The sequence below is a fragment of the Diceros bicornis genome, chromosome 12 (assembly GCF_020826845.1).
Source record: "Diceros bicornis minor isolate mBicDic1 chromosome 12, mDicBic1.mat.cur, whole genome shotgun sequence".
Lineage (NCBI taxonomy): Eukaryota > Metazoa > Chordata > Mammalia > Perissodactyla > Rhinocerotidae > Diceros > Diceros bicornis.
The window spans coordinates 69,967,034-70,038,076 of NC_080751.1; the positions used below are offsets into that span (position 1 = coordinate 69,967,034).

A 71,043-nucleotide genomic window follows, 5' to 3' on the forward strand; every position below is an offset into this window, starting at 1 on the left:
CTTCAAGTGTTCAAACCGTTTAATACTTTCCAATTGCTCCTAGGATAATATCAAAATCCTTAACATGATGGATCAATTAGGAATATGTTTGCCTAAGAGAAGCAGCAGATCTAACTAATTGCTTAGATGATAAAGCCATTTAAAAACAGCACATAACAGGTCTGCAGTTCTAGGGCTGGTTGAGTCACTCAACAGCCTCAGGTCACCAGGTTGACAACTCTGCCTTGTCCTCATGGTTGTAAGATGGCTGCAGCAGCTCCAGGCATCATTTTCTAGCATGATTGTGTCAAAACGGGAAGGGAGGGTGGGAGCAAAGAGATTTTCCTTATACGATTCTCTGTTTTGATCAAGGAAGAAAATCCTTTCCCAGAACCTCCTTAGCAGATTTTCCCTCATATCTCATGAGTGAGACCAGGTCACGTACTTATCTCTAAACCAATCACCTGGCACAGGATTGCCATGACGGCCTTAAACCAATCACAGTTCATCCCCTGGACCTGAGCACATTGCTGCTGGACCAAGTCAGGGAGAAAGGTAGATGGCTGTTGGGGAGTGGCTGATGTGTCCACCGTACTGGTCTACCCAAGCCTCTACACGCCCCGGCTTCTCCCTCACCTCCCATCCTCCATCTTGGGGTAAATATCATTCCTTCCTCCTGGAATGCTCCTCCCTCCCACCCCCGTTCACCCAGCTGAAGGTGCTCCCCCTCCAGGTCTTACCTAAGGGGTCTCTGCTGCCCTTGACCACTCCACTGGGTCAAGTTCTCTCCCCAACTCGCCTCTGCCGTGCCTCCTGTGCTTCTGGCACCGTCGTCGCCAGGACCCGGCATTCCCCAGGGCTTCTCCTGCACTGTCCCCCTTGAAGCCCTGCTCGCTGTCTTCCTCCCCTCATAGCCAACCTTCCGTCTCCAAACCCCACCCGTCCTTCTGGGACCCCCTGTGTAGCTCCCTCCTTGGTGAAGACTTCCTCGACCCTCACCTACACATCCTCTCTTCCTCCCCCTTGTATATTGAAGCTATTTCAGCACATGCCTGCCACACTTGGCAAGCTCCCTGGAAGCTCAAACCAGGTCTCATTCTTCTCTGTGGTCCCCACCATCGCCACAAGTGCCTGTCCCACCTCAGGCCTCGGCAAGCCTTCGGAGGCTGAAGGATTAGAAAGAGAATGCAGACTGAAACCATGACCGGGATCACCATCACCCTGTGAGGATTTCTGGTGGGCCGCATCCTCAGACATCAGCTCTAATCCTCCCCACGGACAATCGTGCAAGGAACCATATTATCCCCATTCCACCGATGAAAACTGAGAGGCCGAGAGGTTAAATAAAGAACTGGCCCAAAGTCACACATAGGGTAGAACCAGAATTTGAACTCAGGTTTTTTTCTGACTCTAAACCCAGGGTTTTTCCCACCACACCAGGGAGGCAGGGAGGAAAGTGAGGAGGCATGATGGATGTGACCTGTGACTTGCAACTGAAGGGTGATGGATGAGGACCTGGGGGGGATGAGGACCAGAGTCTGGACACCAGCCCCGCCCCTGAGCAGGAGCCCCTGCTGACCCTGCTCCAGGTGGAGATTATCAGAAGAGAGAAAGCGTTCAGGCCACAAGTATTAACTGGGGCCAGAGCCCATGCTGGTCCCAGGATAAAGCCAGGGTCCTCACCCACAGGGCCCGCGGTTGGTCGGGGCAATGGACACGTGCATCAGAAACTATAAAGCAATGAAGTAGCACCCAGACGCGCGCTGCTTGCTCCCGGAGCTGCAGGAGGACGTGGCCGTCTTGGACGTCACTGATACCAGCTGCTCTGCGTGTGCCAGTGTCCGCCCTCATCCACGCAGCGTGCTGTTCCAGCCTCACAGCAACCCGGAGCAGGAATCGTTGTTTCTGTTGCACAGATGAACAAGCTGAGGCCCAGGTGGGACAAGGACTTTGCCCCAAGACCCCAGCAGTTGGACTCAGGTGCACTCTTCCCTCCGAGACCTCTCTGCACGCTGCCCGGGCAGACTTTCTCCAGGACGGAGTCCAAAACTGGCCCGGGGTCGCATCCATCCAGGGAGCTGGCAGCCTCCTCTTCGTAGCTTTTCCAGCCTCTTGGTTACAATCCTGAGTTATTTGCCACCACACATCTCTCTTCTTTTCCTTTCAAAGATGACTCATAAAACGAAATGAAGCATTTGGAGTAAATGATGATGGGACTGAATTATTCAAACTCCTCCAGATTCTGAAATGACTTTAATGTGTTTATGTTTTGCATTAAGCATTGAAATGGGCTGAGGGTTCACAGGATTTATCTTAATTTGTGAAATGCTTCTTGGTTTCACGCTCCAGCCCAGGACCAGCCATGTTGTAAATGTCTGGGGACATCAAAACTAGTGCCCACTTCCCCGCTAAGTCCCCGTGTGTCTTTCTTCCTGATCTCTTTGATAACTCTGGTTTCGTTGTTGCAATCTCATGCTCGCTCTTATAAAACTCAGCCCCGTCCCTTGAGGGGCAGGGATGGGGGTGAGAAGGGGTTGCTTTCTGACTGTTGCCTACTTTGATGAGAAATCCTGAAGTCCCAGGTCTGTTGTTGCCCCCGGCAGAACTGCCTAGTTAGGGCCTGTGACTTGTGTAACCTGAACGTGGGGTGTGGAGAAGACGACATCAGAAGCCCTGTTGTGTCCACGACTCACAAGGTCCCACAAGTGCCCAGGAGGCCCTCAGTGGCGTTTGCTGGAAGGATGGTCTCAGTGCGGTGCCCACACGGCCCCAACGGCGTCCTCCCAGAGTCCACTCAGCCAGCATTTTGAAGAGCATGCAGTGAGAGGAGTGCAGAATGGAGGAAACAAGGAAGGATGTTGAGGCACCCGGCGTCCAGCCCCGTGGGAAGCTGGTACCACCCCCAGGCCAAAGGGAGGGAGAAGCCTCTGCCTCATGGCAGCTCTGAGGCAGGGAGGAGCACAAGGAACATTCCAGCCTCTCTCCTGCACTTGCATCTCCAGCCAGAGTGACCCACTGGCCAAACCCAATGGGTGTTGGGGGACAGGTGAGTTGTTGACAAGTCCATACAGGCCAGCCCCTGGGACCCAGACAGGGTAGAGAAGAGCAGAGAACGGACAGGGTGGGGGGTGCTGGCTAAAGAAGAACGAGCCCTTAGTGCGTCCACCACCTGAGACCTCTGGCTGGTCACCTAAGCTCTTCCAGAAGAAGGGCCTCTGCCTTCTTTGCCCTCAAGCATAGCTGGGAAGGAGCTCAGAGGGCAATGCCAGAATCCTGTGAAGCAAAGTGCTCTTCTCACAATGGCTTTGTGTACCAGGGAAACCCAGTGGTTTGTTTTTCATGAGGAAATGTCAGAATTACTTTCCCTCTATAGTTAGAAACAGACCTCATGGTCACGAGTGGGTGGCCACAGTGTTGCTCTGGCAAAAGCAGCTGAGAGACCTACAGAGAACGAGAAGTGTACATGGAGATTTGTATCATCGTCATTATCACCAACATCACCACCATCGCCATCACCACCATTATTGCCATCACCGTCACCACCATCACCACCATCACTGTGACCACCATCACCATCCTCATCACCATCACCATCACCATCACCATCACCATCACCATCACCATCACCATCACCATCATTATGTTGCACCGAGTCAAGGCAGAGCAAGGGCAGAATCCAGGTCTCCTGGCCTGAGCCCAGGCTCTTTCTACCACCCCACATTTCCTCAAAAATGCAGTTCCCTCTGCCACTGGCCTTCAGCTATCACTGTGAATCCACTGAATCCCTCTGGCACCATCATTCACAAAAGACCAGAGCCAGGAGAATGTTTGGAGCTTAGATCTCCACATCGAGGTAGAGTTCCAGAAGAACCAGGGCCTTTTGTCCTTCTGACCCCACAGCCCTCCACGGCCACAGGCTTCCTGTGATCTCAACCAACAGAACTCCACGAGCCCCCCAAGGGGGGAGAGAAAAGCCAGCCTCTGCCCCTCACCTGCCCTGGTCCTTCCCCCTGCCTTCCCTGACAACTGGTCCTACTTCTGGGGCTAACTACATACAGGGCTAGTGCCAAGCCCCTCTCACGTGCATGAGTTCACACAAGCTTCACAGCAGCCCTGCAAAGTATCAGCCCTGTTTTACATGAGGACACTTGGGCTCAGAGAGTTTGGGGGAAGCACCAGGGCGACCCCTCGAGTGAGTGGTGCCGTCATAGCCATGTCACAATACTCTGCCCGCAACTGTTTCTTGCCGTTACCATCCTGGCTCACCCGGTCCCTCACCCCTCCAGCGTCATAAGCTGTCCCTGCTGAGGCTCTGTGTGAGGATGTGGAGACACTGCTCCCACTGAAGCCCCTCTACAGGGAAGGGAACAGATGCCTCCTGATTGCCCACCAGGTGTCAGGTTCTGGGCAAGGGCTGGGGGCGTGGAGATGCATCAGACCTGCCCTGCCTTCAGGCAGCCCGTCTGGTGTTACCAAGCCTTGAGCCAGATGTTTTAAACACATCATCTCATTTAACCCTCGCCTTGTGAAGTCGGTACCTGCATTCCCTTGACACAAATAAGAAAATGGAAGCTGACAGGTTAAGTGCCCTGCCCAGGGTCACATAGCCTGGAACTGCTCTTCGCACCCTGCTGCCTCCAGGGCTGTGCTGGAGACTCTTACCAGCCCCTGGGCCTGAGCCCCCGAGGGTGGCTGTCACCAGCCACCAGGGATCTGCTTGCAGGCTCCTGCCCCAGCCGGGGTCATCGGTCCCCAGCCAAGGGTGGAGCTGACGCTCCAGTCCTGGAACACCATAAATCCAGAGCGGGCGCTGTTGTTCCTTCTTGCCCTGCATGTCATTGTCGCTTTCAGCTCCCAGCCTCCCATTTGCTCTGGTTTGATTGCGATGAGTCATTCCTCTCTCGTCCAGGACGGCTCCTCGACCTCCTCTTCCCTCTCAGACTGCTTTTCCGCCTGACCTTTTCAGCCGTCAGTCTGGCCGCCCCCGAGAGTGGGGCGCTGCCACAGGATGGGGGGGCCAGCCACCTGCACCCGGCTCAGGGGACACCCCGCCAGCAGCTCCTCTCCTTCCGGCTGCGGGGACGGGTGGCTGGGGGGTGAGGAGCAGGTCGGTGCCCCGATTTGAGTCCCAGCCCCGCCACCTCGGTCACCGCCTGGCCCTGGTCTGCCGCCGTTTCCCCATCTCGGGGATGGGTTGTTAACCGTGGTCCCCCGAAGCTCTGAGACATGAAGCGCACTCAGCACAGCTCCTGGACGGTACATGCTCAACAGGCGTCAGGTGTCCACAGGGACTAGTGTGTCCATGTTAGGACAGAGCCTCCTAACGCAGCCAGGACTGGGACCTTTTGCCTTCTGACTCCTCAAACAGAAGGTTCTAGGAGGAGGCACCTCTAGGGAGACCTTCTTGCCAGGGCAGGCAGCTACACTTCTGGGAGCCCACCTGCCATCTTCTGGTCCAGCCCCCGCCTCTCTCCTCAGGGATTTAGGGTGGCAGCAGAGGATCCACAACACCCTCCCTACACCCACGGCCTGCCCCAAGGTCCCAGGCCGTGAGACCAGCAGCCCCTTGGCGCCTCAGCAGGAGGGTGCCACTAGCTGACAGGGCCTGGGGAGGCCGGGGTTGTGGACTGAACGTTTGTGTTCCCCCTAAAATTCACACGTTGAAGCCCTAACCCGCAGTGTGACTGTATTTGGAGACGGGGCCCTTAAGGAGGTGATTAAGGTCAAACGAGGTCATAAGGTGGGCCCCAAATCTGAAAGACTAGAGTCCGTAGAAGAAGAGGAAGAGAAAAGACCACGTGAGCACACAGTGGGATGGCTGCTGTCTGCAATCCAGGCAGGGAGCTCTCCCTAGAAACTGAACCTGCCAGCACCGTGGTCTGGGACTCCAGCCTCCAGAACTGGAGATGTTCTGGAGTGTGTTGATGAGAGATGAGATGAGTGTCTGTGGTGTGTTCCATACAGCAGCCCAAGCAGAGTCACCAAGGGAGCATCAGACTCCAGGCAGGACCACCAGGTGGCCCTGGCCCAGCCTGTCATGCCCCCGACAACCTGGGCTCAGCTCAACCCAAAGTGGGATGGGAAGAGAGAGCAGGCAAGGGGAGGCTGTTCCTCAGGAAAAGAGGCAGAGAGGGCATCCATAAACCATCACAGCAGCGGTCCTCACACTGAGGGACATCAGGATCCCCGGTGGACACCTCAGAACAGATTGCTGGGCCCACCTGGGAGTTCCTGACTCAGTGGGTCTGGGGTGGAGCCTGAGAATTTTCATTTCTAGCGAGTTCCTAGGTGTGGTAATGCTGCTGCTCTGGGGACCCCTTTTGAGAATCACTGCATCAGGGAGTGTGAGTCCCAAGTTCAAAGTCAGAGCAGGGAGCAGAGGGCCCCCCTCCTCCTCTTCTATCCCCAAATGCCATTGTGGAGCCAGGATAGCAATGAGGAGGGAAGAGGGCTGACATTTGTCAAGCCCCTGTGATGTGGCTGGCCCATGCATCAGCCCATTTAACCTTCAGGACAAACTGAGGAGGTAGGCATTACCATCTCCATTTTACGGACAGGAACCCAGCTCAGAGAGGTGAAGTGATTTGCCTGGGGTCACACGGATACGCATGGGACCAAAGGCCCCGCCTTTCCCGTTCTCTGTGTGACCCTCCATCCCTGTGACCTGGGACCCACAGGGACAGCCCCAGGCCTCAGAGTACTGTATCTCCCCAGACACGGCTGCCAAAAACCAGAGAGCAGACACAGGGGGAGCCGCAGAGGAAGCCTGTCTGTCTGATCGCCTGGGTTCTGGGCTTCCTGCTATTTCAAATGGCCGGGATGAGAGGAATCTACAGTTGCGTTTTATCCTCTCCTCCCAAACTCTCCCTGAGGATTGTCGAAACGCAGGCTAGGTAGGAAGGAAGGTGCGAGTCCCCGGCGGCGGCTGCCAGGTCGAGAAGCTGCAGTCCCACAGACGGAGCCGTGTGCCACGGGTTTCTATGACAACCCGGGCTGCAGTTATCCGTAATTATAATTAACTTCAGAGCTGATCATTCTCCTGGACCTTTCTGCTGGGAAAGGAGGAGGCAGCACTCGACAGCAGTGAAAAAGCGAAGAGGATTGATGATCTGAGCCCCTGGGTCACCCCTGGTCTGGGAGCCTCCAGGGAGTGGGAGTCAAGAGGGACATGCCGTGCAAGGTTGGGGGACACCACCAGCCTGGGCAAAGACCCCCCCAGAGGCTGGCTGTGTGGGCACCCTGCCACCCAGCACCACATTTACCTCCTCTGAGTCCTTCTTGGGGGGTCTGGGAGCACAGGGCAGAGTCGTGGGCACCAGAGATCCTGGTCCCTGTCCTAACCCCGCCTGACGTGGGTGGTTCAGAGCACAGCTCACTGGGACCTGAGAACACGGAGCACAGAAGACTGGTGTCCCCGAGCCCGGTGGAGGGCGGGGACTGGCCCAAGATGAGGAGGGGGTAGTGTCCAAAGCCCGGCCACTCCTCTATCCCTATCCTGCCCCAGACAGGGCGCAAGAAATAATCTTGATGACCGAGATTTGCTGAGCACTGACTATGTGCCAGGTCCCGGGCTAAGCCCCTCAGATGTGTCTGACCCCAGGAAAACTCAGACCCATTTGGCAGATGTGCAACTGAGGCACAGAGGGATTGGAGGGTTGAGGCCAGGCGACCTGATCTCTGTGCCTCTCCCTCCCGTGGAGCCTGGCCTCCCGTGGACCGTGGCCTCACTTTATTGTACACAGTGGGGTTCGCCAAGGCTTTGGTTGGGGAAAAAAGACTCTGCTTCCATAAACAGTTTGAAAACCACTGTTATGGTCCGACCTCCTCACTTTACAGAAAAGGAAACTGAGGCTCTGGGAGGCGAAGTGACCTGTTCAAGATCACACAGCTCTGGTCAATACATCAAAAGGCCAATTCAGCCAACACGTCACAAATTCTGACAACTTCCGACTTTACAGTGATTCATAACAGATGGGATTTTTTAAAATATTTTGAAGATTTCTGCCAAGTTTAGGCTAATTCTTCTCCACTTCACTTCATAACAACATTCAGGGTATGTTGCACTTGTCTCTGTCCAGCTCCCTACTGCTTCAGCTGGAGGAAACTGAGTCTGAGAGAAAGGGTAGAGGGGATAGTCCACTCAGCACACGCTGAGCTGCCTGTCCCCCAGAAGGTGAGACTGAGGGTCAGGGTGGAGCTCTGGAGGTTAGGGAAGACTGGGGAGGACAGACAAGGGAGGTTGAGGGACTAGGGAAAGGAGACAAAAGGACAGAGAGAGAAAGGCAAGGAAGGGGAGACTCAGGGACGTAAAAATGTGTATTTGTGAGAATTCCTCACTCTCAAGAATATATTCAAGGGTATTTTCAAGAATGTATTCAGTATACTCGAGAATATAGTCAATCATATTTACAGATGAAATCATATAGCTAGAATTACTTCAAAATAATCCAGATTTGGGAGAGGAAAGAATGGATGGGGACAAAGATGAGACACGACTGGTCATGCATTGATTCTGTTGACACAGCACATGGTTTGGGAGGCTCCTTATATTATTCTCTCTGTTTGTATATGTTTGAAATTTCCCATTATAAAAAAGCCTTTTTTAAGTATATAGTATAATCTGTTCCAGAATTTTTTAATGAATGTTTTCTTTTTTAATATAGAGTCGCGCATTGCTTCATGACGGGCTTACATTCTGAGAAATGCATCATTGGGAGATTTCGTCGTTGTGCAAACATCAGAGAGTGTCCTTACACAAACCTAGTTTATTATTAGCAAAGAGGAATATTAGAAAGGAGGGAAGTTTAAGCTTAGCTGTGCTTATTCAGCTTTGGGAGATGAGGGAAGCAGAGGCTGTTTATGAACTGAAAGCCCTGTGATTAAAATAGCAAAACACCAGGCCTGTGCCAATCAGCGAGACCTGGCCGCACCAACGTTTGCATTCCTGATGTTACTAAACTTGGTCTCTCTTAGCCAGAAAAGGCAGCAGAGCCAACATGAAGAATCCTGCTTCTTTGAGTCAGCCAACGAGAACCAAAGCACTGCTCGGCGTGAGGAACAAGAAAAGTGACTTAACCAGGAGGGGCAGGGGCAAGGAGACCATCGATACTGCCTCCACACCTCCAGCTTCCAGAGGCCACAGTCAGAGGCCACATCAGCCCCATACCTCCCCAGGGCGCCTGCCAGGACCTGATCCTTGGGCCCAGACATGGAATGATAAGGTGGTGAGTAGCTAGTACCACCTCCGTCTCTGCCCACCACACTCAAAACACAGACCTCCCCCTTTTGAAAGAGCCTGAGTCTGAGTGGGATATAAAGCGTATCTTGTTGTAAAGTAAAGACCAGGTAATTCATTCCGTTCCCCTCTACCTCGTTAGCACCCCTTCCTGTTCCCCCTGGAAAATGGGAATGCACAGGCGGCGGGCTGCTTGATCTTCTCAAATTAACGGGCTGCTTGATCTTCTCAAATTAAGTGGCCTCTGGTCAAAATGTATGACCAATGATGGCTAAAGCACCAAAGCTATGAATTGCTTATTTTTCTGGTAAATTAGAACAGACTCCATTCTATGCCGGTAGTAACGCTGTCCTCACTGAGCTGTGGTCGTGACCTCTGAGTGGAAAAGCAGTTACAGGTGGCACAGAGACGTGTAACCTGAGCCCACCTAACGTGTCTGGCCCCTAGCTTGGCTGAACCTACAGGGGTGGGGCCAGGTGGCTGGGAGCCACCCTGCTGTGGGACCAGAGAAAACCTGGACCATTGGTCCTGAGGGAGGGATGGCCATGATGATGAATTGCTCAATGCCAAATATCTATACAATAAAAAGCAAGCTGTGAAGTCTGTCAAACATGAGAACAATCCCAGTTTGAGATCACAAGGAAAATTAGAAAATATTTTGAATGGAATAATAAACTCCTACAGAGCAAAATGTGTGTGATGCAAACACAGCAGTGCTTAGAGGGAAATTCCTAGCCTTAAATGCAGAAAGAAAGAAGGATTGAAAAGTAACAAACTCAGAACCATCTGAAGAAGTTGCAAAGGAACAGCAAATAAATCGAAATAAAGTAGAAGGAAGGAATAAAAATAAGAACACAATTAGAAGAAAAATAAGTACACAAATTAATGAACTAAGAGACAAACAGAATCAACAAAACCTAAAGTTGGTTTCTTGAAAAGACTGAATAAACAAACAAACTTCTGGTTCAAATGATCAGGAAGAAAAGAGATGAAGTTACTAATTTCCTGCAGATGAACAGCATCTCTGCCTCTTACTAGCTGTGTGTCTTTGGGTGAGTTAATCAACCTCACTAAGCCTGCTCCTTCATCCTAAAACTCAGAAATATCATATCTGCCTCATCAGCTATTATGAGGGTTCAATGTCATAATGTGTGCTAAGTGTCTGGCAGGCAATAGAAATTCAAGAAATCATAATAGTTATTGCCATGGTGGCAGCGGTGGTTGTGAATGTTCTAGCAGAGCCCCAAAGTGCTACGGGGCTTGGGGGAGGGAGGACCACTTCCTGTCCTGGGAAGAGTCAGGGAGGAGCGATTTCCAGGCCAAGCCTTGGAGTATGAGGTGGATTTAGTAGAAGAGGGAGGATAATCCAGGCTGGGAGCAGAGTGAGCAGGACGCAGGGGGTCTGGGGCCTAAGGTCCGTCCCTTCCCCATAAAACACAGCTTGAGAGGAGGACGGGCCCACCAGGAGTGCCAAGCCCCTTCCAAGGATGGCAGCAGGAAGCAGTGGGCTGACATTTGAGGCCAACGTTGAAAATACAAATGGGCCTGGTTCATGGGCTTCGTGCATTACGCAGCAAGAGTAAATAATGAATGACTTGTAATTTTTTTTTTTAACCATTTGGTTACCGATTTCTGTCCAAGATATTGAAAACCCAATGGTCTTACCCAGCTTGTTTCTATAGTTAAGAGAATGATTTAATTACCATTACCTCCAGGCTAATGGAGATGTTATTTTCTGCTGGGAACAAGTGAGCAAGTTTTCCACAGACCGAGTCAGCTTCTCCCAGAAGACAGGCATTCTCGTGGGCTCCGTGCGCTGTCTCTGAGGCCTCGGTCTGCACAACGGGCGACACACACTCGACATTTTCCCAGGTAAAGAGAACTGGATGCCTCTGGAGCTGGGGGTGTTAGCCTGTGAACCTCCCGGGTCCTGCCCCTGGGGAGAAAAGGGAATCAACCCAATGTATCCTCTGCCTGGGGCTCCACCACGCCACAGGAGGGTTATCGGTGGGGACCTTTTCAGAGGGAGGCTGATCGGAGTGAAGCGCCTCCCTCCCCTGAAGAAATGTGTGTAGACCTGGGCTAGACAGAGGGAGGCTCTAATCCTCCAAATGGAGGGGTCTCCGGAGGGGTCATACTAAAGACTTCAGGGTCACAGAATATGTTATCGGCAGTGTAACCCATGACCTTAGGCTTCTCTAAAAATAGCTGTGAGGCGATCGCCATCTGACCCAGCAATGCATTCTAGTGTGAACTTATGTTCACACAAAAATCTGTACACAAGTGTTCACAGCAGCTTTATTTGCAACAGGCAAAAACTAGAGTCGGCCAGACGTCCTTTAAAGGGTGACTGGTAAACACACTGGCCCACCCCTGCCGTGGGACACCTGCCAGCAATAAAGAAACAAACTCTTGACCAGAGAAACAACCTGGATTCGTAGAGAACCATGCTGAGCGCAAAAAGCCAAGCCCAAAAGCTTCTGTACTGTTTGAGGATATTTACATGACCTTCTTGTGATGACAAAAGTATGGAGATGGAGAACAGACTAGTGGTTGCCAGAGGTTGGGGGCAGGGCATGGTGGGAGGGAGGCGGGTGTAGTTACAGAACAGCTGGAGGGATCCCGGAGATGCGGGAACTGTCCAGGGTCTTGACGGGGGTGGTGGATCCACAAACCTACACTAAAAGTGCATAGAATACGCAGAAAAGAGTACAAATGACACCGGGGACATCTGAGGGAGATGAGTGGGTTGTAAGGATGTCGAGATCCTGATTGTTGCGTTAGATCAACATCTTCAAGATGTTACCGTTGGGGAAAACTGGGTGAAGGGTGCACTGGATCTCTCTGGCTTATTTCTTACAACTGCAGGTGAATCTCCAAGGATCTCAAAATAAAAGATTTCACTTAAGAAATAGTTATGATATAATGTTGAATGAAAAGGGCCGACCACAAAAGTTAGTGTGCGTTACGATCAGTGCTCTTTTAAGACCCCAAAATTTACACCCCTCTACTAACGCTGAATAGTGGCCTACCCCTTGACCCAGCACTCCCACTGCTAAATATATTCCCAAGAGAAATGGGGGCATGCGAGGACAGAAATGTGTGCAAGGTGGATAGCAGCTTTATTCATAAAAGCCAATAGTCGGGAACAATCCCAATATCCCTCAATGGCAGAACTAATAGACGGTGTTGTGTTCATCCAATGAAGTCCTTAACGTGGCGATTAAAAGCACAGTCCAGTGCGCTCGCTACACACGCTAATGAATCTCCCTGACATGATGATGAGCAAAAGAAGCCAGACACAAAGGCCACAGACTGTAGCTTCATTTACATGAAATTTAAGCACAGGCAAGCAACTCCATGGTGATGGGTCAGAATGGTGGTTCCCGGAGTGAGAGGTCGGATGGCCTGGAAGGGGCCTGCGGGAGCCTCGGGTGCTGCGATGTTCTATGTTGTGATCCAGGTGGGGTACACGGGGGAGTATATTTGTGAAACTTATTCTAACCACACACTTAAGATCTGTGCACTCTGCTTTGTGTGTTGTATCGCGACAAACATTTTTAAATAAGAGAAAAAGCACTTATGCCTCAATTAAAGAACAGAAGGTAGCACAACAGCATGTTAGCAGGGCTCTCTGTTTATATTTGGGTTATGGGCATATTTTCCTCTTGTTTCTATGTTTCTATTTTCAAATTTTCTCTAAAGTGAGGATGCATTGCATAAGAGAAAGTTTATAGAGCAGTAATTTTTTTTAGGAAAGCATTCAGCAGTCTCTGTCATTGGGGTCTTCTGGAAAGGGTGACTCTTTGGGAAGGGTTTCTTCCTCCCTTCATACCCAGGCCTTTGTGGGACATGCTTTGGTTGGGGACACAGAGCTAGACGAGCCTTGGTCCCCACCTGCCAAGGAGCTCAAGGAAGGCTGAGTCTTCGGGGAGGCTGCCTGTGGACACGCGACGCCCCTCTGCTGACGTTAGTGCTGAGGCAGGACCCATGAGGGGATCCCCGAACATCGCTTTCCCCAAGTGCCACAGTCTTAGCCCCCCTCAATGGCCATAGCAAAACACCACGGACGGGGTGGCTTAAACAGCAGACATTTATTTCTCACAGTTCTGGGGGCTGGAAGTCCAAGATCACGGTTCTGATAGGGTTTGATTTCTGGTGAGAGCTCTCTTCCTGGCTTGCAGACAGTCGGCCACCGTCTCTCTGTGTCCTCACACATCTCCCTCCTCCCACAGTGGGGTGCTCAGGGGGGCCTCCATCACCTCCCTCCTCCCACAGTGGGGCGCTCAGGGGGGGCCTCCAGCATCTCCCTCCTGGCCCTCTTTCTCTACCTGAGGCATGAGAGCCAATTCTGGGTGTGGCTCCAAAGCACCCCAGAGGCCTGGGCCCAGGGGTGTAGGGGAGGGCTGCTCCCATCCAGTGAGGGGTCTGCCCTGGGTGAGGCCTCTGCCCGAGGGAGGAGGGACAGGTGGGGGCTTCAGAGTGGAGAGCTGGAGCTGGGCCTCCCCTTGCACCAGACCAAAGGGCCCAGCCTGCTTCCAGGTGACTTGCTGACCCAAGTGTTAGGTTTTCAGCAGTGAGAACAGCTCTGCATTAGCCACTATGGTGCACGTTGGGGGTGGGGGCAGTGGTGGGGGAGAAAGGGGACGGGGATGGAGAAAAGGAGAAAGAAATAAAGGAAGGAGACAGAAGGAGAGAGAGAAGAAAGAGGAAAAAGGGTATGAATCAGCCAGGACCTCTAGATGCCACTGTAACCCATGCTGTCCAGGGAGCCCCCCTCCTGCCCCTGGAGGGAGGGTCTACTGCTCTCCTGTTTTGCAGATGAAGAAACTGAGCACAGAGCGTTTCAGTCACTTGACTCAGGGCTTAACACTAGTAAGTAGCAGACCAGGATTTGACCACAGGCAGCCAGAGTGCACGCTAGTGAGCACCACGAGGAGGAGGGAGAAAGCAGAATGGGGGGACGAGAAGAGTGGACAAGGGAGAACGGTAAGGAGATGCAGTCTTTCACTCAACAGGTATTTCCTGAGTGCCTCTCACCTGCCAGGCACTACTGTAGCCCGTCGCCAGGGCCCATGCCTGGTTTCACACTCTGCTGTCGCCATGTTGAAATTCTTAATAGATTTTGAACAAGGGTCCCCACATTTTATTCACAATTTGTTTCTCCAGTGCTGAGTGCAATAACGAAGCAGACACCCCGAGTCCCTCCCCTTCACGGGATCAGTCTAGAGGCTGTGTCAGAAGAAAGAGGGGAAGGGGCCTGACCCAAGCCCAGGAAGCAGGTGTCTGCTGGCGACACAGGGAGCACTGGGGAAGGGCATGGACTGTCCTTTAAAGCTGGAGAGACATAACTCAATTCTTTTTACAATTTCATTACTGGAAAAATCTATCGGCCCCAGGAGCATTCTGCTCACAAAATTGAACTAAAAACAAAAGGGCATTCACTGTGTCTTCCCCAAGCTCTGAGTCGAGCTGGATTCCCATAAATCTCTGACAAGTAGAGAAAGGAGAGCCTCGCTCAGCCTCGTCCTCGCCGCCTGCCCTGGCTCCTCCAGCTGGAGAGGTGGAAGCGAGAGGGAAGCAGAAGGGACGAGGGCCACACGGTGCCAGCGCAGTGCTGCCCTCACCTCTGTCATCTCTTCGGCCCTCCCCAGAACGGTGTGAGGGAGGGATCGGCACCCCTGTTTAGGGGAACTGTCAGTAACTTGCCCAGGGTCACATGGCCAGTGAGTGGTTGGGTCAAGATCCAACCCAGGTTTGTCTGATTCCCAAACCTGTGCCCGGTGAACTCGCCATGTCCCCTCTCACTTGGTATATTCATGCTAAAATATATTTAGCTAAATTCATGCTAAAATCCCTCAAAGGAGCCGTGCTGCCTCTTACCTTTGGACCTTGGCCAATGGGGGAGCACCTTGGCCAGGAGCAGCGCCCCCTGTGCTCTCCACCAGGTTTCCTTCCCAAATCTTTAGATATCGCTGAAGCGGACCTTTCCCCCGAGTCCTCCCAGATCCCGGCCGGCCGGGCTGCAGGCGCCCTCACAGCCAGCTCCCTGTGCTCGCCTTTCATACTAACTCCACCGGACCAGGTTCTGTCTGTTTCATTTGCCACCGAGACCCCATGTCCAGACAGCGCCTGACACACAGCTGACACTCAATATTTCTTAACAAAAAGCTATTTGAGTGATGTTGGCCCTGGGAAAGTGTCTGTGACTGTTCCTGTCTCTGCGCAGCTGACCGGCTGACCTGCTCCATCCCCCGTGCAAGGAGAATGTCATCGAGGGACATGGAGGGTCCCTGGTCCTGTCCCAACGCCCAGGACAGCTGCTCTGTGACTTCCCGAGTTGTTCCTTCGCTCAGGCCCTTTCGACTTTGCAGGTCACATTTAGAGTCTTGGGGCCTGCCGCACAGAACCCCCTGCCAGCCCCTGCTTATTTCACTAGCAGCCCCCTTTATGAGCAATTGCAGGAACCCCAAAAGGCTGCAAGAGAGGCCAGGGGCCGGACTGGAGGCAAGACTCCAGGGGCCCGACAGCAGTCAGGAGAGGCAGACAGATCACGGCTTCTCAGGGCAGAGTTGCCCTAGCGGCTCTCCCCTTTTCCCTCTTTGGTGCACCTTCCCCATTACTGAGTGAAGATCATTATCAGAGGGTTATTTTCTCCTCCCCCCACCCCAGCTCTATTCCCTATCCTCTCATTTGATCCCTTCACCAGCCCTGGGGGGACATAGGACTGAGGTTACCTGTGAGGGAGCTGGGTCAAGCTGCAAGGGTTGGAAGTCCATGGCAGGCCCCGCCGCAGAGTCGCTGCCTGGGGTCTGCGCAGGCCCCACAGCCTGTCCTGAGAGGTTCCACTGTGTCTGCTCAGGGCGGAGGGTGCTCCAGATGAACTCTTTTCTCCTGATGTGGCCTGGCCCCCAGATCTCAACGCCGCCTGCAGCCCTGAGGGGCTGGCCCCTGCCTAGGGGGACTCTAACAGATGCCACCTCTCCTGGCCTCTCACGCTGGTTTTTTAGAACAACCTTCCTTCTGGCATCTGATTTCTAATCAGGCGTTCATCTCCTGTGCTTTCAAGAGGCTGTGGCTGGGAGGGAGCAGAGTCTCCCTCTCTCTCTGCCGATCAGAGGCAGATGGGAGCCTCACGATTTCTCCCAGCAGGAAGGCAGTTGGAGGGAAGGAGCAGGGAGGGGACAGAGAGAGACCCAGGCCTTAAACGACCCACCTCGCAGCCGGGGCCTGTGTCTGTCCCCATTACAGGTCCAAGCTGACTGCAGCTGCAAAGGGTAGCAGAGCTAATCAGCGAGCCAGACCTCTGCTTGGCATCATTCTCTCTCTCTCCTTCTCCCTATCTCTGTCACACACACACACACGCACGCACGCACGCACACACCAGACAGGAAAACAAGACTGACAACACAGCCCATCCAGCTCCCCCTTCCAGCATCAGTGACTCACGCCGAAACCCCGCTCCAGTTCCAGTGTCCACCGGCTGGGCAGGGGGCTGTCTGGCTCCCCCACCTGTGGAGATCAAAGGCAGCCAAGGCATTATTCAGCAATCTGGCCAAGAGACCCCTTCTCAGGAGCAAGGACATTTGTTTCCATGATAAGCAAGCCAATTCCCACATCACGATATATTTATGTTCTGTGTCTCCAGCCACCTGCTCAGCCTCAAAAAACAAATTCCAGGTTCCAGCCAAGGAGGAAATGTGACAGTTAATTGGGAAAATTGCAAATAGGTCATTCTGGAAGCTGGAAAGACTGACAAGGGGTCCTGGTGGGCACAGGAGCTCAAAGCTGAGGAGTCTGGGGGTTTCCTGGCTGCTCCTTAGAGCTGGGAAGCCTGCAGAGAAAGGCAGCCCCAGCCCTTCCCTCCGGAAAGTCTGCCTGAGCCTGGCTTTCGGGGCACTGTCCTGGGCTGGCCTCCGTGGCAGGAGCCAGGGCCGAGCTCCCTGTGTCAGAGCAGGAGAGAGTTGGGCAGGAGCCTGCGGGGCAAGGCTGGGCCGCTGCCCTGGCCTTGCTCACTTGGGCACTAGCATTTGAATTGTAATCAGCAGGTAGGGCCCACTCAATCTCTGTAAACTGGGTGTTAGCCAAGGCCTCCTGGGACTCGAGAGCTAGGAAAAACTGACTCGCATCTCCCTCTTCTCCTGAGTTCAAAGCCTCTCCTAGACTTCTTCAGATTCCAGGGGCCACATCCTCCTGGGGGGCCTCAGCCTACAGGCTCCTGCGGCCACCTCTCAGGAATCCAGGTGTGAAACTCAGCTGTCCTTCAAGCTCAGAGAGTTTGAACTTCAAGTCCATTCACACAGAGCCTTCAGGAGCCAGTGGACGTCGAGGGGACTATGAAAGGGGAGTTGGCACGGGGGCTATGCCAGGAAGCTTACAAGTAGCAGCAGGCCTGCCAGTCTCAGAATGCCCTCTGCTGGGAGTGCCTTGGCCAGCACCCCACCTGCCCCCAGCCCGGCCCACCTCCCATCACACAGGGCTTTTCATCTTGTACTGTCTCTGCTGCAAAAACCAGAACTCGTCTCTTGCAGAGCATTTTTCGTCTTCTCTGTCAAGTTGGTCCAGGGGCATGTAGGCCTCCATAGCACACACGAGGGCACTTTTTGGAACAAAACAGTCACCTTCTTAGGAGCAATTCTGGACCCAGTAGTTAATCCAATACATCTTTCCTCTTGTTGCATATCTATAACTATACCTAAAAGGGGTGCTTCAACTCCAGAATTTATAAAGAGAAGCAAGTGACTGGGGCCTAGAAGGCTGACTGCTGATTGCTGACTAATGAATAAAATAGGGGCCTGCCCGTGGCTTAGCGGTTAAGTGCTCACGCTCCACTGCTGGTGGCCCGGGTTCGGATCCTGGGCGCGCACCAATGCACCGCCTCTCCGGCCATGCTGAGGCCGCGTCCCACATACAGCAACTAGAAGGATGTGCAGCTATGACATACAACTATCTACTGGGGCTGTGGGGAAAAAATAAATAAAATAAAATTATTAAAAAAAAATAAAATTATAAAATAGGGGCCTGTGTTGAGCGCCTGCTGCCTGCCGAGTATCAGGAGCTCTTGCCTGAGGAGCCCATGTGCAGTTGCACGTGTTGGCTCCTGGGGAAAGGTTGGATTGTAGGATGGAAGAGTAAGTGGGTGATCAGGTGGGTGGGTGGGTAGAAGGAAGGAAGAATGACTGGACGATGAATGGGAACAAAGAAGGAGAGAAGAGAAGGAAGGAATGAATAAACAGCACAAGGGCTGGAAGGTGGAACCCCCGGGCCAGCTCAGAGGACAACAGCCCTTTTTTTTTTGTGAGGGAGATTAGCCCTGAGCTAACATCTGATGCCAATCCTCCTCTTTTTGCTGAGGAAGATTGGCCCTCGGCTAACATCTGTGCCCATCTTCCTCTACTTTATATGGGACGCTGCCACAGCATGGCCTGACAAGCGGTGCATCGGTCCCTGCCTAGGATCTGAACCTGTGAACCCCGGGCCGCCGAAGTGGAGTGCGTGCACTTCACCGGTACGCCACCGGGCCACCCCCTCAACAACCTTTATAGCTGTTTGAAGGGGGGCGAGGGAGGCAGGGGAGAGTGGTGTGGGGACCCTTTCAGACCCCCAGAGTTGGTATGAAGATTATTTTAAACTAAAGACATTTGAGATTCAACAGGTACTGAAAGAAGCCTTTTGGGAGCTTCCCTTATCGGGCTAAAGGCAGCTACTCCCGGGAGGGAAAGTGCCATGACCTCTGCCTGGGAGATTTCCCACCAGGAATAAGAGGGGACCATCCCCATAAACAGACATCACCACTGTCTTATCTCTGGTTTTCTTCCCCTAAAAGCCTATTCTTCCTCCTAAAGAAACCCATCTGTTCCTTCTGCCCCTCCCCTGTCCCCTGTTAAGTGTGTAAACCCCTATCTCTAGTTATGGAGCCATTTCCTTTGTGTGCTTCATATGCATATAAATGTACTTTACCTTTGCTCCTGTTAATCTGTCTAGTGTCTGTTAAATTCACGGTCTCAACCACTGAACCCAAATCCATAGAGGAAAAATTTCTCCTCTCAACAGTTTGCTGTGTTGCTTTGAGAGCTGTCTCCAAGAAGCCCTGGAGGAGACAATTCCTCTGGGCATGCAGACCTGTGGCCAAAGAGCTTATTAAATGCGCAGAGGCAGCAGGCCACTGTGGCCTTGTGTGGGAAGAGAAATCGGAACAGCCACGATTGTCCTCAATTTGGAAAATGGCAATGGCAGGCCATAAACACTTGCCATGAAGAACTCGAGTTGTGAAACTGAGGTCTGAGTACACTGCCTCCGGGGCTAGGGTCATTGGCCCTGACCCCACCTCTCCCACCTCTGTCCAGCCCCACCTGATAGCCTGCCAACCTGCCTTCTCTTGTCCTGGCCAGCACAGCCATTCCCCATCCCCTGTAACCCACAACCTGGTCTGACCCACTGTGGTCTGGAAATCAGGTCTCAGTTGCATCGGGGAGGAGTTTGGCTGCAGCCACTTCCCCCATAAGAACCAGCCCACCCTATTGCGCTCCCCGGGCCTCCTGCCCAGGCTCTTGGCTTCTGTGTTGCCTCCACTTCCCCCTGGCCCAGGGGGAACAGCAGAGGGGGGCAGAGCCAGGAGGCAGGAAAGCCAAGGGAAGAGGACCTTCGCCATTGCTACGTCTTCTGTCGGCACCCACCCGGGCTATGCACAGCCCACGGGTGTAGAACACTAGCAAGGCAGGACCACTGCCTTCATGCCCTGATGCACCCCATCCACTGCTCCCCAAACACAGAACCACAAAGACACATGCCCACTGCCCTCTGACCAGGAGGGTGCTCCGTCTTCTGGGGAATTCCAGACCCTGCCCTTCCCCATCTCGCCACCAGCTGTGTCAGGTCTGCTCAAGGGCACCACTGGCATTTACCTCTGGGCCTGGGTAGGGAGGAAGGGTTTGTCAGCCCCCTGCGGCCGGCAGGGCCAGAAGGTGTCTCAGCTGAGGAGTAAAGTCCAGGAGCAGGGGCGTGCCCAGAGAAGGCTCTCCCCAACACCATCTGAGGGGTCCACGTGCGTCCAGTCATTCATTTCTCCCTCACTTGCTCATTCATTCCTTAATCTGTCCATTCTTTTATCTAACAATAATTTACTGAGCGCTTACTATGGGGCAGGCGCTGTGCCAGACCCAGGAAACCAGGTGGAGATGGGTGCAGGGAGGGACCTCCCCATAACAAAGTCCGCAGCAGGGGAGAGGATCCTGGAGAGGCCAATACAAGGCCGGGAGCCGGGGACTTCCCAGAGGAGGTGGCATCTGAGCCCCTTCTTGAAAGAGGCTGAGACAGGCCTCTTTGATGGTGTCAATACGTGTGCATCACACAGAATTTTACAGAATCCAGCCCGGGAAGGCCTAAGCTCTCCTCCCTATTCTTGAGGAATTTGCCGCCATGCCGACATCAGCCCCAGCATGGTGAGGGGCAGTTCTGGTGCAGACACACCCCTTCCCTACAGGGTGAGTCGCCCTCTCCCATGCCCCCAGCCCTCACAGGACATAAAGGCTTCTCTGAGAGAGACTGTGTGCAAACCGGCGCCCTCCTAACCAAGTTCACACTGGGGGGCGCTTGGAACATTGCCGGGGGGGCCGTGGCACACACTACATCAGGGTTCAGTGGAAAGCACACAAGGGCAAGGCAGCCCTCCCAGCCCCGGGGCCTCTGCACAGCAGGAGCGGGTCAGTGAACAGGATGGGGCTCCACAGTCAACAGGGTGAGCCTTGGTCCCCAGCGCCTCCTGGCGGGCCTAAGTTTCTTCAGCTGTAAAATGGAATCACAACTATCTACCTCCTGGGGGAGTTTGAAGGATTAAAGGAGACTCTGGAAAGCAAATACCACGCCCACTTGCCACACTGTGAGCGATGAGCAGATGTCGTGTCCCTGACTCACCCCGACCCCAAGAGGGAGGCCCCGTGTAGCTACACCTGGCATCCAGGGAGGGCACAGAGCCTGTTAGGAGCCAGTTGGCTGGCACAGGTTGCAGGTCATCAGGAGGCTGGGGTGGGGCAATCAGGCCGAGGGAAGGGAGAGAGCGGGGCTGAGGAGAAGGGCCACCGCCCCCACCGCGGGGCTCTGACCTGCCCCTGCTGCCCAGCTCCTGCAGCAGCCCTCCTCGGCAGGCTGCCCCGGGCTCCAGGTCTCACTGCCCCCTGGGCTTTGCAAGGCCCGGTTAATTTAGAGGAGTAATTTTAATCAATTAGATGAAGTGTAAAATAACTGTTCTGCTCAGCTCAGAAACGGGGCTTGTCGTCTTTAAGGCTTTATTGAAAAGGCATTAAGATAAAATTGTGTGTTCCTGGCAGGTAGGCAGCAGGAGGGGCAGTGGGGGGAGGCTGGGATTGTAGAGAGCTCCACAGAGCAGGGCTCCATCTGCTCCACGAAGCCCCCACCACGCTTAGCTGAACCCCGTGTGGATGGACCTCCAGACCCGCCGTGACCACCCGGCAAACTGCCGCCAGCTGCCGTGCTCCCGCTGACTACTGGAAAGGGCTTCTATACACGGAGCCCAAATCTGCGCCCCACCCTGGCCCCTTGCCCAGCAAAATGGGAATGAGAAACTGCATGGACTCATAACACACACGGCACACAGCACACAGCGAGCCGTCAGCCCTCCAACCACGCCCTCACTGGAATAAGCCGCATGCATCTTTGCAGGTCTCTTTGGGGGAGAATTCTCCCTGATATCTTCACCGTTCATCATGTGTCGTGTTTTCTGCTCCTTCCCCACCCTGCTGCCCAGGAGAAGACACTGGTCATGACAACCAGGAGCACCTGGTGGCACGGTGCAGTTTACAGAGCTGGTTTAAAACCGTTGTTTCATTTAGGCATGACAATATTTACCTCCCTTGTACCCAGAATGAGGGGCTGGTCCCGAGTCGTGTTGCATCCCCAGTTAGCTTCACACACCCTCCTTCCCACATGGAGCACAGTCCTGGGACAGTCACTACAGGCCCACTAATTGGGAGGTCCCACGTTTGGTCTCAGCCCTGCTCCCAGCCGGAAATTTCATCCCACAGGATTCGGTGAAGGTGCTCACCGGGAAACGTGGATGACGGAGCTCCGAAACGTCCTCCAAAGTGCGGAGATGAAGATAAGTGAGGAGTAAAGTGGGCTGCCTCGGAGCAGGCAGAATGCAAAGCCTCTTACTCGAGGAGCAGCCAAAGGATAAGGAAAAAAACGAGGAAGCTTCCTCGTGTGGCCGTGGCAGCCCAAGGCAGCCTGTCCCTGTGTGCCCGGCTGAAAGATCTGAGGCTGGTTTAGCAGCTTCACATCCCAGGGGGACACACAGGGACCAGGGGAGTGGCTGCGGGGGCCAGCTTCAAAGAGGAGGGGCCCTGCAGAGCCCTGGGCTCCCCCAGCAGAACTGGTCATCTCTAGGGCCAGAAGCTCTGGCCATACCCATGCCCATGACTGTCTGCCAAGTCCCTGCATCTGGAAGCAGCCCTGAGAGTTCTGTCTCTTCTCTCCAGGGATGGTATCCAAAATATTTAACAACGCCCATGGTCCAAACCTTGGCCAAACCAAGTGGATGCCAGCCTGCTGACCCCGCCGGTGAATGCTTGGCTGAACCTGAGCCCTGATTATGTCATTTCAGCCACGTGGGAATGGATTTATCCCCACATCACCTGCTGGCACATGTGGACTTTACAGTGTGACCCTGAGCCATCGAATAAGGATGATGATGATGATGATGCTGCTAAAATTAACTGAGCACTTACTAAGTGCCAGTCCCCATTCTGAGTGTATTAATGAGTTTAATCCCCATAACACACCTATGAAGTGGGTGTGATCATGATCTCTACTGAGAAATAAGGAAAGCAGAGATGGAAGTGATCATCACACACACACCTGGTGAGGGGTAGAGCCCAGACGCAGACTCAGATGAGACTGTTATAACACCCTGCTGCCCTTCTTTAAAAGAAAAAAAAATGGAATGTGCCCCCCGGGCTCCAGTCAAAAAATGTAAAAAAACACACATTCTCCATTTAGAAACACTTCTGTCCAAGTATCCACACACACACCCACCCACCCACCCACCCACCCACACACAAGCTTTGGTTACGGGGGAAGGAACTTATATGGACCCTACTTTCCTGATGTGGCAGCAATGACGACAAGCATTTACCACCCACTGGGTGTCGGACCACTCAGCACTATCACGTATTTAGTCAGGAAACTGACTCAGAGACGCTGAGGAACGTCCCTAACGTCATGGAGCTAAGAAGAGGCCAAGCTGGGATTTGAACTGCCACCTCTCTGACTTGGAAGCCCACGAGGTGATTACATTAGAATTAGAAATTTTCCTTGGCTCCAAGCAGGAAACGGGGTGGGGGGGGTAAGGGGGATGCCGAGAGAAGTGGCCGGAGGACCACGGTTTGCACTTGGCCACAGGAGCCCTCTCCCCAGGCCCTTCCTCGACATCTGCTCTGGACCCACAGCTCCCACCTGTCGTTCTCGTGAAGAATGGGCTCCATCTGCTCACTTTGTACAGTGGTCCTTATGCAGACGCAGGGAAACTGAGGCCCCAGGGCTAGGCGACTTGTCCAAGGTCACGCAGCCAACCCCAGCAGCCTGAGGTGAGCACTCCCAAGCTCTCCGTGTCCTGGCTCGGCTCCTGTCTAGTGGCTGCCAACCCAGCCCTGGAGAGGCAGGCCCAGCAGAGGCCGCTCTTTTTTCCCATTTCTTCTCCCAACTCCGTGCCCTTTGGTTCCCGGGGGAACAGGCTGACATTCACCATGATTAGCTCGCTTCCCCCTCTACCCGCAGCCAAGAGCTAATTGTCCTGATTTCCTTCCAAGAACGGTCTCTCTGAATAGCCTTCGCAGGCACAATTAGGCAGGTTCAGCCTGGCTTTCACACTCCAGTTCTGAAAAAATCAAATCAGTGAGGAAGCGGAGCCTCTCGGAAGTTCTCTGAGAGCTCCTTTGTGCAGGAACAAAGCGCACACACAATTACCTGCTTAGCTGATGAGCACTGGACCCCAGGGCCCTGCTTGCAGGAGAGCGGGTCCGCTGGCCCACCCCCGACAAGACCCCATCTCTCACCCCACTGGCAGCTGTTCTCAGGAGCAGCCAGCCAAGAGCACCTGCCTCCTGGGACATGCTGCAGGTGGCGACATCCTGCAGTCCCCTCCCTGGTCAGGCCTGGCCAGCTGCAACCACAGGACATTAGTCACTGCCCAGAGAATCCCAGTCTTGAAACGCTGGAGTGGTGGACCCTTTGAGAGCAGCAAGTCCAATTGCCACATTGTAAAGACAGAGCAGAGCGCCCAAGGCCAGAGAGGCGAGATGCCCTGCACAAGGTCACGCAGCAAGTTAGGCAGAGCCCCAACTCCAATTCAAGTCTTCCTGCAGGTACTTTGGCCTCGTGCTGATCATACAGCTAGTTTAAGATGCACAGTCATGCTGGCCAGAAAAAAGTAGGGGCTTCCAGCCAAATCAAGAAAACTGTTTTTCCCCACTAAACAGGTGCACACATCAAATTGTTGACAGGCTGAGGAAATTGTTGCCAGTAGCTTTCCTGGGGACAGAGAGGGGCCCTTTATCTCCACCTGGAGAAACCAAGGCCGCGAAGGAAGCAGTCCAACTCACACAGCCAATAAATGGCAGAGCTGAGGCTCACCATACATCCCCTGACTCCTGGGCCAGAGGCCACGGCTGATATCAGTATCCCCCACCCCCCGAAACGCTGCATCTGCAACCCTAACGAGACAGCATCCCGATGCACTCAGAGAGCTCACGCGACTGAGGGGGCAGGCCCAGGCCACTCCACTCACCAACAACTTTGCAGGGCCTCAAAGCTTGAGGGTTCCGGCTGTAATTCGGCACATTCTCTCCGGGCTCCGTGCACCCAGGCAAGTCCCTCACATCTTGGCGCCTCTGTCCCTCATCTGTAAAATGGAGATGCTGCTGCTCACCTCACAGGGCCAAGGAAGGGTCTGGTCCAGGCTGCCATGTGGCACACGTGCAGTGAAGGTCACGCCGGCGTGTGTTTGAGAAATGCCCCATTCTACACCTCCTGGCAGCTGTAAAGGCTCGGAGTAGTCCTGCAGGAAGGAAGCCTGTTGAACTGCTTCAGTCCCGTGATTCCTAAACCTCGTTCCTCCTGGAGCTGTTTTTTCTGGTTGCACCATTACAATCCTGCTTTGGAAAACATCACTCCGAGACCTGCCTCTCGGCGAGGTCCTCATGGAAAGATCCTGAGTTTGATCTCAGTATCACCAGCACAGAGGCCGGCCCAGGGCTGTTTGTGGAACTGAGTGGAAGGAAAGACTCAAGGAGGGTAGGCCTCAGCCTCCTGAGAATTAGGTACAGGAGTAGACCCTAGGCAAACACTGCCAGTCAAGGGGAACGGTCCCTGGAAGAACCAAGGAATTCAGTGAAGGGCAGGGGTCAATGAGGAGTGAATGTGGAAGTGGCCTCCTGGGATCCCTTGGGAGCCTAAGAGACGCCCAGGGAGCTTTGCTCATTGTCTTGGCCCCCAGAGCACATAGGGACTGCTGTTCACAGGTCTTCACCCACTCAAGCTTGAAGTAAGGATGTCCCCACTCACCAGGGAAGTGGTTCTTGTCCCCTTTGAAAATGTCACCCATCCCCACCTCACCTCTCAGGACCAGATATAAGTAAAAAGTAAGGCCAGATTTAGTCCCCATTCGAAACTGACACCCATCTCTTGGCCCAAGAGTATGATATAAAGGACTAATTCATGGAAGAAGCCAACAGACTGTCCCATCCAAAGGGCTGAGGCCCCCACCAGGCCCCCAGGGGCACCATGCTTTATGGCTCACTGTTTAAATTACTAGTTGGTTCTCTGGAGCCGAAGGTGCGGAGAGGGGCTCTCCTGGGCCTGCCGGGTTGGGTCAGTGTGTCCTCAGCTTGGTCTCAGCTGACCGACCGGCTGACTGACCCTGAGCTCCTGGAGGCAGAGGCCACTCCTCGGAACCACGGAGCCATTCCCTCTGCTGGGAGCAGCCAGGCCTTGCTCAGGCCAGAGCCTCAGCCTCAACTCCAGAGTCACACGCTAAGCTGGTTATTATTTGAATTTAAATTCGCATAATGAGTTCAAGAGGACCTATTACTCCAGACACAGAAAATGAAATTAGTGAGCAGAGACCATGCAATTGTACGCTAATCTCACCCTCTGGATGAGGAAGGGTAGAGGAGGGAGGGCGCCAGATCCCAGGGCTGAGTCTAAACCCATCTGTGTAATCACTGCCCAGACTACAGGCAGGAGAGAACAGAGGTGGCTCAGGGACAGCCCTTCACACCCCGCTGCTGGAAAGAGGAGGTACTAGGAAAGACACCGAGACTCCTTTACTCTCCCATATCCCCTGAAGGCAGGCAGTGTGGAGTAGGGGACACTGTGCAGTGGGATGACCTAAGGTTCATGGGTTCAAATCCTGGCTTCACCACTTACAAGCCACGTGCCCTTGAACCATAAAGATGACTTGGTCTCTCACTTATTCTCCCAACAGCCTGCTGAGACCTACTGTTGCCATTTACAGATGGGGAAACTGAGCCCAGAGAAGTTAAATGACCTGGATCCTCTGAACCTTGAGTTTTTTTCATCCATAAAGTCAAGGTAATCATCCCCATCTCAAAAGACTGTGGCACAGATTTTTTTTTTTTTTTGAGGAAGATTAGCCCTGAGCTAACATCCAATGCCAATCCTCCTCTTTTTGCTGAGGAAGATTGGCCCTGGGCTAACATCCATGCCCATCTTCTTCTACTTTATATGGAACGCCACTGCAGCACGGCTTGGCAAGCGGTGCTTTGGTGCGTGCCCGGGATCCCAACCTGTGAACACCGGTCCGCAAAAGCAGAGCACGCGTACTTAACGGCTACGCTACCGGGCCGGCCCCTGGGGCACAGATTATAGTAACGTTTATGAAAATGACCAGCGCAGTATTGGACACAAAGTGACATGCAATAATGTTCTTTTCAGAATGCATTCATTCATTCACTTGTCACTCCTTTCGTTCATTCATTTATTATGAATTCCTTCATTAATTCATGCACTCTTTTATTTGAAATAAAAAGGCCACCTCTGGTGCCTGAAAGTCAAACAGTAGGCTCTCTATTAGGCCAAGGCCTTGCAGGTCCCCGTTAAAACACGTGTGTTGGGGCTGGCCCTGTGGCATAGCGGTTAAGTTCGAGCGCTCCGCTTCAGCAGCCCAGCGTTCATGGGTTTGGATCCCGGGCGTGGACTTACACACGGCTTATCAAGCCATGCTGTGGCAGGCATCCAACATAAAAAGTAGAGGAAGATGGGCACAGATTTTAGCCCAGGGCCAATCTTCCTTAGCAAAAAGAGGAGGATTGGCAACGGATATTAGCCCAGGGCTAATCTTCCTCACCCCCAAAAAAAACAAAAAACAAAAAACACGTATGTCACCTTCAACCTCCCCTCGCCGCGTCAAGCTCATCCCTGCAGGACAGGGTCGTTTGCAGAAAAGAAGTAAAACTGAGCCCTTAGCCCCCTCTACCAGGATTATTCATAACTCTAAAAATGGACACAACACGAACGTCAATCAGGAGCAGAAGGAATAAACTGTGCTATATTCGTACAACGGAAGGCCCTCTCCAGCAACAAGGATGGACTGCAGCTACACGGCAACGTGGACGAGTCCCACAAACGTGATGCGGATCCGAGAGCAGAGTCCCCACGATTCCGTTTATATGCAGTACCGCACCAGGCGAGACCCTCTCAGGTGACAGAGTTGGGACATGGCCACACTGCATGGTGAGGCCCAGAGGCCCTGGAGAGGGGCATCCTTGTGCAGTAACCTCCTCTTTCCTGATCTGGGCGCTGACACCCCAAGTGCACTCACTTTATGGACAAGCAACCAGCTGTGCTCTTACGATGTGTGCATTTTTCTGTATTACAAAAGCTGGTTTTAAAAAATGTCTATTAGACATCCCAGGGAGGCATCGTGCAGACAGTGAGATAGCTGGGTGCGGCAGTGGGGAGGGTCAGGAATGGACTGGGGGTGTCCGGGTCATCAGCGGGAGCTGGCGAGTCGGGGGAGAGGGAGGGCTGAGCCCCGGGGCCCGCCCCTTCGCAGGTTGGGGGGGCACCCAGCAGAGGAGACAGAGAAGGGGGGCTGGCGAAGCCGGTGGGAACCCCAGAGGCCATGGAAGCTTCCAGGAGTCAGGGAAGATGAGGACTGAGGACCCACCTGTGGATCTGGCAACATGAAGGTCACGTGATAAGAGCATTTCAGGAGTGGAAAGGGGACAAAAGCCAGATTGTAGCCGGCTGCAGAGAAGAGCAAGGCGAGCAGGGCGGACAAGACCCAATGAATCCTACTCATCTTTCCAGGCTCAGCTCAGTGCCACCACCTCCGGGACGCCTTCCCTATGGTCCTCTTCCCCTCAAGGCCACTTCACTTGACAGTCACTTGAGGCTGTCCCCACCAGGTGAACTGGTGCTCCCCAGGAGCAGAGCCTGTCTCCTTGTTGTCCCTGCATCCTGGCACATTGTAGGCACTTCAGAAATCTTAGCTCCTCTCTCTCCCTTCTCAGATCACAGAAGCAAGTTCTGAAACCTTCCCCAAACTCTGCTCTCCCATGTAATGAATCATTCCTCCTAAACAATTGTTCTTGTATTGCTGTGTGAAGATTATCAGTATAATGATGCGACCTAATATTGCATTAATTTGGTTGTGAATTATTTGTACTGTCACAGTCATTAACTCAGCAATTGCACTTTTGTTTTAATTTAATCTAGCTCCTTGTGCATTCGGTCAAAACTTCCAAAAACAATGTAACCCAGAACCGCATTTCAGAACAGACTGATTACCAAATTTATGGAATTGATGGAAATCCAGCCTGCAGTGACCACCCTCTGCAGTGAGAAAAACCAGAAACAGCAGCTGCAGACAGGTGAGTCCAGGGCAGGGCCAACACCCCCTACCCCACCCCACCCTGCCCTCCCACACAGGGAGTCAGTTCTCCAGCCCTCTCAGCCACCTCCAGACCCTGAGGGCCTCAAGGTCCAGACCTGGGTGGGATCCATCTCTGTCCCTTGCAGAGCTCAGGGCAACAGCCTGAGCCCGGCAGCACTTCACTGGTACCCAGGAGGGACAGCCTAGATATCACACCACAACCCCAGCCCTAGCCCAGGCTGCACAGGCTGGTGAAATGATGGGGTGACTAGAATTCATCTGGCTTGTCATCACTGGGCTTCACGATCTTTGTGCTTGAATTAAACACGACCAGCTACGCTGCTGGTGTCTGAAACTGGCCATTGTCCTCCAAGAGCCTCCTGAGGCAGCATTCACCCCTTCGCTGACCCAACTCAGAAGCCTCACTGCTGTGCCAGAGCCAGAGCACAGACTAGCTTGCTGGGAAGACTCACATTAGCCAAACTCACATGGCTGGTGTATAAACCAGAAGCCACGTTTTTCAATGACAATGAGCAACTGAGCTGCGACGAAGACTGGACTACTTTCTCCCAGAGATGCAGTCTTCCTTCGTCTGCCACCCCCGGCCCCTCTCCATCACAGGGCCCGGGTGTGGGGAGGCACCTGGCACAGTGCCCTCGCCTGGCCTCCGCATGGCTCTCCTCCGCGGCTCACTGCAATGGTATGGGCGGTCATGGCCCTCCACTCTGCTGAAGCTCAGGCTCCACCTTCCAGAGCTGTACTTCTACCACAGCCCCTCACCCTGGGCTTTGGGGAAAACCCCAGTAGAGGCAAAGGCTGAGTCAGAAACTCCCCTCCCTTCAACATGTTGTTTATCGTTGCATTCCAGAAACCAAAGGAGGCCCTCCCACAGCAGAAGCTCCATGGTTACCGAAGAATGGATGAATGAACTGGCCCTGCCCTTGCACCGTGGCTCTCTCCTGCAGGTGGGCACTTCCCCAGGAGGCACACCGACCCTGGGAGGCTGTCCCCCTCTCCAGATGGCTCAGATGAGCCTCATCCCAGAGGAAACACGGCTGGGCCTCCCCCACGGAGGACCCCGCCACTGAGCCTGCCTCTTTGCTCACAGCATTCACTCAGCTCCCTTTAGGTCTCACAGGCTTGCGAGCTGTTCTTCCTCTAAGAAGACTGTGCATGTCTCTGTTCCATTATGAACTGACTTTAAATTAAGCTTTGAGAGCGGTTACATTTCCAAAGTCTAGACAGGCTCCTTGGGATGCCTTCTCATAGACCCAAGCAGACCCCAGCCAGAGGAACCAAGTCCTTGGAGAGCAGAGTGGGGTGGGGGCTTTCAAGTCAGATGACCTGATTTGGAAGATTGCCTGTGTGACCTTGGACAAGTTGAACAACCTCTCTGGGCTACAGCCTCCTTATCCTTAAAGCAGAGCCAACATTGTTGGGAGAATTTGACGGCACAATTACACCTCCCTGGGGACACAATGGGGGTCATGTAACCCTGGCTCAGCATCACTTCCCCAGTTGGGGGATTCTGGCTCTGGGAGAATGCTTTGCAGCGTCCTGGAGGAAATCTGTGCACTGAGCGGACTGGAAAGAGGGCTGGCATCACCCAGGCCAGGCCCTTACAGTAAGGAAACTGAGGCCTGGCAGTAAGGGCCTGAGTGGGGACACACCCAGCTTGCTCTGATTCTAGCCCATCCACTCCACTCCTCTGGGTGGCCTCGTAGCTGACTGGCTGGAGGGATGGAGGACCTGAGGACCTTCGTCTGCGGAACAAGGACACAGAGAGAAGAAACTCAGCGCAGGAAGTCTCACGCGGCCAGGATGCAATTTAACACATGACACTCAGATATGTAAAATATGTAGTTCATTTACTTCTCTGTAATTTATCTTACCATTTTCACAAGACTCCACCCCATTGGAGAATGTAAACTTGCCAATTAAAGAAACCCCAGTGCAGTGGGGCCTTGTAGCTTGAACACAGCAGAGGAGCTGGCACATCCTACTTCTTTCTGAAACCACCTCAAAGCCGTCTGCAAAAAAATAAACCACAACGCTTACCTTACACCATACACAAAAATCAACTAAAAAGTGAATCATAAGCGTAAATGTAAGAGCTAAAACTACAAAGCTTTTAAAAGAAAACACAGGAGAAAATCCTCATGATCTACGAGTTGGAAAGAATTTTTTAAACAGGACACACAAAAACACAAACTATAAAAGAAAAAAAACGAGTAAATTGGACTTCATCAAAACTAAAAACCTTTGATTTTCAAGACACTGTTCAGAAAATGAAAAGGGAAGGCCCAGACTGGAGAAAACATTTACAAACCATACGTCTAACAGAGCACTTGTATCTAGACTATATGAAGAACCCTTATAACCTAATAAGACAAAGGATTTGAACAGACAACTAACCAAAGATCTATGTATGGAAACAAGCACAAGCGAAGATGCTCATTAGTGAAATGCAAATTAGAGCCCCAGAGGGATATACTTGACACCCACTAGGATGGCTGAAATTAAAAAGACTGGCCACAGGAGGATGAGAAGCAACTAGAACTCTCAGGCACCTGGGGGCAGGGGTGGGTTGAGCACACACCTAGGGGCAGGGGTGGGGAGTGAGCATACACCTGGGGGCAGAGATGGGGAGTGAGCATACACCTGGGGGCAGGGGTGGGGGCGTTGAGCACACACCTGGGGGCAGGGGTTGGGGGGGATGAGCTCACAGGGCTGCAGGGTCTAGGCTACCAGGCCTCCAGAAGAGGGCCTTCTCAAGCACTGGCTGAATGAATGGACTACCCAGGGAAGGCTGGAGTGGAGGGCAGACACAAAGGCCACTCAGACGGCTTCCCAACCTTCTAAAGCAGTGGTTTCCAGCCCTGGCTGCACAATAGGATTGCCTGAGAGCTTTAAATGTGCCCCGAGGCCATGCCCCTCCCCAGACACCGGGATTTAAGTGGTATGCGTCTCTCGACTTTGGTCACTTAGTTGCAAAAACCAGGACAATGGGGGAGAGGCAGCCCAGAATGCAGAAAGGAAGATGGGTGTAGAGGCCGGTCTGGAATTCAAACCCCATTTCTGCCTCTCACCAGCTGTGTGATCTCAGGCCAACACCTTGACCTCCCTGAGCTCAGTGTCCTCCAATACAAGAAGTCCCTCCCAGAAGGTGGGTGAGGATCAGCGATAATATGTTAACTATTTGACTCGGTGCAAGTACCTAGGAGGGCGACAAAGGGAGGCTGTTGTCACCATCCCCTCCTCGGCTGCCTCTGATTCCTGCAAGTGGACTGGGCTCCAGGCCCACCTGCCACATCTGGGGATTCAGATGTGAGCAGAGAGGGAGAGGCTGGCCGTGTAGACAGGGCTGCCTTGGATCCACAGCTCCAGCTTCCATGAGACTATTCTAGTTCCAATTCAGAATGCCTGGCTCCTGGCTCAGTGGGCTTTGTCCCAAAGATGTAATTTCTATTTTGATTCCATGCAACATTTAATGAAATGACTTTCAGACACCACGCAGCGTGTCTGAGTTATGAAACCACAGCTTCTGGATCCCCAACACAACACAATAACAGGCCCCCTCCCGTTGCTTCGGGAGCTGCCCCACGTCTCCTGAGAGGAATATGCTGAGCCGCGGATTCGAGGTGCTGAGCACAGCCCTGGGGGCCAACACCCGCATGATGGAAACTTCACGCTGTCTGCCCCAGGGCCCGGCGCCCCGCGCCCCTGCCGCTTCCTGGCTGGATAGTGACAGCAGCCTCCGCCCAGGCTCTCATCTCCTGTCTCCCTCACCAATCCAGGGCTGTTCAAACTGCAGATCAAAAACATTCAGGGAGACAGAAAATCAATTGAAAGGGTTGCAAACAGCATTTTTAGAAAAACAAAATGAAACAGAATTAGAATAGAAAACAGTGGAACGCATGGCACATGCTAAGAGTGACTGCTGCTTCGTGGCACTCTGGCTGTGAGGGTGTACACTAGGTCTCTGTAGAATGAATGAAACACTGAAAGCATGCCGCTCTGATCCCCCACTCTCCGACATTTCTGAAATGCACAAATGATCACATCACTTTCAGCTAAAACTCAGTGAGGGTTTGGGGATAGAGTTCAGATCCCTCAGCATGGCATTGAAAGCCCCTCAAGACCTGGCCCCTGTCCACCCTCGTCCCCCCTTCTCCCCTGACTAGAGGGGCCGGCCGAGCCCCCTCGGCGGTCAGTGTACCCACAGCACTTGAGCACACCTGCGTGCGCAGTGATGATGTCACTGGCGCTGTCTCCTAGGCGATCCCACTCCACTGCTGACCTCCTCTGGGCTAAGATGTCTTCCTGGATCTATAGAAGCAAAGATATAAATACTTCTGGAAGTCTTCCGTTCAAAAGGAAGTAGAAGCCCTACAATTTCTCAACAACTTGGCTATTAAAAATAGGAATTCCACCCCCAAGCAGGAACAGTTTGTCGGGGATCACTGAAGGGCCGGAATCATAAGGTCACTCGCATGTTTGGGGTCATGGAAGCTGCCGGGCTCAAAAGCAGAACGCTGCGAGAAGGCAGGCAGCTGTCTGCGGCTGGAGCCACAGCCCTAAGGCCCCAGAAATCTCCAGAACCACAGGGATGCCAAATGGTACTCTGCCAACAGCTTCATAAAACTCATTTCCCAGGGCCAGCCCAGTGGCGTAGTGGTTAAGTTTGCATGCTCTGCTTCGGCGGCCCGGGGTTGGCAGGTTCGAATCCCAGGTGCGGACTGCGGCACCGCTCATCAAGCCGTGCTGTGGCAGGAACCCCACATACAAAATAGAGGAAGACTGGCACAGACATTAGCCCAGGGACAATCTTCCTCAGCAAAAGGAGGAGGACTGGCAACAGATGTGAGCTTAGGGCTCATCTTCCTCACCAAAAACAAAAACAACTCGTTTCCCACCACATCATGTGAACATCTGGACAAGCACAGGTTCCAAAGAAAATTGAAAAAGAAATAAATCGTGCATTGGCAAGTAGATGTGAGGCCTGGTCTCTGACCTCGGAAGAACCCAAGGAGACACCTCGGCCACCAGCCGCCACCTCTGTTCTGAGTCCTCAGAAGGGGGCACAGGCCGGCCTGGAGCTTGGGCACACCTGCAGAAGGAGGAGCCGGCATGCCCTGAGGATTCTGACTTTGGCTCAGCCTCCGAGTCCCGAAGGCCTGAGGCTCCTGATTACAGGACGGTCTCCAGACGGCCCTGTGGATGAGCAGGGCCTCAGGACGGGCATAACATTCAGTTAGCATCCACAGCCACTCCCAGGTTAGCCAGCAGGGGACAGGGGAGAGGAGACGGAAGAAAGTGGGGAGAGGAAGTGAGCCCCAGATACTGACCACCCTCTCAGGGGCCTGGGCCCCACGATCAGCACCTCGCTTAGTCCCCACTAGGGTGACTCTCCTGCCACTGTATCATAGACAGCAGCCTCCCCCAGGTCAGTCACTCACTGGCTCATTCATTCACTCACTCACTCATTCATTCAATAAACGTTTACTGAGAGAATCCAGAGTGCCATGCCCCTTGCCAGAGCTGGCTGAAGATACAGTGGGGGCAGCAGACCCTGTCCCCACCCTCAGGGGACTCACAACCCAGGGGTGGGGTCAGAAAAGTGACAGGCAGGTACGATTCTGTATGATGAACGCTCTGAGCTGGTACTGCTGGAGGCCACAAGAGCAGAGGGGCCCCCGATTCCAGCCTCGTGGGGTCTGAGGAGGTGTCTGGGGAAAGGAGCCCCGAGGTTGAGCCCTGCAAGTGCAGAAGCTGGACAGAGGTGCGGCCCAGGCAGAGGCGGGGAAGCAGAGGCCGTGTGTTGGAAGCCCTGAAGCTCAGTGCCGGTCAGGCAGGGTTGGTACCTGGGCTCCTGCAGGAGGAGGGGTTGGCCTCACCTCGGGGGCGCGCGGGCCCCGAGGGCTGTAGCCACACAGTGGCATCGTCGGATTTGCTTTCTACACGATCATTCTGGATGCTCTGTGGATAATGGACTGGAGGAGGGCGAAGCGGGAAAGGGCAGCCTGACCACGAGTGCCGCCATAACCCGGGTGAGATGGCTGTGATTCCCGCTGGGACGGGGCAATGGCGGCCTCGGAGTACGCGCGGGAACGGATCAGCAGGACGCGCTGGCAGGTGCGGGTGAGGGAGAAGGGAGGGCGCGAGGCTCCCCCTCCTGGCCACGTGCGGAATGGCAGAGGCCCGGCCTAGGTTTCTGACCCGGCACCCAGAGGTGGGGGGGCCATTCGCAGAGTGAGGAAACAGCAGACAACGTGCGCACCTGGGGCTCAGTTTGGGGCCGTGCTGGTGGGTCACCCAAGTGGAGGTGTGAATGTTAGGTCTGGACCTCAAAACCTGCATTGAGGAGAGTTGCGATTCCACAGACAGATGTGAAGAGGCTCTAGGAAAAAACCATGCACAAGCAGAGAGAGGAGGGGGGTGCGGGGGCGGGGGGGGGATGGCAAAGGGCAAAGCAGACTGAGAAGGAGGCGCCAGAGCGACAGGTGTGGGCTCATGGAGCCAAGTTGACGTGGTGAGAACTAAAGCGGAGCCACTGGCCACAAGGGGGCAGCACAACAGATGTAAAGGTTCAGAGAGACTCTGGAAGCAGGCTGCCCAGGTTCCTCCCCTTACACATTGGCTGTGTGACCTTGGGAAAATCACTTAACCTCTCTGTGCCTCCAGTTCCTCACCTGTAAAGGGACATTGTGAGGAGTGAAGGAGTTAGTATAAGCAAAGTACTTAAAAAAGTGCATGGTGAGCACTATATAAATTTGGGGGAAAAGAAAGCAAAGGTCCTGGTGTCTCGGGGACACGGCATCAGCGGCAAGGTCGGGGAGGAAGCCAGACAGCAGGAACTGAGCGTGAGGGGACGTGAGCAGGTGGCAGTAACTGCAGAGGCCTCTTTTCAAGAGGGCTGGCTGGGCGGAGCAGGAGAGAGGCAGGCTGACCCCATGGAAAGGATGTCACTTTCCAAGGACACAACACAGGAAGGATAAAGGAACCCAGAGCTGGGGTCTGGACGCCTCCAAGGGGCCAACCCCTCACCCCACCCTGCCTGGTATTCAGGCAGTGCTGGCTGCAGGGAATGACTCCTGACCCCATGCCGCCCCTCCCCTTGGCCTCTCCTCTCCTGTCCATACTCACCCCCGGGATTCACCCAGCCCTGACTTCAAATACCACCTCCTGATCAAAGACTCCACATGAAGTCTCCAGCTCAGGCCTCTTCCCGGAACTCCAGGCCCACATCCTCATGTGCCGGATGCAGAGCTAGGAGGACAGGCCTCTCGTGTCTCCCTCCCGGTGCCCCGACCTGGCACGCTTCCTCGTCTCAGTCACTGGAGTTCGTCCTTCCAGATGCGCAGCCAGAACCCTAGGAGCCTCCTTGACGCCCCTCTCACACGCACGCACAACCCCTGAGCTAATCCCCTCAGCTGCCTTTTAAATCCAGGCAGACGGTGGCCCTGCTTGCCGCCTCCACCACTGCCCCTCCCCGAGCCGTGCAAGTGGCCATCACCTCTTACCTGGACAGTCGCCACAGCCTCTGAGCAAGTCTGCTTCCACCAGCACATCCCGACTGACACCTGACAGACAGAAACAAGAGTGCTCCTTTGCAAACGTGAGGCCGATCCAACACTTCCCATGCTTCTCATCTCACCTGGAACAAAAGCCAAACTATTCACCTGGGCCTACAAGCCCCCACGAGACCCTACACACACACACACACACACACAATGATCCAACCCCAGCCCCCACCCCTCAGTCTGCTCTGACCACACAAAGGACAAAGACATCCCTGCCTCAGGGCCTTTGCACAGGCCCTGTCGCTGCCTGAAACACACTTCTGTCTGCTACGTTGTCTGTCCCCCACTTCCTCCTCCAGTTCCCTCCTCTCCCCAGAGTCCTTCCTTGACCACCCTCGTGAAAGAGCACACGCCATCGCCCCGCCCCTCCTCCTGCCTTCGTTTCCTTCATTGCACTGTCACCCCCCAACTCACCGCACACCAGTTAGCTGGGTGGTTTTCTGTCTCCCCACCAGTGCGCAGTCTCCATGGGCCCTGGGCTTCATCTGCTCTTTGCTTCCCCGTCTCCCGGCACCTGAGCAGAGCAGACACACAGCAGGGCTCTCAGTAAACACGTGTGAGTTAACGGCCTCCCAGCGCTACACCTCGCCCCCACTCCCAACCGCTATGTCCGCCTCGCCTGTGCTCCCTGCTTCTGGCCCTGGAACAGCACCCCCAGCCCTGCTCTTTCCTTTCCAACAAGAACAGGTCGGGGCTCTTCCCTGCTCCCTACTCCCTCCTACGTGTCACCAATCACACCCTCCTGTGTGTGACCTTTGAACAGATGACCTTTAACCTCGTGCTCACTTGACTCCAAGACCAGGTGTCTGACACCAGGCTCCCTGCATTCTGTCAGTCACGGGTATTTATCCTCTATCCGCTGTGTGCCGAGGCCTCTGCTGCAGCCACCAGGGATGCCAAAGGAGGGGAAGATGGGTCCCGCCCACAAGGGGTCTACAGTCTCCCTGGGGAGGTCACGTTAATACGGGGACATCATCCTAGCATAGCCCAAGACGCGTGTAATTGGGCGTGGCTGGGTGACACTAACTCTCTGAAGCTCCGAGGGGGACACAGCGGGGGTGGGAGGGACAGAGGGCCCAACACCCCCGGACCAAGTCTCGGCTCTGCCACCTGCGGACTTAACCCCAGAGCCCGGAGCACTGCACGGAGCTCTGCAGGGTCACACGGGCGGGACACAGCTGGCTTCAGCGTCCTGAAGAACTGTCCCCTGGCCAGCCCTCTGGGACGGAAGTGACCGGCTCCCAGTTCCCAGCAAGACCCCGAGCCTCGTGAGCAGCATACAGGGGAACTGCAGAGGAGAGGGCACACACGTGAATCACTGACTGGGCCCTGCGAGTGGCCGGGACGTCCCCGTGCTGCAGCCCAGCCTGGCCGCCTCCACACTCCGGGCGCTTCCGGCCCCACCTCCAGGGCTGGGCCCCGCCCTCCAGACACGGGGCGGCTCCCTCTGCCTTCTCCTCCTGGGCCTGGACGGCCGCCTGCTGGGGAGGTACCGCCCTGAGCTGCTGCAGCTGCTCTCCAGTATTTATTACAGGAACGTAAAACAGGAAAACAGAGCAGAAAGAAAAACTGCTTTCACTCCCACGCCCGAGACAACTGCGTTCATTTCTCCATTTGGGATACCTCCCGTCTCTTTCCACAGGTACACATATTTTGACGTCATTGTAACGACAGTATACCTCTAATTTTATGTTCTGCTCTTTTCATCTACCATTATTCCGTAAGCAGCTTTCCATGTTGCTACATACCCTTCATATTTACCATTTATAATGACTGGTTAGTATTCCGTGGTATAGACACTCCATAATTTATTTAACCATTCTCCTTCTGCTTGATATTGACTATTTCCAGTTCCAACTCTAACTGGAGATGCGGGCTGAGTCCCCTCTTACAGATTTCAGAATGAACGGGATGCTTCAGCCATTCAATGAGCATTCACGGGGAACCTTCCACCTGCAGAGGACAGAGAAAGCAAGTCACAGCGCCTGGCACAACCACAACCCCACTGACAGCCACTGCTTCCCTCCCCACCCGGCCCCTCCACCTCTGGCTCCAAGGCCCTCCGTGACTCCCCATGACCGCCAGATCAAGTGGAATCTCCTCAGCCTGGTGCTCCAGGTCCTGCCCGACCTCCCTTCCCAGCTCCTCTCTTCCTCTCCCAGCAGGTGGCTCATGTGCCAACCTTGCCATCACCCCCCCATCCCCAGACGCAGGGTGCCCTCTCCTGCCCCAGGGCCTTGCAAACCCATGTCACCCCTTCCACCCCCACGCCTGGACAACCCCTATTCACGCTCCAAGGTTCCACTTGGCCTGCCCTGGTCTGTGCAACCTTTCCCGATTCCCCAAGGCCTGGCGTCCTCCTCGGTGGCCCACGGTGCCCAGGCTGGCCTGTCTCAGTGCTCAGGGCCCTGCATCAGGGGTGTGCTGGTAAATGTCTGACAACTGGCTCCCCCAGAGGGGACCCTGAATTGTAGCATTTATTAATTTCCATGGTGCATATGCTCCCACCAAAGCTGATTCTAAGCTACCAAAGTGACCGTACTGATCATGGGACTGGAGAGAGACACTCAGTAACACTCTGTTATTTAGTTATTTCCACCATACACACACAACAGCCACAAAGAGCCTCAGGAACACAGATAATAGTAACACGTGGTAAGACAGGCTTTTGAATATTTATATTTCTCTTTGATATAATTTAATTGTAAGTTTATGTAATTTAATTTTAATAATGGCTTTATCTAACAACTAGCTCAGTGTTATGAGTTGAATCGAGACTTCTGTACGTTGAAGTCCCAACCCCCAATACCTCAAAATGTGACTATATTTGGAAACAGGGTCTTTAAAGAGGTGATCTAGGTAAAATGAAGTCATACGGGTGGGCCCTGATCCAATTGGACTGGTGGCCTAATAAGAAGAGGAGATCAGGATAGACACACAGACCGAGGGGCAACCATGTGAGGACACAGGGAGAAGACGGCCGCCTGCAAACCAAGGAGAGAGGCCTCAGGAGAAACCACCCCTGCCCACACCTTGATCTTGGACTTCCAGCCTCCAGGACTGTGAGAAATAAATGTCTGTTGTGTAAGTCACTCAGTCTGTAGTAGTTTGTGTGATGGCAGCCCTAGCAAACTAATATACTCACACAATTCCTGAAGATTCAGTAGTCTGCTCTTGAGCAGGTTCCTGCTGGCTCCAGCCCACCGTTACTAACCATCTACCACTTTCCCGTTCCCTGACTCGACCGTGGACCCCTCAGGAGCAAGGTCATGCCTCACTCAGAGGTCATCAAAAGCTTTCTGGAAAGGGCCACATAGAAAACATTTTAGCTCTACATAAAACACGGCCTCTGTTGCAATGATGTGACTCTGCCGTGTAGCATGAACGCCACAGACAATATACAAACTGAGTGTGGCTGTGTGCCAAGGAAACCATCTGCGGGTGCTGAAATGTAGATTTCATATAATTTTCATGTGTCACGAAATATTATTCTTTTGATATATTCTTAAACATTCTTAGCTTTGAGTCTGCAGAAACAGGCGGGGGACCCGATTTGGCCCCAGGGCCTGGTTTTCTGGCCCCCGGCCTTCTGTATGCCCTTCTCCCCGGCAAAGGGCCAGGCAGCGGGAGGAGGGCTTGGTTAACGTTTGCTGGTGCAGGGAGTGAAGGAATGAGTGTCTGCCAGCCGGCTCACAGGCTCTCTAATTCAGGGGACAAAGTCCCCTCCAGGCAATGTCACAAATCTTTTTTTATGCAAAATATTTTTCTAATATGCTAAGGGGAAAAAGCTTTCTGAAATGTAAATCAAATCTCTCTCTTCGTGGCAGACCCATCACCTCTTTGCTGCCTCTAACATTCCAAATGATCTCTTGGAAATAAAATCCAGGGCCTTTTCCATTACTAACGTCTACTTACTGAGCGTCTCAGAAATGTGCCAAATCAAACCTATAGAGACAGAATTCCTGACCAGTGGTTGCCAGGGGCCAGGCGTGGGGGGTACTGATGGGTACCGAGTGGAGGAAAATGTTCTGAAGTTGACTGTGGTGATGGTTACACGACTCGGTGAATACACTAAAACCCAGTGAATTTTGCACTTTAATGTCTGAATTGTCTGATGGTCTGTAAATTATTATCTCAATAAAGTGGTTTAAAAACTACACCAGGCAGGGCCGGCCCAGTGGCGTAAGGTTAAGTGCGTGCGCTCTGCTGCTGGTGGCCCAGGTTCAGATCCCAGGCACGCACCAGCGCACTGCTTGTCAGGCCGTGCTGCGGCGGCGTCCCACATAAAGTGGAGGAAGATGGGCACGGATGTTAGCTCAGAGCCAGTCTTCCTCAGCAAAAAAAAAAGAGGAGGATTGGCAGATGTTAGCTCAGGGCTGATCTTCCTCACAAAAAAATAAAAAATAATAATAATAAAAAAATACGCCAGGCACTATAGTCACTGAATTCTCACCATGACAATTTTTTTTTTTTTTTTTTTTTGTGAGGAGGACCAGCCCTGAGCTAACATCCAATGCCAATCCTCCTCTTTTTTGCTGAGGAAGACTGGCCCTGGGCTAACATCCATGCCCATCTTCCTCTATTTTATATGGGACGCCGCCACAGCATGGCTTAACAAGCGGTGCGTCGGTGCGCACCCGGGATCCGAACCGGCGAACCCCGGGCCGCCGCAGCGGAACGTGCGCACTTAACCGCTTGTGCCACCGGGCCGGCCCCATCACCATGACAATTTCTAAAGCCAGCCTTTTTGCAGCTGTCCCTGCACCGACAGAAACAAACGGGCTCGGGCTCACTGTGGTGTGGAAATGCCGCTCAGCACCTGGGAGTGGGATTAGCCCGAGGCTGGACCACCCGTGGCACCTATTCACACGCAGGCCTCCCAAAGCTCATCCCTTCTCAGCTCGGGCCTGGCAGAGCGTGGCCTGGGGCCCTGAGGAGAGGCTGCCCGCCCCCACCATGTGGAGGGGAGGCTGAGAGGCCAGCACAAGACCTCACACATGCAGGTACTGCTCTCCAGGTGCTTTCTGGAAACAGCTGGAACCTTCCTGTTTTCCACCTCCAGGATCAGTTACTCCCCACTCCCCCGATACTAAGCCTGGGATTCCAATTAGTTATGAGTGCCCTACACGGCCCGTCCCAGGCCTGCGACTTTATTTGGGAGTCCTAGGCAGAAGCAAGGCGGGGGTGGGTCTCGGGGTCAACCCCTGGGCTGGTGACGACATTCTCTGACTTACAGACAACTGGGAGGCTCCTGCCCAGACAAGGCCACATGGCCACAGTGACAGGGACAAGGCAGAGCACAGGCTCCCCACCACACTAGCCACACAGGGAAAGCAGGATGAGGGGAGCGAGGACACAATCTCCTGGACAAGGCTCACTGGGCAGCAGGAGCAGTTCCAGAAGCAGTTTCCCCAGGACCAGCATGGAGGCCTGGGAGGCAGGTATGTAGTAAAGGGACAGGAGTGTGGCCATGTGGCCAGGACACCTGTGTTCTTGTCCTGGTGGGCCCTGGTTTATCTACGTGTGGTCCTCAGCAAGGTACCAACCTTCCCGAGCCTCTTGGCTACATCTGTAAAATGGGGCTAATCATCCCTGACCCCCCCCCCTCCCGCCCACCGCCGTGATGGTGGATCAAATGGACTCAGGGCTGTAGATTCTGTTCAGGTATAACTCTGTTGCCTCTGGCAGGTACATCACCCTGATTCTACTGGGAATTTATTGGCTTACTTAAGTGAAAAGTCTAGGGTGTGGAATTCAGGCATGGCTGGATCCAGAAATGAATAAAGTCATGAGGACCCCATTTCTCTGTAGATCAGCTTTCCATTCCCATGTGTGGCCACCACTCTCAACAGGCCTGCCTTCATGGCTGCAAGGTGGCTGCAGCAGCCCCAGACCCTCTGTTCCCTAAACTCCAAGGCCAGGGGAAAAACAGGGCCACCCCCATCCCCAAACCAAACGCTCAAGTCCTAGGCCTGGCTCTGGCTGGCAGGAACCGGGCCGTCGTTGCGTGAAGTCTGGAACCCCAGTGGCTGTGGTCAGGGGACTTTTGACTGATTGTGGGCAACAGGGGACAGTCAGCGGCCTCTGGGGGAAAAGCGAACCTTTCCAAGGCCCACCCACTCCTGAGGCAGATTCCATCCTGCCAAAGCCAAGAGGGACAGCAGCTCCCCTCCCACTGTCTCTGCCCGATTCAGAGGGGTGCAGAGAGGCCTCCTCAGCCAGTCTTTAAACTCTCAGCCCGCCCCAAACTAGGAGCGCCCTAACGCCTCCACATCAGCGTGTTCAGGACCACCTCCAACAGGGTTTTGATTCATTTTTTCCTTTGACCACGTTATATTATCTATGGCTTTATTAACCTGAAGTTCTTGGGATTTTTACACCCACTGTTCCTACAATCATGTGGTGTTTCCTCGTGTTTTATGACTGTGAGCTCCACCTGTGGGAATCACATGCAGCTGGGTTGGGGTTATGTATCTTCCATGAGCTCTAGAGCACCAATCTGAGAGGTGCAGGCCTAGGGTTTTGATTTTGAGTCCAGAAAGATTAACACCCATATCCTCTCCCTGGGCTGGTGGGATTTCTTGGCCCCCATTTCACTGGGGGTCCTGGCTTTATATGGAGGCCTTGGTTCTAGCTCCTTCCCTGATGCAGGTCAACCCCTCCCTCCAAATCCAAGGGGGTTTTGTCCCTCACCCTTGGACTTTTCCAAAGGACTAATAACCACTCCCAGGGGCTGCTACAAGCACAGGCGTCCGTGGTCACTTTTTCCCCAGTATCTGGGAATTTCCCTTTCTTAGGAATTCATCACTCATTTAACTTTTGTTATTAGTCATCATTGGCATTTGTTTGAAGCAGCAGAGTTTTTAGGGTACCTTAGTCCACCATCTTGCTGGAGCCACTCTAGTCTTTAAAGCCAAGGTAAGGTGACATGGTTACTGAACCTCATATACAACAGGTTCAGCCATTCTCACAAAACACCCTGATGTGAGGAATCCCCTCTAGGGAATGAGAGAGACACCACTCATCATGTTCTTTCTTGAGTGCCCAGAGTACAGCAGGAGGGTAGCCCCCTCTACACAATGGAGCGGGGGTCCTATCAAAGTCTTCTCTGGTTTGAAGGGGCCAAGCCATGCAATCCTGTTGCCTCAAAGCTGCAGCCACTCACTGAGGGGCTGGGACTATCTTGCTATGTCAGGATCTCCAGACCAACATTGGCAGGGCTATTGATCCTCAGGAACACGAAAGGAGAGCCAGTCAGCTCTCTGGCCAGATGGCATTAACACATACATACCCACCTAGTTCCAGCTTTCTAAGACAGCCCTCAGATAGGATCACAGGCCCCGGCAGTGCCTGGCCGGCAGAGGAAGGCCCTCACAGGTCTGCTATCGGCAGCCAGGCTTGGCCCCCAGTGTTCACATGCAATGAAATGTGCCTCTTAGGTCTAAGTGTGGGGGCTCAGTGCCTCTGGAAATCAGAAAGCACATCCAGTTAAAACTAAGCAGGGCCACCTTTCCCAGAAGTGGTATTTCTTAAAAGCCCATGGGCCATGATAATGTACACCCAGACTTGAAAACCACTGGGTTTAACGGTTCATCCCATCCAGATCTCAAACACCTGAGAATCTCCCAAGGTGAACTTGTTAAAATTGCAGGCTCCCTGGTTTCATCCTAGGATTGATTCAGTAGGTCTAGGATGAGGCCCATGAGTCTATCAAATACCAGAGGCAATGCTGACTCTGGTCTCATCACAGTAACTCTGAAGCAGGTCCTCCCAGTGAAGCATGGGATGTGTGTTCTAGAAAAAGTGTGAGCAGCTGGCATAGGTGAACAGCAAGCGAAAACTTGATTGTGGGCTGCCCACCGGGAGGCTGTCCTAATAGCTGATGCTTAGAGCACAGCTGCCCTGAACATCCCCAACGGTGCCACCAACCTGACATCACAAATCAAATGACATTCATTGAGTGCCTTTGGATGTAAAGGCAAAGCTCTCCGGTTCCTCCAGAACACACCTTTACCCAACACATTACCCACCCCAAAACACTCAGCTCAAATTAATTTCCTCATTCACCAGCCACTCATTAAAGGCCTGATCACTGGAGGCTGTGCTAAGATTGGGAGATGGATAAAACCTGTGTCTTCTAAGTGAGCATCCTCCTTCATGGGAGAAACACAGTGGGAATCTTGACGCGAACAAAGCAGAGGACAGGAGCAGCACCATCAGTAAGACCGGCCCCCAATCCGCACCTCCACTCCAGAGAAACAATGTCACCTTTTCCATGGCTCTCCTAATGCTCCCACCCACTGAGAATTCTCTGCTGCTCCTTCCGTGTTCTGGCTCCCTAACTGCCTCACCATCTAAACCTCGGATTTACGTATGCATCGGTTTCTTCCTCTGCTACACCTCTAACGCCGAGAACAGTGCCTGCAAGGTAGCTGCTGTTGGTTAGAGGAATAACCGCATACCAAAACTGGTGTGACACACAATAATTTGGGAATGGACAGGTGTCATGATTTCTAAAAAGTTTCATGAAGGTGAGTGGGACTGAGTCAGGAAAGGGCATTTATAGGCAGGGGGACCAATCCCAACCTACATAGAAGTCCACATAGGTCAATCTGATGGGAGAACAAAGCAAAACCCCACTGGGAAGCTTCAGCCCCATCTGTTCCCACCCCCATTCCTTTACAAATGGGAAAACCGAGGCCCAGAGAAGTGGCTCCCCCAAGGCATCAGGAAGGTAAACTCACTGGATCCTGGCTTCACACTGCCCACGTGCAGTGTAGCAGTGGATGCTTTTGGGCCTCACATTTCCAGTGTACCTCTTTCCTATATACCTTGTGCCAGAACAGGCACTAGCAAAGTCCCACTCATGACATAGTCCCTGGTTTTCCCTCCTGAATTGAAATGCTAATTTTATCAAGGAACTGACATAAGAACAGTTCTATTTTAGTCATTTAACACTTGTGCAGTATTCAATTTTAAGAGACTTTGAAATGCTTTAGACAAAATCTGTTTCCCCTTAAACAGATTCCAGAAACTGAATCCTAGTTGGCAGAAGCGAATTCTCACATTACACAACTAATGGGAAGTCGAATCCTAAAATCTGCTTCCAACTTCCACCTGCACCTCACAAAGCAAGGCAAAGTGTTTATTCATTTTTGTTGCACAAGTGTAAGGAGCACACAATCTGGATTAACTTTAGGTAACAATAACTTAAAAGATAGAAAAGGGGCACATATTACAGAAATTTTTAAACGGACTCTTTGACCATTTATACAATAAATGATGAAGAAAACTGACGATAAAACAGGCCAGTGATCAGCCAACACACAACACGTGTTAACAAACGTGGCCAAAAGATGGATGTATATCATGCGTCATCTTCCATGTAACACCTTGGCTTTTTTGGGGCGTATTGGAACACAAAGGCATATTGATTCAAACTGCCCTATTAAGTATATCTTATTAGTTTATACTTCCTTCTGAAATTAATATTTGAATGGAACATGTATTATTAGCTCACGCAACACTAGTTTTCTAATCCACCAGCTGATGCTCAGATTTAGGCAAATGCTAAAAGTAATTGCACTGAATATCTACTCAATTATGAACTGCAAGATAATACTGGGCAATTATTTCAAAGTATGAACTACAGATATATCTAAAAGGACATATATAGTAAAAAAAACATTTTCTAATTAAAAAGACAGGTAGTAAATATAAATGGATTAAGTCAACAGTACCTACTCACACACAAATGAAACAAAATCAGAATGAACACAACTTTTGGGAGAGCCCATTTCAGTCCTAGGAGCAAGATCTTAGCTGGGTCATTTTGTTCAAGGATGATTTGAAAATCAATTTACAATACTATCTTAGGTCCCAGGTATGAAGACTTTTCAAGGATCTTTCATACTAACTGGAAGTTAGGAAAAATACAGTTTGAGAAATAAAATGATACTGCCCCTTACACACCCCCAGGTTACCAGCAGTCAGCCCAGCTCACACAATTCCTAACGATTGAAAGTGGAAGCTCCTTTTCCCTTTATCTCGTATCCCATGGTACTCAACCTGGGCTACAGAATACAATACACAACTTGTCCTCTTGTATGTGGCACCAACTGGCTAATACCCAGGTATGCACAGGACTGACTTTAAAGTTGATTAAAAAGCACTTCAATTCATTAAAGAAAATAAACAATAGAAATAACATGCTTAGTTTACACAGGTGAACTTATTTTGGTCACCTAGTAAATTTTGAATTGGCTCTCATTAGTGGTCAATAGAATATGTTTGCATTTGGTGAAACCAACAAAGTTAGGTTAAATCAGGCCTTTACCTCAACAGTACAAACTATGCTTATTTGCGTGTAAAGTGCCAGTTTTATATACAAATCAGTAAACTTTAAAATCTGCTTTGAAGCAATGAGGCTGACGTCTTCCAATGGCCTGTCATAAGTAACTGAAGGCTTAATCCCACCAGATCACAATCACTTGAGTTCCCACTCTGAGGCCAAGAGCTGTTAGGAGCCACGAAGCCATGCGCAGCTAGCCTGCTTGCCAAAGCCAAACACAGACAAGACCTTTCCTAAGAACCCGAGCTCCGTCTATGCTCTTGCTCTAGGTAACACACTAGCATTCTTAATAAACAACTGATTTTGAGGTAGCTACACAGTTTTAAAGAGGCCATTAATGAACAATTATGGATAATTCATGGTGTAGCTGGTTGATGCACTTCAAATAGCTGATTTTTTTCTTTGGATGAGAAGGGAAAAAAAAAAAATCAGCAGAATAAGAACACATCTTCAGTTCATCTAGAAGTCAGCATCCAAGGTAAAAGAATTCTCTGTCGGGCTCGACATCACTCCCATCCTCTGATACTCGCCTACTCTCTTCTCAAAGAAGTTAGTCTTCCCTTCCAGTGAAATATTCTCCATAAAGTCAAACGGATTTTCTACTCTGAAAACCTGAAAAGGTTCACAGCAAAACATAAATACAGAACACCAGTTTCAAAAGAACCAGAAGGCTATCAACAATACTGTACCTTGTTAAAACCCAGCTCCAGCATGAGTCTGTCTGCCACAAATTCAATGTACTGCTTCATTAAAGTGCAATTCATCCCAATGAGCTTCACTGGCAAAGCCTCCGTGAGGAACTCCTAGGGCCCAAAACACAGCTTCTCAATAAAATGAAAGCGCAAAGACGCCTCCCAGCAAGCACAATCCCTTACACATGACCCACCTGTTCTATCCTAACAGCATTGACAATTATTTCTTTTACTCTCTGCTCCAAAGGTTTGTGGACCAAGTGTTTGAACATCAGGCAGGCAAAGTCACAGTGTAAACCCTAGAAGAAAAAGTTTAAGATCACTATAAAGCCAGAAGACCTCTGTCATTAACATGGAATAGGAAACTGCTTTAGCCTTTTCTGCATTCTCCTTATACATCTTGCTTGGCCATCTTAAAGGAACTCAAACCGTCAAAGGGAAGATGACTTCAACTACTGTCTACTCTGCCTCTGAAACTGAGTTGGCTCAGCCCCACCCAAGGCTCTCAATGCTGCCACCTAGGAGACGACCGCAGGCCAGGTGTGGTACTTGCTGCTCTTTGTGGTGGCAAAGGATGGGGCCGAACTTGCGCGCAAAGCATTCATTCTTTCTACAGACATGAACTCTAATTTTGCCACTACTCCCAGCAGGAAAGGCAAAACTCAGTGACTAGGCTGGTTAGTTTTTAGATTTACAACTTAATGCTCAGGAAATCAGTAATACAATTTCAAGGGAATCGAGTTGGCAAGTTTTAGTGCATTAAACCCCAAGTAACCCTGATGTGGTTTAAACTAAAATATCTGTGTAGGCCAGCCCCGTGGCTTAGCGGTTAAGTGCACGCACTCCACTGCTGGCAGCCAGGGTTCGGATCCTGGGCGCGCACCGAGGCATCACTTCTCTGGCCATGCTGAGGCCGAGTCCCACATACAGCAACTAGAAGGATGTGCGGCTATGACATACAACTATCTACTGGGGCTTTGGGGGGAAAATAAGTAAATAAATAAAATATTTAAAAAAAATAAAATATCTGTGTACCTTCACCTTCCGTTGCACAGTTTAATCCAAGTGCGTTCAAAGACACACACTGGACCAGAACAGATTCTCATTTCCTTAGGATGCTTACCAACTAACTTTGAAGTACAGGAGGATCACATAGAATACCAGGCAAAAAAATAAAACATCCCTATAGGGAAATACGTATGTGTAACTGTATTATAATATATTGAGAATACAAGTAAAATAATTTCAGTAAATTAGTCAAAGTATTTCCTCCTCTGTCAAGTATGTACATGGTTGAATTCACATGTTCAGTGTGGATAGGAGGCAATCTGGCATCTTGGGGTCCCTTTAGTGAACACTGTTGTAGGTGTTTGGGGTGCGGATCAGTCTGTTGTTTAAATTAGACTCACCTCATCTCTGCTGATCAGCTCATTGGAAAACGTGAGGCCGGGCATCAGTCCTCGTTTCTTGAGCCAGAATATCGATGCAAAAGAGCCAGAAAAGAAGATTCCTTCCACTGCGGCAAAGGCTACAACTCGCTCTCCTATTTAAGAGGTAACACCAAGATATTTCTAGTGAGGAACTGTTCGCCTTCATAGGAAGGACCAACAAACCAGTAGCATCACTTAGAAAGTGAAGCTCAGGTGTAAGTAAGCCCACGGCGTCCTTACCATAGGTAGCCTCTTTGTCCCCAATCCAACGCAAGGCCCAGTCTGCCTTCTTCTTTACACAAGGCATCGTCTCAATGGCGTTGAAGAGAAACTCCCTGGTAGGCACACAGAGCATCCTCGATTTCAGCACAGACCTCCCATCACAAGCTTCTAGATAAGAACACTGGGATCGACGCCAAATTGAGACTCAAACTGAGATGTTTTCTTTTTAGTGGTTTGCTTTTTCCTCCAGTGCTTTTGAAATCTCAACATTCATTTGGTGTATATCAATACAAATTTAGGTAGTCTTTAGTTCATATTGAGCCCAAGATTGGCTAATACTAAAACCCTTAGTCCATTACACCAAGAGCATTTTTAGCTTAATTATCTGAAGCCCAGGTGATGACGAAGTTTCACAGGCCCTATCTTTAAATCTGAAGAACCAGGGCCGGCCCGGTGGCTTAGTGGTTAAGTGTGCGCGCTCCGCTGCTGGCGGCCCGGGTTCGGATCCCGGGCGCACACCGACGCACCACTTCTCCGGCCATGCTGAGGCCGCGTCCCACATACAGCAACTAGAGGGATGTGCAGCTATGACATACAACTATCTACTGGGGCTTTGGGGGGAAAAATAAATAAATAAAATCTTTAAATCTGAAGAACCATAAAATCTTAACTGCTGGGACTGCTTAAGCTATGCTGACCATTATCTCCCTCAATAGACAGCCCCCACCACCACCACCCAGACTGTCATCATCGGGCCAATCATTTGGGCCCCAAATGCCATATGTATATAATAAAATAATTAAAGCCAATAAACTAACCAACCTCAGATTGCTTCCTACCCTAATTCTATGCTACACTTTAATCCTAGGTCAGGAAAGCAAATCAACTGGCCCTACACTTAACTGGGTCTTCCTTATTACCCTCCTCCGCCTCCAACCTATTCCTTGGCAGTCTACTGATTTCCCAGACATTCCTTCCCAGGTGACCTTTTCTAAAGTGAAGGTCATCAGACCATTGGGCTCCTTTCATTCTCTTTCCATGTCAATATCCTCCTCTATGAGACCTGGGTCTGCCTCTCCCTCGCTTTTGAATCTTAACCACCAGACCTTCCTGATCCTACCCTTTCTGGTAATTTACCCCAGTCATGCCCACGTTTACCTTCTTTTCCCATTTCCGTCTGCAAACATGTTCAAATCTTTTTACCCCCAAAGAATTTCCTCACTCCAGCCTTTCAAGTCGCCACTCACTTTTCCTCTTCACATTCTTCCAAGTAATCTGCAATAGCCTAAACTACTCATCTCCCTCAGCCTCACCACCTGTTGCGCACAAGACCCCTGTCCTGAAGCTGACCTTAGTATCTAGACTACTCAAACAGCCCATTTCTAATTTCCTCCGCCTCTTTAGTCAATCTTCCAAATGTAAAACAGGCCCTAAGCCACCTTTATTTCTCCTCTACTATCGCCTAATATAAACTATCATTTCAGTCAAACTATTCTAAATTAATCTCACGGGTCATTGCTGCCTCTGCATTACTCTATAACTCCTCTCACTTGGAATACTTCTAGGTCTTATTTTCTATACTGTATTACAAGCTCCCTAAGAAGCAAGTGACGTCTACTTTGCATCCTCCGCCCTGCTCCGTCTCACATTGTAGGTTAACAGATTTGCCACAGGAGTAAAAACTGTCACACCTAGGTTTTAGTTCATCATACAAAGCCTCTAGGATGTTTTTTCAGAAGAACATTATTAGATCAACAATATAGATTAGATGGAGCAACCTCATAACTTTGTTTTTAAGTGATTGGCTAATAAAGTGAATTTAGGCCTCTTCCTCAGCAGACATGACCATGGGTACTAGGAATTTCTTTGACTTGTCATTTAAGAGTCATTTTTCTATCCCTATATGAATTCAAAAACTTGAAATAAAGTAACAACTAATGAGTCCTAAACATGTTGGCATACCACCCAAATACTCACCTTTCTTTGGAATCTTTAATGTAAGTGTCAATGAGGAGACTATACATTTCAGAGTGTATGTTTTCCATGGCAATTTGGAAGCCATAGAAACAGCGGGCCTCTGTAACCTGAACTTCTTGGCTAAAACGTTCCACCTAATGGCAAAATACAGAAAAGTTCAGCTTGAGGAAAAACTACCGACAGCAACTTAGCCAACTGATGCTGGTTGTATCACATTCCTTTTGTACCATTTTAAGGTTTGTTTCTTTATGTAATTCTTCACTACTCTGTGGTAAAGCTGGACATTTTATGTCATATGCTAATATACAGATCAGAAAATAGATAACCCCTATTTTATAGGGTTTCTGTGAACACTTGGTTATTGATTCATTCTTGCCCAATTCATTGCAAGAAGGATCCCCTCACGATAAGACACATGCAACCAAATCCTTAAAACAGTAAAGCCACAAAAAGGAGAGCAATGTGACAGCCACAGGAGCAACCCTCTTACCACCACTTAACATTGTCTTTGAGCTTCTCTAGTCAGGGAAAAAATACCATAAGAAGGAACTGCAAAGTATAGTATAAAACAGGAAATGCCATGTAATAGAAATACTGCCCCTCCAATATATATACATTCAGTATGCTAAAATTTAAAAGATGAGGAAGGAGAGTTAGTTCTCTCTTAAATCTTGAAGTGAAAAAAGAAGATGTTTTTTGGGAAACTCACCAAGTTTTCATTTACTATGCCATCACTCGCTGCAAAGAAAGCCAGAACATGTGATATAAAATATCTCTCCTCAGGCTTCAGGCCTTCCCAGTGCTGAATGTCCTTGGAAAGATCCACCTGAAGTTCAGAAGGTCACAAGGGATTCAAGCATGAGGACCTCACACATAACATAATTCTTAAACTTTCTTTCAAGTTTAGCACCAGTTGATGAACATATCCCTCACATACAGAGTTCTCTCTGCCAATGAGAACATCTAACACCCTCAGGGGGCAACCATCCCCAAGAGGAACAAGAAAGAGGAAAGTAAAGTATATTTCAAACAAGTTATAACCACTACTGCAGAGGTCTTCCTCTCGAGGTAGGGACAAGGCTTAAACTTTTTTTTAAGTCTCCTAGTTCCTGAATCCGATTACCTCCTCAGCTGTCCAAAAGGAAGCCTCAGCTTTCTTATACATCTGCCAGATATCATGGTATTCGATAGGAAAGATCACAAAGCGGCGGGGGTTTTCTCTCAGCAGTGGTTCATCCTCCACGCTGGGGGCAGGTACCTTAGTTTTCTGTCGGAGGAGAAAGGAATGAAAACGGTAGGCATAGGGCGAACCATATGAAATTGCCATTTTTTTAGGCCAAGTACGTTCAAGTATCGGCAATCTCAAGTGGTTCAATGTTTTTAAGTGTCATCTGTCATACATGTATTCTATATATAACATAACAGGAACGTAACAGAGAAGCAGTAGGATATATACAGATGTGTAAGGTAGGAAATGATAAGGAAGGGACACTTTGGCGGGAAAGGAGCGCGGGCCGGGGAGGGGCTAGGGTTTGAAACAGCGGAGGAGACAATGAGGCTTTGGCGCCAAGAGCCTAACCCCCTGGCGCCCCCTGCCTGCAGCGCCCCTCGCGCAGGGCGCCCTCAGCCCCCACTCTGCCCCTCTCTGCACCCAGCCCCCTACTCACCGGCTCGGCGGGGTCCTGGAAGATCCTCCTCGCGGTCTTGCTGGCCAGCACGCGGGCCCCGCTGAGGGCCGGGGGCTGCAAGGAGACGTGCAGTGAGGGGCATGCCCACGTCCCGCAGACGCCCGCCGCCCTCCCAGGCCCACGGGTGCTCACCGTGTTCTCCTTGTCCGCCAGGCTGAGCCCCTTCAGGGGCGAGAGCTGCTGCTGCTGCGGGTCCACGATGGTGGCGAGCGGGTGGCGGACAGAAAGCATGGCGGCGGCGGCGACGAGAAACGGGCAGGTGAGGTGGCGCACGGATCCTGGGAGCCCCCGCACCGCCGCGCCAGGCTTTTAAAGCACCCCGGAGGTGCCCGAGCGGTGGGCGTGGCCTGGTGGGCGTGGCCCGGCGCCGCCTTCCCATTGGATGCGCCCGGCCGCCGGTCATTCATTCTCAGCGCCACTGCGCGGGAGCACTTTTCGCCCGCCTTCCGGGCATCCTCGGGACCCTCCCGGCACCCCCCTCGGACCTCAGCGGGCAGCAGGCCGGGCCGAGCCGGGAGCACCACTGCCCGGGCCCCTGCGAGCCCCACCAGACAAAGGCTGCAGCCCCCGCACGTCTCGGTGGCCGTGTCGGGCGTTTGTCCGGCAACCGTTTGAGATTGAATGAGGCAACGCAATTGGAGCCCGCCGGCGAGCGGGAGAGGATTTCTCCCATCCCCCACAGCCCCACCTCCCCGAAAACGTCTCTTCTCTGAACCCGTTTCGCGGGTCCGGCAAATGGTTTGCAAATGAGGTTGGTGCAAATACCTGTAAAACGCCCCTGGCTGCGAGGGAAACGCTTTTTTGCGACCGTTTAGATACGTGTACCTGGGTGGGGGTGCAAGGTCCCTGAGATCAGGCAAATTTGTGGGGTGGTCGGCAACGACCGTGCTGCCCAACGGTTAGGGTCACTGGCTGCTGAGTCCCGCGGTGCAGTTGCTGTGTCACTTGGACGTGTCACCTGACTTAAAGATTCGGTGCCCTTGTTGGTAAAATGAGACTTGTAGCCGTACCTAACCTGCAGGATTATTAATAAAATGGGAGGATTAAATGAGAATTCGCAGCCCTTTGTAAACCTGCAAGTTAACTAAATGACAGAGAGGGCCTTTGGTGCAGTTTCCCACGGAATTTGTGTCTGCTGTTAGGGCGATGTCCCCTACATCAACATTGTTTTAAAAATTGCAAACTAAGCAAAAATTCCTTAGAGAAAATTCAGAGAATGATTGAAGAACTAGGAATTCATTTACTGCTTACTGGACCTCAAATAGCCTGAAGAGGAAGTTGAAAACCTCCCTTGGAGTGAGGGTGGAGACACGAATTTAGGACAATCATTTTACTTTGTACTTGGTTTTTCAGATTACCGTAGACATTTGCCCTGCAAGGGACAAAATGCCAGAAATGAATGAAGAGAAAGAAATGTTAAGATCCAGGAAAGAAATGATTCACTTGGGAAAGCTCCAGCAGCTGTACACACTCTTAGGGTTGTCACCAAGAGAAACACTGGATTTTCTACAAAGTCTTTTCTAGATGTAATACTTTAAAGAGGTTGGGGAGAGGGAAGATACCCTCCCCACTTCGACTATTTCTTCCATTTCTTAAAGTACTATACAGCATGTTTAAAGTATTCTCAAGCCTCAGAGAAAGATCAGTGACAATCACATCTTAGACAAAGCAACAACTAAAACTTTGGTCTGCATCATGTTTTAAAGCAGCTCCCAGACATTGTCAGTTTCACCTAACTTCAGCATCCAGCGCCAGAAAATGGATATTTTTACTGATAGTTTCATGGCTGATAAAGCCATTATCACATCTAACAAAATCGTCAGTGATTCCTTGGTATCCTCTAATTCCCAATTCACATTCCAATGTCACGTAATCAATATCCGCAGCGCTCCTTTAGGTTGCCATCTCAGTCGTTGCTGTCTCAGGCACCATGTGTTTTTAGGTCCTGTTATAGTCTGTGTACAGGAACCATAAAGTGTAACTCTGAGCTAGCCAGAAATTATGACTTCATTTGTAGTTTAACTTTTTCCTGACTACCAAAATAACACATGTGCACTGTAGAAAACTCGAAAAGGCGAGTGGTACCACGAGGCAGGGAGAAAAGCCGCCATCCTCCGCGTCGCCGCCTCCCAGCTCTGAGTCATTTGGGCATGTCTCGTCCTCCCCCTACATGGGGTTTCTACTGCTCGCTTTGCAAGGAGGAAGCAGGTCTGAGAGCTACGTGGCTCTGCCCCGCGGTCACGCCCGGAGGAGACCGCCGGGCCGGGCTTCTGGTCCGCAGTGTCCCCTCTCTTGCCCTAGGGACCGGAGAGGGAAGGGCCTGGCCACACTATGCGGCCCAGCCACCCGGGGAGAGAGGGCCCGCCGCGGCGGCCCGGCGGGCCACCGCCAAGCCTGGAATCCGCCGGGATCTTCCCCTTTTCCCTTCGGCGCGCGTTCCCTTCGCCGGCCGTTCCCTTCGGCGCGCGTTTTGACATCTGCTCCGCGATTGGTCCGCGAGAGGGAGGCTCCGCCCCGCACTTCCGAAAAGGCGGTGCTCCGTCTGGGCTCCCACGCCGGACCACCGCGGGCCCCGCCCCCGTTTCCGCAGCCCGCGCTCCGGCCGCGCGCCCGGAGCCGTAGTTGCGCTTTGACTCGCCCGGCGCTGGCGGGTGTGGTGCCTCTTGGGGCCTCCACCCCTCTCCAGGCTGGGAAACTGAGGCCCGGGGAACTCAAGTGGTTTTCACAAAGCCAGTCGTCGCTCTGTACCACACACCGTGCTGGGGCTTGTCATAATACTACTGATGACCATAACCCCACAGCCACTGGGCACGTGGACCGGGTGATTTACACTTTTACTCCAGACAACAGTGTGAGGAGGTACTTCAGGTGAGGGAAATAAGGTCTGAGAGGGCAAGGAGACTGCCCAAGGTCACACAGCTTCTTAAACTGGGCAGCTGGAACTTGTCTCCCCCAACTTTTTTTTGTGTGTGTGTGAGGAAGATCAGCCCTGAGCTAACAACCATGCTAATCCTCCTCTTTTGCTGAGGAAGACCGGCTCTGAGCTAACATCTATTGCCAATCCTCCTCCTTTTTTTCCCCAAAGCCCCGGTGGATAGTTGTATGTCATAGTTGCACATCCTTCTAGTTGCTGTATGTGGGACGCGGCCTCAGCATGGCCGGAGAAGCGGCGCACACCTCACCCAGGATCCGAACCTGGGCCACCAGTAGCCGAGTGCGCGCACTTAACCGCTAAGCCAGGGGCGCCCTCCCCCAACTTTTTATTAAGAATGTTTTCAACAATGGGCAGACCCTGTGGCATAGCGGTGAAGTGCGCGCCCTCCGCTGCTGCTGGTGGCCCAGGGTTCAGATCGCGGGCGCATGCCGATGCACCGCTTGTGAGGCCATGCTGTGGCGGAGTCCCATATAAAGTAGAGGAAGACAGGCAGGGATGTTAGCCCAGGGCCAGTCTTCCTCAGCAAAAAAAGAGGAGGATTGGCATGGATGTTAGCTCAGGGCTGATCTTCCTCACCAAAAAAAAAACACAAAAGAATGTTTTCAACATACAGAAAAATGGAAAGAATTCTACAGTGTTCACCCACCAGCTAGGATTCAACAGTCTTTTCCATTTTGCCGTATTTGCTTTATCTCCCTCTATGGGTGTGTGAGGCTTTTGTTTTTTCTGGATCATTCTAAAGTGAGTTTTCGATAGCTGACATTTCACCCCTAGATATTTCAGCATGTAGCTCCTAAAAATATGGACATTCTCTAACGTAACCACAATACCATGTTCAGACCTAAGAGAATAACATTAATTCTCTAATATCACCTAATATGTAGTCCTTAATCAAATCTTCGCAGTCATTGAAAATGTCTTTTAAGTTTGTTTTTGACTCAGGATCCAATTAAGTGCATGCATTACATTTGGTTATTGTGGCTTTTTAGTCTCTTTTAATTAGAACTCCTCCACTTTTTTCCCCCATGACATCGACTTTTTGAAGTTCACGCAAGTTTTCTGTAGAATGTCCTGCGTTCTGCATTTGCCTGATTGTGTCTTCATAGTGTCATTTAACTTGTTTTTCTAACCCCTGTATTTACGGTAAACTGGAAGTTAGATCTAAAGGTTCTATTAGATTTAGCTTATTTTTTTTATTGTGGTAAAATATACATAAGCTAAAATTTGCCATTTGAACCATTTTCAAGTGTGCAGTTCAGTGGCATTAAGTACATTAAGAATGTTATGCAGCCATCACCACCATCTGTCCCCAAAACTTTTTCATCATCCCAAACAGAAACTCTGTCCCCGTTAAACACTAGCTCCTCGCTGCTCCCTCTCATCAACCTCTCATAACCACCATTCTACCTTTTGTGTATATGAATTGCTCATCTCTGAGTACCTCGTATAAGTGGAATCTTACAATATTTGTCCCTTTGTGTCTGGCTTATTTCACTTAGCATAACGTCTTCAAGTTTCATCCACACTGTAGCATATATCGGAATTTCATTCCTTTTTGAGGCTGAATAATACTCCATTGTATGAATAGACCACATTTTGTTTATGAGGTTTCCTTTCTGCGACCCATCTGCCCCTTCCCTCCATGGAGTTCTTTTGTTTCCCAAGCAATAGGAAGCAAGGTCAACCCTCCTCAGAACCGGGAGCTACTCCCTGTGGGGCTCCAGAGCACCTCCTTCTGAAGTTGACATTCCCTTTTCAGACCTTCAGGATGCTCGGAGTCCTCTGCTGAGGAAAATGCGTCATTCTCAGGGAACAGGAAGATGGGTCCAACACTTCATCCCGAGCGTGACTTGTTAGCTGTAGAGTTTCAAGAGGGAGGCAGTGGGCTGAGGTTCAGGTTGGGTCAGCCTCCGTCTGCCTTCCAGTCCCTCTGCCAACCCCAGAAAACCTGCCAAGGGACCTCTCCCTCCACACATCTCCTCCTCCTGTGAACACAGCCCCACCCCACCCCAAGCCTCAGCTACCCTGGGGGTCCACCTTTCCCGCCCTCTGCCCAGGCCTCACCACCAGGGCCTTTCCCTGCTTTCCTGGCAGCCCCTGCTTTGGCCTTCTGCTTCCAGGTCCGGCCCCTCCTCTGAAGGCTGCATTTCTGCCCCTTCCAGGCTCTGTCTGAAGGAGAGGATTTCCCGGATTGACTTGAGAAAGAAAGAAGAAATAAGAATGTAAGGCCACGATTTTGCAGGCCCAGGCTGTTTATTTCCTCACCACCAAGCTCAGCTTCCTGTTGGCTTATTACTGAATAATTTCTTTTCTTTTTTTTTTTTTTTTTGGTGAGGAAGAGGGGTGCTGTGCTCACATCTGTTGCCAATCTTCCGCTTTTTGCTGAGGAAGATTGGCCCTGAGCTAACACCTGTGCCCATCTTCCTCTTTTTTTTTTTTTTTTTGTATGTGGGATGCCGCCACAGCATGGCTTGATGAGTGGTGCGTAGGTCTCAGCACAGAGATCTGAACCTGCAAACCCCAGGCCACCAAAGTAGAGCATGCGAGCTTAACCACTATGCCCCCGGGCCAGCCCCTGAATAATTTCTTCTTTATTTATTGATTTATTTATTTAGGAAGATTGGCCCTCAGCTAACATCTGTTGCCAATCTTCCTCTTTTTCTTTTTTCTCCCCAAAGGCCCAGTACATAGGTGCATATCCTAGTTGTAGGTCCTTCTAGTTCCTCTATGTGGGACACCACCTCAGCATGGCTTGATGAGCGGTGAGTAGGTCTGCTCCCAGGATCCGAACTGGAGAACCCCGGGCCACTGAAGCAGAACACTCAAACTTAACCACCATGCCACCTGGCTGGTCATAATAATTTCTTCTTTAATAGCCTCATTCCCTGGATAAGGAGGCCACAATATCGACTTCTTTCTAAGTGCAATGGTGTATGTGTGTGTGTTTTGGGGGATGGGGGACAGCCAGCTTTAATATTATTATGAACTGGCCGACATAGAGCAACCCATGCAAATAGGTTTGCAAATAGGACGCAGGTCCTACCATTAGTGAGTAGGGTGGGCTGGGGCAGGGGAGGAGGGACGGACAAAGTCAGCTTCAGCACAGAGATAAAACTCCCTGGGCCACTCTTTCCACCCTCGCATTTTAGCTAAATAACCTTAGGAAGGGGAGAAGCAAAACCCAAGCTAATCAACCTACAAAGCCCAGATGGTTCCCTTCCTAGAAGTTCGGCTGCTTTAGACTAGCTCAGTATAGTGGAATGAAGGGACCAACACGGGATTCAGGGCTGAATTCCTGTGTCACTTCTTAATTAGATGACCTTGGATGTGTCACTTGACATTTCTGAGCCTGTTGCTTTACTGATAAAATGGGCATGGTAATTTCTGCCTCCCAGGGTTATTTTAAAGATTAAATGGGGTAGGATATTTAAAGTGCCTTAAAGGCGCTTTGTGAAAGTTCAGTCTTTTCCATTTAGCTAGCCTATCTGACCTCTCATAGTCTTGAAATATAAAACTTAAACTAGTCCAGTGTGTTTTTCTCAGTTTCCTGCTTCACTTCATCTCCAGTTAACAGGCCTGGAGTCATTGTCCCAGCTCCTTCTGTCCCCGTCTCTCTTCTGTCTCTTCCCCGTCACGACCACGGTGTTCTCCAGCGCAGGTGAGCGAGGCAGAAGCAGCACTGACCACCCAAACCAGAGGCCCTGCTGCACCTCCCAGCCATCACGGGCGGGGCAAGGCTTCCTCCAGGGAAGTGAAGGGGTGACTCATTGGGAAGAGAGGGCCAGGCCCAGGTGTCTCCACTCAACAAAGCCCCCCAAGCCTCCTAGCCTAATTCCTACTCCCGCTGAAGCATCGGTTCCCCTGACAGTTTCGTGTGTGGCTGCTCTGAGGCCTGCCCTGAGGATCCAGGTTTGGTAACCTCAGTGCTGAAGGGGCATCTCCTCCCGACGCGCCAGCCACACTGGTGTGTGCCTGGCCTGGGCCAGCACCTTGACTGCTTCCTCCAGCCCTGCGCCCCTAGTGTGGTGTGGGGCTGCCTCATTAGCGCTCTGTGGCAGTGGCATCGTCCATTCTGTTTAAGTGCCTCCCTAGGCAGTCAGGCTGAGAGTGGTGCTGGGGAGGAAGGAGGCAGGGCCAGTGAGTGCACCTTGGCTGAATTAAATGAATGAGGAAGAGGCCTCAGGGTGTAGAGGTCAGAACCCGGACTGTGAATCCCCACTGCACTGGGAAGCATTTCCAGAGAACTCTCACAAGTCGCCCTTGCCGACTTGGGTTACACATGGCCTTGCACTGGACCAGATTCAAGCACGGCTTGGCCCAAGAGAGCGCAGAGATACACAGAGGAGCTTAGGTCAAAGCCCAGACTTTCTCCTACTTAATGAACAGGAGGACGGCTCTGGAACCCACTGTTCTCTGGGTACTAACATTTGCTAAAAAGAATGTCTCTTCTTGGATAGACATTGAAGGTATTATGCAAAGTGAAATAAGTCAGAGGGAGAAGGTCAAATACCATATGATTTCCCTCATTAAGCAGTAGATAATAACAACAACAAACACATAGAGACAGAGATTGGATTGGTGGTTACCAGAGGGGAAGAGGGGAGGGAGGAGGGCGAAAGAGATAATTTGGCACAAGTGTGTGGTGATGGGTTGTAGTTAGTATTTGGGTGGTGAACATGATGTAATCTATGCAGAAATAGGAGTATAATGATGCACACCTGAAACTTATACAATGTTATAAACGAATGTTACTGCAATAAACAAAAAAAATTTTTTTTAAATGTTAGCTCTTTAAAACTTTGTTTTAGCATTGACAGCAGGTGAATTATTCCTGGACTTAGACACAGCTGGGGGCCAGCAGCCCGGCAGCATCACACCATCACACCGGTAAGCCTAGGGAGCAACTCCCTGCTTTGCTCCAGCCCACCTAAGTTACAACTTTGTAATTAGTTTAAATGTCACTCACTCAGCAGTGGACAGGAAATGGTTAAGCAGAAAGCCCTCCCCACCCCAATAGGTGGGGCTTTTGACGTGAGTGTTAACCACCAAGTGACCCTTTTCCTGTTTCTTCCAGAGAGGGCAGATACATTTTAAGCTTGGATCCCAATCAAAAAATTGCATTCTTGCCAGAAGACTTGAGACAGTTCCTGCCTCAGCCTGGCAGAGCCCTCAGTCCAGGACACACAGGTGCAGAGCTGCGGGCGCCAGGATCAGGCAGCCAGCACAGTACAGGGCTGGGATCAGTGGTTTCTTTTTGCTCAAGTAGCCCCTCAAATGATGTTGAAAAGTGGTGGACCCCTTTGCACACGTTTAAATTGACGTTTAAACTTTTTCATCATTGGGCCATCCTGGTGGCGTAAGCGGTTAAGCGCGCGCTGCGGCGGCCCGGGGTGCGCTGGTGCGGATCCCAGGGGCGCACCCACGCACAGCTTGGCAAGCCGTGCTGTGGGGGCATCCCATATAAAGTAGAGGAAGATGGGCATGGATGTTAGCCCAGGGCCAATCTTCCTCAGCAACAAGAGAGGAGGATTGGCAGATATTAGCACAGGGCCGATCTCCTCACCAAAAAGAAAAAAAAAAACTTTTTCATCGTAAGTTTAAGTAGTTGCAGGGGATGTAATTTCCACCATGTTGCAAATATTAGCATTTTTAAAGCACAACCCATGTGATTTCTTAGAATCTCAAATCCATACCCTGTATGTTCTGTATGTTTGTTATGCTGATTTTAAAACCTTAGTCTATCCCTTCTGATCTCCAGCTTTTGATGGTATTTGTAATCCAGTCTGTTGTTTTTCTTTTGAAGTAGTTTTACGTTGGCCGTGATCTCATGTTCCCCTGGGGGGTTATCAGCTCCTCAGGGAAGGGCCAGCCCTGGAGAGTTCAGGGGAGGGTGGCCTGCCACCTACGGTGAGTCAACACCTACTGGCTTCTCCAGATTTCATCTTCACCCTCCGGGAGAAGGAGCCCCCCCTGCCAAGGGGAGTCCCTCCCATGACAGTCGTCCCCTAGCTGGGGTTGGGGGAAGCGAGCGTCCAAGGCTGTGCAATTCCTTCCTGGTGTTTTTTCTTTTCTTTCTTCTCTCTCTCTTTTAAATATTTGGTCTATTACCTTTAAAAATCTTTATTGTCTTTCCAGGTGTAAAAATGACACTTTTTTTACTGTAAAAAGTTCAAACACTATAAAAATGTATAAATAAAAGAATGAATGTTTACTGAATATCAAGGCCCAAAGAAAATCTGTCAGACCTTTCTTTTTATACACATACTCCCGAGGATTCTGTATACACACTGCTTTGTAGCCTGCTTTCCTCACTCAGTATGCCTGCCCGTCCCTCCACATTGGCACCTGGAAATGTGGTGTAAAATTAAAGGTGCAGGTCCCAGACCCAGGCCGCCTCCGTGAGAATGCTGGCTTCCCCAGTTGTAAAATGGGCATAATAGCACCTAGAACCTACTTCACAGGATTGTTGTGAGCATTAAATGAGTTAATACATGTAAAGCACTGACGAAAGTTCCTGGAACATGGAAAGCACCAGATAAATATCAGTTGCTGTTACTATAATTTATGTAACCAATTCCCTGTAACAAACATTTAGGTTACCTCCAATTTTTCACTGTTATAAACAATGCTGCGGTATACATCTTTGTATTTCCTAGAAGTAGAATTACTGGGTCAAATGGTATAAATATTTGAAATTTGGAGAGGTGGTGTCAAGTTGCCCATTAGAACATTGGCCAATTTACACTCTCACTAGCAGTGTATGGGAGTGTCCCCTTCTCTACATCCTGGCCATCAACCTTTTATGGATGGAAATTAATATTTCCTGTTGTCTTACTCTGAATTTATTTGGTTATTAGTGATGTTGAATATGGAATATGGACATTTATATTTCTTCTCTGAATTTCCTAATATTTGTCCACTTATTGATTGGGTTATTTGTCATGTTCATATTGATTTACAGGAGTTCTATATGTTTTGAATGGTACCTCTTTTTCTATTATATATGTTGCAGTTATGTTTCCTGATTTTTCATTTGTCTTTTTTTCTTTTTTAAATTATAACTTTATATTTTGAAATACTTTAAGACGCCCAAGTTGCAAAATTAGTACAGAAAGTTCCCGTGTGCCCTTCACCCAGGTTCCTTGAATAGCTTACATAACCATAGCGCATTGTCAAAACCAGGAAACTGACATTGGTGCAATCCTATGAAATAGATTACGAACTTTGTTTGGATGTCACCAGTTTCTACATGCATTCGTGTGTATGTGTGTGTGTGTACATGGTTCTTGGCGATTTTATCACGTGTAGATTTGAGTAATCTCACCAAGTCGGGATGCAGACCTGTTCCATCACCACAAAGACGATCCCTGTGTTATCCCTTACTAGTCACACCCTCTCCCCCAACCCTAACTCCTGGCACTCTGCTCTGGTCTCCATCACCACAATTCTGTCACTTAGACGATATCATATGAATGGAATCATGCAGTATGCAGCCCTTTGAGATTGACTTCTTTCACTTAGCATCGTGCCCTTGAGATGGGTCCAGGTTGCTGAGGGTATCAGTGGCCTCTTCCTTTCTGTTGCTGAGCGGCGTTCCGTGGTGTGGATGGGCCATAGTGGTGGTTAACTGTTCACCTGCCGAGGGACATCTGGGCTTTCCAAGTTTCGGCTATTACAAATAAAGCTGTTGTGAATACTCCTGTACAGGTTTTTGTGCAAACACATGTTTTTATTTCTCCAGGACCAACACACAGGGGTGTAATTGCTGGGTAACACAGTGAGTGTATGTTTAACTTTACAAGAAACTGCCAGACTGTATCGCAGAGTGGTTGTGCCATTGACACTCTCACCAGCAGTGAATGTGTTCCACTTTCTCCATTTCCTCACAAGCACTTGGTATTACTGGTGTTTTTATTTTAGCCATTCTGATAGGTGTGTAGTAATATCTTGCTGGAGCTTTATTTTGCTAATGCTGTTGAACTCTTTTCATGTGTACTTATTTTCAATGCATACATCCTTCTCATTGAAGTGTCTGTTCAAGTCTTTTGCTCCTTTCTGATTCAGTGGTTCTCAACTGGGAGTGATTCGGAATCCTCAGGGGACATTGGCAGTATCTGGAGACATTTTTGGTTGTTTTCTTACTGTTGAGATCAGAGAGTTCTTTATTATATTTTGCATGCAAGTCTTTTGTCGGATATGTGGTTTGCAAATATTTTCTCCTAGTCTGTGGCTTGTTCATTTTTTTTTTTCCCTTTTTCTCCCCGGAGCCCCAGTAGATAGTTGTATCATAGTTGCACATCCTTCTAGTTGCTGTATGTGGGACGCGGCCTCAGCATGGCTGGACAAGCAGTGTGTCAGTGCGTGCCCTGGATCCAAACCAGGGCCGCCAGTAGCGGAATTCAAGCACTTGACCGCTAAGCCACGAGCCGGCCCCTATTTATTTTTTAATATCGTTTGTAATATATTTTACCATTCAGAAGTTTAAAAATTTTTATGTGGTAAAACTGTTAAACTTTTCATTTTATTATAGAACATTGATGGCACATTTTTTACACTTGAATCTCTGATCTGCTGAATAAGGTTGAGACCAAGCTCTACTTTTTAAAAAATTGATAGCGAATTGTTCCAATGTCCTTACTGATAATCCATCTATCCTTTCTATACTAATTTTAAATGTATCTTTTTCCTATAAAGTACAATACTAAATTCCATATGTACATGGTCTATTTCTTTTTTTTTAAATTTTATTTCTTTATTTTTTCCCCCAAAGCCCCAGTAGATAGTTGTATGTCATAGCTGCACATCCTTCTAGTTGCTGTAGGTGGGACGTGGCCTCAGCATGGCCGGAGAAGCAGTGCCTCAGTGTGCACCCGGGATCCGAACCCGGGCCACCAGCAGCGGAGCGCACGCACTTAACCGCTAGGCCATGGGGCTGGCCCAATACATGGTCTATTTCTGGATTCTCAATTATGTTTCACTGATCTATTACCAGAGCTGCTCCATATTCTTTTTTTTTTTTTTTGTGAGGAAGATCAGCCCTGAGCTAACATCCGTGCCAATCCTCCTCTTTTTGCTGAGGAAGACTGGCCCTGAGCTAACATCTATTGCCGATCCTCCTCCTTTTTTTTTCCCTCCCCAAAACCCCAACAGGTGGTTGTATGTCATAGTTGCACATCCTTCTAGTTGCTGTATGTGGGACGCCGCCTCAGCATGGCCAGACAAGCGGTGCGTTGGTGCGTGCCCGGGATCCGAACCCGGGCCGCCAGTCGTGGAGAGCGAGCACTTAACCGCTAAGCCAGGGGGCTGGCCCCTCCATATTCTTTTAATTATTGTAGTTATATAACTTATTTTTTATGTCTGCTAGGCCATGGCTCTCTCATCATTATGCTTTTATTCAAATATTTCTGGGCTATTCTTGCACAGTTATTTGTCCAGATGAATTTGTCAAATTCTAATTAAAACAAACTAAAAACAAATAATGGAATTTTAAAATTATTATTGCATTGATTTTGTAGATTATTTGGGGGAAAATATTATCTTAAACAGTGTGTCTTCCCATTCATGAACATGATCTACTGCTTCATTAAGATTTCGTTCAATGACTCCAGTCAAGTGTAACATGCTTCTTGTAGGTTTTGTACATTTCTCGTTGGATTTAATTCTCCGGATCGCTATGGCTTAGTGTTTGGTCCTCCTTTCTGTTCCCTGGCCATTCCAAGCTGACTCCCACTTTGAGCCGTTGTAGTAGCTTTCCCCGGGGCCTGAGATACCCTTTCCCTGGCCTCTTTCGTGGTTGGCTCATTCTTCTCATTTGGATCTCAGCACAGTGTCACCTGCTCAGTCCCTCTCCAATACACCACCCTATTTCAATGTTTTGCATAGCACCTGTCAGTCTTTGAATGTTGTTTCTTATTTAGAATGTAAGCTCATGAGAGCCAGGACCCAGTAAGCTGTGTTTACTGCTGCATTTCCAGCACGGGAGCCCAGTATGTTCTTGATAAATGTTCATTGAATGATTGAGGGAAAGAGATTCTATGATCTGGCTTCACTTCACCCTCTTTACCCGGAATTATCTGTTGATGTTTGATACACATTTTTTATTATGTTAAATAAATTTCATTATATTCCTAGATCACAGAGAGTTTTTATGATGAATGTTGAATTTAATCAAATACTCTTTTGGCATCTACCAATAAAATTGTACGATTTTTCTCCTTAAATCTATCAATGTAATTTGCTACATTGCATCCTGGAATGATGTTAATGATAATAGCCATCTCATACACAGCATTTACTATATACCAGGAGCATCCTAAGCACTTTTTGTATTGACTTATTCCAACTCATAACCACTCTGTGAGGTAGGTAGACCATCAGCCCCATTTTACACAGGAAGAAAGTGAGACAGGGGGGCTGTTACCCAAAATCCAACAGGTGAAACCAGGATTTGAACATCCACAATCTTGTTCCCAAATCTGTGTTTTTAACCACAAAGTTAGTCTGTATCTGTCATGGTCTTTTATTCTTTTATTACTCTACCAGAATCAGTAGGATTATTTAGATTTTGCATTGTTCACATATAAAGTTGTTAATCTTTTATTATGCTCGCTATTCTCATGTAGTTTGGAATCCAAGTAGTTTCGTTAGAATGAAATTAAGATGGGCCGGCCCCGTGGCTTAGCCGTTAAGTGAGCGTGCTCCGCTACTGGCGGCCCTGGTTCGGATCCCAGGCGTGCACCAACGCACCGCTTCTCTAGTCATGCTGAGGCCGCGTCCCACATACAGCAACTAGAAGGATGTGCAACTGTGACATACGACTATCTACTGGGGCTTTGGGGAAAAAAAGGAGGAGGATTGGCAATAGATGTTAGCTCAGAGCCAGTCTTCCTCAGCAAAAAGAGGAGGATTAGCATGGATGTTAGCTCAGGGCTGATCTTCCTCACAAAAAAAAAAAAAAAACGAATAAAATTAAGAATTTTTACATATTTTTCTTTGCTCTGATTTGGTTTAAATTATGTCTCTTCTTGGTTTAATAGAATTTGCCTGTGAAAACTATCAAGGATGAGTACTTTTTTTGTGCAGAGGGAAGTAAATATTTGACAACTTTTTCGCTTCCTTCTGTGGGGTGAATATATTCAGTGTTGCATATCATTCGGGGTCATTTGAGAATAACAGAAACTACTGTAGCCAATTTAAGCAGAAAAGGATTTACTAGGCGGAATTAGTGCTTATAAAATTACTGGAAGGGCTACAGGAGTGGGCTCTGGGTTTAGCTTCCAGGAGCCACTCCCAGGACACTGTAGAACTGGCCCCCACGGGGGCTGCTACCAGGGCCGTGATCAGCAGACTGGTGTCAGGAGGCCAATGTCCACATTGCCTGACCGGGATCCTTGCCTCCAAGCGGATGCTCTATGCCTCTCCTCTTGACACCCACATAGCTGTAAGTTACTTAGAAAGTCAAAAATGTAAATAATCCATGTGGTTTGATTTCAAGTTTGGTTATCTCTTAATTTCCACTCTCTGTTTTTATTGCATTATGATCAGAAAATGTGGCACTTTTCTTTTCTTCCTCATTTTTTAAAAATTTTAAAAAGTACAGAGAATAATAAAATTTTTAATTTTTTGAGGAACTGCCGTATTGTTTTCCACAGTGTCTGCACCATTATACATTCCCACCAAGAGTGCACAAGGGTTCCAATTTCTCTACATCCTCGCCGGCACCTGTTATTTTATGTTTTTTTAAGTAATAACCATTGTGGTTTTGATTTACATTTCCAGTATTAATTTATACAGGAGTATTTTAATAGGTTGACAATGTGGAGTTCGGAACAAAACTGATACTATTATCTGCTGTATATCATGTAACCCTGCTTGGTGAGAAAGGTTGCAAGTTTGACAAGAGACCAGAGATTCATTTGAGGTGGAACATGGAAATGGAGGGGCCTAACTTTAGAGCACGGCCTTTGGAGTCAGACAGCCCTGGGCAATCCCCTCTGCCACGTCCTGGCCGTGTAACTGGGCTGGTGACTTCTTCATTGAGCTTTGCCTCCCTCGTCTGTAGAATGGAGTATTAGGACTTCAGTAGGATGTTGTGAGGCTTCAATGAGAGGATTCACGGCAGATCTAGCACAGTGCCTGGCATATTGTAATCCCCAGTAAATGGTGGCTATTATCATGATAGCCAGGGTTTTCAAAGGTGCCCTGTACCTACCATCCAAAAGCCCCACTGTGTTGCCTGATGAGACCCAGGGGAGGTGTTGCTGTTCCTTCTCTGCTGGGGCCTGGTGGGCGGGCCCAGGGAGGCTTATCTTGTCTTGGCAGTGAGGGGAGATTAGAGAGGCTGGACACAGGGCTTGGCAGATGCACATTTTCAAAAACCTGCAGAATCACACTTAGGGTGGGTTGACATAACCCAAAGTGGCGAGAAAGTGCTCCAGGAAGTTGAGGGACAGGCTAGTGTAGTGGAGAGGGCGTGGCTGGGGGCCTGGATGCCCGAGTTTCGCACTCAGCGCGTCCTGCTGCACTCTGATTTCGCCAGTCTCATCTCATGCAAAGCAGAAGCTCAAGTCTTTGCAAGGCCCACAAGGCCCATGAGATTGAAGTGGGTCAACTCGCCACCTGTCCTTGTCCCCGAAGGTGTAGGAGAGGGAAATGACCTGGCCATTTCTAGTCCCTTGACCCATTAGGAGTGGGCACCCAACTCAAGCCTCCCTAAGGAAGCCCAATTTCAGGCCATTTGCTGGCCATGGCGGGAGAGAGAGTCTCCGACCTTCTGCTGCATTTGGAGCTTGGAGAATGAAGCCTGCAAGTCTTGGGAGCACAGACTGGAAAGTGGGCTCAGTGTAGAAGAAAGCAGAACCGAGAGATGCAGAGAGAGACTGTTGGGATCCTTTTGGTTGCAAGTGACAGATATTTAAGCAAAAAGGGTGTTTATTGGTTTATGTGCCTGAAAAGCCCAGAGTAGGTCTCCCACATGCCTGCTCCCAGCACCCCACAGTGCCGGCAGTTTGCAGGCACCTCCTACCTCCACCCCATCTCTGGCGCAGTCATCTGGCTGTGCTCATATGCTCACCCTCACGTCAGCCGCATTCCTAAGCATCTTCTTCCACGTGGCAGCCCCACCTTTCTCGCCTTCCTGCCCTCCTAGGACGAGAGGGTGTGGGTGAGACCCTCCAGTTCTGCTTTGACATAGAAAACAATTCAAGGAGAGCTAAAAAACAGTACGGGGAAGATCTCTACATTACTTAATGTTAGCTTGAATAGAAAAAAAATTCCAACTGATATTTAGTTCTTTACAATCTGAACTTTTTACTTACTTCCTCATAAAAAGAGCCTAGTAATTAATTTAGGCCCTGATGACAAAAGAAATCTTCCTAGTATTTAGACAATATTCCCTTCAAAAACCCCATATACATATATAGACACATACACATATATATGTGAAATACATACATATATATTATACATAAAACAAAACCTTAAAAATCAAAAGTTCTTAAACATTTGAGTTGACATTTATATTGCACCTATGTTTAAATTCCCCTAAGGAGTTTAAGCCATCTTTACGAGTGTATCATAACTGCCTCTCATGGGCGCTGTGCCGTTGGCCTCTGCAGATTCCCCTTGACCCTTCTTCCCCGGCCCTGTGCCGGGAGGATGCCTTGGGTGGATGGCATCAAACGGCTTCTTCCTGTCTGGCTTCCATGGATCCCGCCATGGGCCATTATCGGAGATTGGAGGGAGAGAGGGGCTGTGGGGTGGTTATTTCCTTGGCTGTCTCTCTGAAGGGTCCCCACAGCCCATAGGCACCCCTTGACCACGGTCCCAACTCCCGTCCGCCAGTCTTCTCCGTAGGCCCGGACTCTCCGGGTCTGGACTCTCTGGGTCTGGTAATCGCTCTCTCCTTCCTCTTCACATGTAGGTGGAATGGCACCCCACTGTTCCTAGCCCTGGGCTACGCCCCACCCTTATGTTTTCCCTCCACCTGCAAAGAGTTCCTTTATTAAACCCTTCTCAGATTTACCCACTTGAGTGCACCAGCTGTTTTCCGCCAGGGCCCTGACTGATAACCCCAGGGTTGTAACTCATTTCTTCACTAACTTCTATACCTCCTTAGATACCTTCTCGGAGTTACAATAATCTTACAAGACTGACATTAGAAAAACTATTTCCTCAGAGGAGGCCAGGTACAGATTGTGAATTAACACCTGTTGAACCATGGACAGGGCGTGGGAGCCGGTTTCTTCTCTCAGGTGATCCAGACCCGGCTGGGCCACTGGCGGACATTCCGCCCCCACCTTTACAGCAGACTCGGCTTTCCCACCCGCTCTTCGAAGAGGGCTGCCTTCTTCCAGTGTCACTGGGCCCATTAACGCCCCATCGTCCTCTCAGGGTGAGACACGGCTTTATCCTATTTCAGCTGTGGGATCAACTAGAGGTTTCTCCTGTAAGATGTTTGGCTGACCCACCACGTGCACCAAGCCTCGGGGACTCTTCCTGCTTAGGTGCTGACGGTGGGCTCCGCTCCCCTGGGTTTTTCACGGAGCAGCTCAGTCCTTCCTGCCCTGGGTTCAGCTCACACCTTTTAGGGACAGCTTGGCTGGCTCACAGCTCCCCGTGGTCATTTCTTGACTTCCACGTAAGGAAACAAGCGCACTTCTGAGCTTTAGAAACTATATTTAATAGAAACAACAAATCACTCATATTTTATACTCCCCCACTTATTATCTTAAAAATCAATAAAATTAAATAATTTCATCTTCTATGACACTACTGTCTTTTCATACTTTACATATCCTTTCGCCTTTAAGTACTATAGTGAACTCATGGTCTTGCACAGACCTGTTTTAGCAAATTATAATTATTGGTATTAAAAGAGAACTACCACAGGGGCCGGCCCGTGGCGTAGTGGTTAAGTTTGTGCCTTCCGCTTCGGCAGCCCAGGGTTCACTGGTTCAGATCCTGGGTGTGGACCTGCTCACGGCTCATCAAGCCATGCTGAGGCGGCGTCCCACATAGAAGAGCCACAAGTCTACAGCTATG

General features: G+C 50.7%; 1 protein-coding gene across 7 annotated transcripts; it reads right to left on the bottom strand.

The window, feature by feature from the left end:
* Positions 1-30,976: 30,976 nt before the first annotated feature.
* On the bottom strand, positions 30,977-53,340 carry RRM2 (ribonucleotide reductase regulatory subunit M2). 7 transcript variants are annotated; one of them, XR_009221724.1, is made up of 17 exons: positions 53,199-53,340; positions 53,046-53,120; positions 52,502-52,645; positions 52,088-52,204; positions 51,379-51,512; positions 49,420-49,514; positions 49,159-49,292; positions 47,944-48,048; positions 47,747-47,860; positions 38,997-39,114; positions 38,468-38,659; positions 37,121-37,220; positions 36,647-36,780; positions 35,021-35,116; positions 33,362-33,452; positions 32,341-32,931; positions 30,977-31,153 (listed from the first exon to the last, which is right to left on the bottom strand). XR_009221724.1 is itself a non-coding variant. In XM_058551810.1 (10 exons), exons 1-10 carry the CDS (start codon positions 53,295-53,297, stop codon positions 47,517-47,519), a joined length of 1,170 nt encoding a protein of 389 aa, XP_058407793.1. In that variant the 5' UTR covers positions 53,298-53,339; the 3' UTR covers positions 45,838-47,516. The 7 variants fall into 7 exon arrangements, 1 of the variants encoding a protein (XP_058407793.1); XR_009221720.1 differs by having other exon boundaries at positions 33,362-34,337; XR_009221721.1 differs by having other exon boundaries at positions 34,138-35,116.
* Between the last annotated feature and the right edge of the window lie 17,703 nt (positions 53,341-71,043).

Bases quoted from the DNA above. Each gene is read 5' to 3' on its own strand.
- RRM2 (XM_058551810.1), bottom strand. From the start codon at position 53,297: ATGCTTTCTGTCCGCCACCCGCTCGCCACCATCGTGGACCCGCAGCAG. The intron at 53,121-53,198 runs GTGAGCACCCGT...GTCTCCTTGCAG, and splicing joins TGGCGGACAAGGAGAACACG to CCCCCGGCCCTCAGCGGGGC. The intron at 52,646-53,045 runs GTGAGTAGGGGG...CTCCTCCGACAG, and splicing joins TCCAGGACCCCGCCGAGCCG to AAAACTAAGGTACCTGCCCC.